Genomic DNA, 72,089 nt, shown 5'->3' on the forward strand with positions numbered 1-72,089 from the left:
TAGAGAAGTTTGGAAACACTCTTTTTGTAGAATCTGCAAGTGTATATACGGAGCCGTTTGAGGCCTATGCTGGAAAAGGAAATATCTTCACATAAAAACTGAACAGAAGCATTCTCAGAAACTTCTTTGTGTTGAGTGCATTCAACTCACAGACTTGAACTTACCTATAGAAAGAGCAGTTCTGAAACACTCTTTTGGTAAAATCTGCAAGGGGTTATTTGGAGCACTTCGAGGCCTGTGCTGGGTTTTGGAATATCTTCACCTAAAAACTACAGAGAAGCATTCTCAGAAACTTCTTTGTGATGAGTGCATTCTACTCACAGTGTTGAAGCTTGCTTTTGATAGAGCAGTTTTGAAACACTCTTTTTGTAGAATCTGCAAGTGGATATTTGGAGCGCTTTGAGGCCTATGCTGGAAAAGGAAATGTCTTCACATAAAAACTAGACGGTAGCATTCCAGGAAACTTCTGTATGATAAGTGCATTCAACTCACAGACTTGAACGTTCCTTTTGATAGAACTCTTTTGAAACACTCCTTTTGTAGAATTTGCAAGTGTTTATTTGGAGCGCTTTGAGGCCTAAGCTGGAAAAGGAAATATCTTCACGTAAGAACTAGACAGAAACATTCTCAGAAACTTCTTTGTGATGAGTGCATTCTACTCACAGTGTTGAAGCTTGCTTTTGATAGAGCAGTTTTGAAACACTCTTTTGGTAGAATCTGCAAGTGGATATTTGGAGCGCTTTGAGGCCTATTCTGGAAAAGGAAATGTCTTCACATAAAAACTAGACAGAAACATTCCAGGAAACTTCTGTATGATAAGTGCATTCAACTCACAGACTTGAACGTTCCTTTTGATAGAACTCTTTTGAAACACTCCTTTTGTAGAATTTGCAAGTGTTTATTTGGAGCGCTTTGAGGCCTAAGCTGGAAAAGGAAATATCTTCACCTAAGAACTAGACAGAAGCATTCTCAGAAACTTCTTTCTGATGAGTGCATTCAACACACAGACTTGAACCTTGCTTTTGAAAGAGCAGCTTTTAAACACACTTTTCGTAGAATCTGCAAGTGGATATTTGGAGCGCTTTGAGGCCTATGCTGGGAAATGAAATCTCTTCACCTAAAAACTAGACAGAAGCATTCTGAGAAAGTTCTGTGTGATGAGTGCATTCAACTCACAGACTTGAACGTTCCCTTTGATAGAACAGTTTGGAAACACTCCTTTTGTAGAATCTGCATGTGTTTATTTGGAGTTCTTTGAGGCCTATGCTGGAAAAGGAAATATCTTCATATAAAAACTAGATGGAAGCATTCTCAGAAACTTCTTTGTGATGAGTTCATTCAACTCACAGAGTTGAACCTACCAATTGATAGAGAAGTTTGGAAACACTCTTTTTGTAGAATCTGCAAGTGGATATTTGGAGCCGTTTGAGGCCTATGCTGGAAAAGGAAATATCTTCACATAAAAACTGAACAGAAGCATTCTCAGAAACTTCTTTGTGTTGAGTGCATTCAACTCACAGACTTGAACTTACCTATAGAAAGAGCAGTTCTGAAACACTCTTTTGGTAAAATCTGCAAGGGGTTATTTGGAGCACTTCGAGGCCTGTGCTGGGTTTTGGAATATCTTCACCTAAAAACTACAGAGAAGCATTCTCAGAAAGTTCTTCATGATGCATTCATTCAACTCACAGAGTTGAACCTTCCTTTTGATAGAACAGTTTTGAAACACTCTTTTTGTAGAATCTGCAAGAGGATATTTGGAGCGTTTGGAGGCCTATGCTGGAAAAGGAAATATCTTCACATAAAAACTAGACAGAAGCATTCTCAGAAACTTCTGTGTGATGAGTGTATTCAACTCACAGACTTGAACGTTCCTCTCAAAAGAGCAGTATTGAAACACTCCTTTTGTAGAATCTGCAAGTGTTAATTTGGAGCGCTTTGAGGCCTATGTTGGAAAAGGAAATATCTTCACATAAAAACCAGACAGAAGCATTCTCAGAAACTTCTTTGTGATGAGTGCATTCTACTCACAGTGTTGAAGCTTGCTTTTGATAGAGCAGTTTGGAAACACTCTTTTTGTAGAATCTGCAAGTGGATATTTGGAGCTCTTTGAGGCCTATGCTGGAAAAGGAAATGTCTTCACATAAAAACTAGACAGAAGCATTCCAGGAAACTTCTGTATTATAAGTGCATTCAACTCACAGACTTGAACGCTCCTTTTGAGAGAACTCTTTTGAAACACTCCTTTTGTAGAATTTGCAAGTGTTTATTTGGAGCGCTTTGAGGCCTAAGCTGGAAAAGGAAATATCTTCACGTAAGAACTAGACAGAAGCATTCTCAGAAACTTCTTTGTGATGAGTGCATTCTACTCACAGTGTTGAAGCTTGCTTTTGATAGAGCAGTTTTGAAACACTCTTTTGGTAGAATCTGCAAGTGGATATTTGGAGCGCTTTGAGGCCTATGCTGGAAAAGGAAATGTCTTCACATAAAAACTAGACAGAAACATTCCAGGAAACTTCTGTATGATAAGTGCATTCAATTCACAGACTTGAACGATCCTTTTGATAGAACTCTTTTGAAACACTCCTTTTGTAGAATTTGCAAGTGTTTATTTGGAGCGCTTTGAGGCCTAAGCTGGAAAAGGAAATATCTTCACCTAAGAACTAGACAGAAGCATTCTCAGAAACTTCTTTCTGATGAGTGCTTTCAACACACAGACTTGAACCTTGCTTTTGAAAGAGCAGCTTTGAAACACACTTTTCGTAGAATCTGCAAGTGGATATTTGGAGCGCTTTGAGGCCTATGCTGGGAAATGAAATCTCTTCACCTAAAAACTAGACAGAAGCATTCTGAGAAACTTCTGTGTGATGAGTGCATTCAACTCACAGACTTGAATGTTCCCTTTGATAGAACAGTTTGGAAACACTCCTTTTGTAGAATCTGCATGTGTTTATTTGGAGTTCTTTGAGGCCTATGCTGGAAAAGGAAATATCTTCATATAAAAACTAGATGGAAGCATTCTCAGAAACTTCTTTGTGATGAGTTCATTCAACTCACAGAGTTGAACCTACCAATTGATAGAGAAGTTTGGAAACACTCTTTTTGTAGAATCTGCAAGTGGATATTTGGAGCCGTTTGAGGCCTATGCTGGAAAAGGAAATATCTTCACATAAAAACTGAACAGAAGCATTCTCAGAAACTTCTTTGTGTTGAGTGCATTCAACTCACAGACTTGAACTTACCTATAGAAAGAGCAGTTCTGAAACACTCTTTTGGTAAAATCTGCAAGGGGTTATTTGGAGCACTTCGAGGCCTGTGCTGGGTTTTGGAATATCTTCACCTAAAAACTACAGAGAAGCATTCTCAGAAACTTCTTTGTGATGAGTGCATTCTACTCACAGTGTTGAAGCTTGCTTTTGATAGAGCAGTTTTGAAACACTCTTTTTGTAGAATCTGCAAGTGGATATTTGGAGCGCTTTGAGGCCTATGCTGGAAAAGGAAATGTCTTCACATAAAAACTAGACAGATGCATTCCAGGAAACTTCTGTATGATAAGTGCATTCAACTCACAGACTTGAACGTTCCTTTTGATAGAACTCTTTTGAAACACTCCTTTTGTAGAATTTGCAAATGTTTATTTGGAGCGCTTTGAGGCCTAAGCTGGAAAAGGAAATATCTTCACGTAAGAACTAGACAGAAACATTCTCAGAAACTTCTTTGTGATGAGTGCATTCTACTCACAGTGTTGAAGCTTGCTTTTGATAGAGCAGTTTTGAAACACTCTTTTTGTAGAATCTGCAAGTGGATATTTGGAGCGCTTTGAGGCCTATGCTGGGAAATGAAATCTCTTCACCTAAAAACTAGACAGAAGCATTCTGAGAAACTTCTGTGTGATGAGTGCATTCAACTCACAGACTTGAACGTTCCCTTTGATAGAACAGTTTGGAAACACTCCTTTTGTAGAATCTGCATGTGTTTATTTGGAGTTCTTTGAGGCCTATGCTGGAAAAGGAAATATCTTCATATAAAAACTAGATGGAAGCATTCTCAGAAACTTCTTTGTGATGAGTTCATTCAACTCACAGAGTTGAACCTGCCAATTGATAGAGAAGTTTGGAAACACTCTTTTTGTAGAATCTGCAAGTGTATACATGGAGCCGTTTGAGGCCTATGCTGGAAAAGGAAATATCTTCACATAAAAACTGAACAGAAGCATTCTCAGAAACTTCTTTGTGTTGAGTGCATTCAACTCACAGACTTGAACTTACCTATAGAAAGAGCAGTTCTGAAACACTCTTTTGGTAAAATCTGCAAGGGGTTATTTTGAGCACTTCGAGGCCTGTGCTGGGTTTTGGAATATCTTCACCTAAAAACTACAGAGAAGCATTCTCAGAAAGTTCTTCATGATGCATTCATTCAACTCACAGAGTTGAACCTTCCTTTTGATAGAACAGTTTTGAAACACTCTTTTTGTAGAATCTGCAAGAGGATATTTGGAGCGTTTTGAGGCCTATGCTGGAAAAGGAAATATCTTCACATAAAAACTAGACAGAAGCATTCTCAGAAACTTCTGTGTGATGAGTGCATTCAACTCACAGACTTGAACGTTCCTCTCGAAAGAGCAGTTTTGAAACACTCCTTTTGTAGAATCTGCAAGTGTTTATTTGGAGCGCTTTGAGGCCTATGTTGGAAAAGGAAATATCTTCACATAAAAACTAGACAGAAGCATTCTCAGAAACTTCTTTGTGATGAGTGCATTCTACTCACAGTGTTGAAGCTTGCTTTTGATAGAGCAGTTTTGAAACACTCTTTTTGTAGAATCTGCAAGTGGATATTTGGAGCGCTTTGAGGCCTATGCTGGAAAAGGAAATGTCTTCACATAAAAACTAGACAGAAGCATTCCAGGAAACTTCTGTATGATAAGTGCATTCAACTCACAGACTTGAACGTTCCTTTTGATAGAACTTTTTTGAAACACTCCTTTTGTAGAATTTGCAAGTGTTTATTTGGAGCGCTTTAAGGCCTAAGCTGGAAAAGGAAATATCTTCACATAAAAACTAGACAGAAACATTCTCAGAAACTTCTTTGTGATGAGTGCATTCTACTCACACTGTTGAAGCTTGCTTTTGATAGAGCAGTTTTGAAACACTCTTTTTGTAGAATCTGCAAGTGGATATTTGGAGCGCTTTGAGGCCTATGCTGGAAAAGGAAATGTCTTCACATAAAAACTAGACAGAAACATTCCAGGAAACTTCTGTAGGATAAGTGCATTCAACTCACAGACTTGAACGTTCCTTTTGATAGAACTCTTTTGAAACACTCCTTTTGTAGAATTTGCAAGTGTTTATTTGGAGCGCTTTGAGGCCTAAGCTGGAAAAGGAAATATCTTCACCTAAGAACTAGACAGAAGCATTCTCAGAAACTTCTTTCTGATGAGTGCATTCAACACACAGACTTGAACCTTGCTTTTGAAAGAGCAGCTTTGAAACACACTTTTCGTAGAATCTGCAAGTGGATATTTGGAGCGCTTTGAGGCCTATGCTGGGAAATGAAATCTCTTCACCTAAAAACTAGACAGAAGCATTCTGAGAAAGTTCTGTGTGATGAGTGCATTCAACTCACAGACTTGAACGTTCCCTTTGATAGAACAGTTTGGAAACACTCCTTTTGTAGAATCTGCATGTGTTTATTTGGAGTTCTTTGAGGCCTATGCTGGAAAAGGAAATATCTTCATATAAAAACTAGATGGAAGCATTCTCAGAAACTTCTTTGTGATGAGTTCATTCAACTCACAGAGTTGAACCTACCAATTGATAGAGAAGTTTGGAAACACTCTTTTTGTAGAATCTGCAAGTGGATATTTGGAGCCGTTTGAGGCCTATGCTGGAAAAGGAAATATCTTCACATAAAAACTGAACAGAAGCATTCTCAGAAACTTCTTTGTGTTGAGTGCATTCAACTCACAGACTTGAACTTACCTATAGAAAGAGCAGTTCTGAAACACTCTTTTGGTAAAATCTGCAAGGGGTTATTTGGAGCACTTCGAGGCCTGTGCTGGGTTTTGGAATATCTTCACCTAAAAACTACAGAGAAGCATTCTCAGAAAGTTCTTCATGATGCATTCATTCAACTCACAGAGTTGAACCTTCCTTTTGATAGAACAGTTTTGAAACACTCTTTTTGTAGAATCTGCAAGAGGATATTTGGAGCGTTTGGAGGCCTATGCTGGAAAAGGAAATATCTTCACATAAAAACTAGACAGAAGCATTCTCAGAAACTTCTGTGTGATGAGTGTATTCATCTCACAGACTTGAACGTTCCTCTCAAAAGAGCAGTATTGAAACACTCCTTTTGTAGAATCTGCAAGTGTTAATTTGGAGCGCTTTGAGGCCTATGTTGGAAAAGGAAATATCTTCACATAAAAACCAGACAGAAGCATTCTCAGAAACTTCTTTGTGATGAGTGCATTCTACTCACAGTGTTGAAGCTTGCTTTTGATAGAGCAGTTTGGAAACACTCTTTTTGTAGAATCTGCAAGTGGATATTTGGAGCTCTTTGAGGCCTATGCTGGAAAAGGAAATGTCTTCACATAAAAACTAGACAGAAGCATTCCAGGAAACTTCTGTATTATAAGTGCATTCAACTCACAGACTTGAACGCTCCTTTTGAGAGAACTCTTTTGAAACACTCCTTTTGTAGAATTTGCAAGTGTTTATTTGGAGCGCTTTGAGGCCTAAGCTGGAAAAGGAAATATCTTCACGTAAGAACTAGACAGAAGCATTCTCAGAAACTTCTTTGTGATGAGTGCATTCTACTCACAGTGTTGAAGCTTGCTTTTGATAGAGCAGTTTTGAAACACTCTTTTGGTAGAATCTGCAAGTGGATATTTGGAGCGCTTTGAGGCCTATGCTGGAAAAGGAAATGTCTTCACATAAAAACTAGACAGAAACATTCCAGGAAACTTCTGTATGATAAGTGCATTCAATTCACAGACTTGAACGATCCTTTTGATAGAACTCTTTTGAAACACTCCTTTTGTAGAATTTGCAAGTGTTTATTTGGAGCGCTTTGAGGCCTAAGCTGGAAAAGGAAATATCTTCACCTAAGAACTAGACAGAAGCATTCTCAGAAACTTCTTTCTGATGAGTGCTTTCAACACACAGACTTGAACCTTGCTTTTGAAAGAGCAGCTTTGAAACACACTTTTCGTAGAATCTGCAAGTGGATATTTGGAGCGCTTTGAGGCCTATGCTGGGAAATGAAATCTCTTCACCTAAAAACTAGACAGAAGCATTCTGAGAAACTTCTGTGTGATGAGTGCATTCAACTCACAGACTTGAATGTTCCCTTTGATAGAACAGTTTGGAAACACTCCTTTTGTAGAATCTGCATGTGTTTATTTGGAGTTCTTTGAGGCCTATGCTGGAAAAGGAAATATCTTCATATAAAAACTAGATGGAAGCATTCTCAGAAACTTCTTTGTGATGAGTTCATTCAACTCACAGAGTTGAACCTACCAATTGATAGAGAAGTTTGGAAACACTCTTTTTGTAGAATCTGCAAGTGGATATTTGGAGCCGTTTGAGGCCTATGCTGGAAAAGGAAATATCTTCACATAAAAACTGAACAGAAGCATTCTCAGAAACTTCTTTGTGTTGAGTGCATTCAACTCACAGACTTGAACTTACCTATAGAAAGAGCAGTTCTGAAACACTCTTTTGGTAAAATCTGCAAGGGGTTATTTGGAGCACTTCGAGGCCTGTGCTGGGTTTTGGAATATCTTCACCTAAAAACTACAGAGAAGCATTCTCAGAAACTTCTTTGTGATGAGTGCATTCTACTCACAGTGTTGAAGCTTGCTTTTGATAGAGCAGTTTTGAAACACTCTTTTTGTAGAATCTGCAAGTGGATATTTGGAGCGCTTTGAGGCCTATGCTGGAAAAGGAAATGTCTTCACATAAAAACTAGACAGATGCATTCCAGGAAACTTCTGTATGATAAGTGCATTCAACTCACAGACTTGAACGTTCCTTTTGATAGAACTCTTTTGAAACACTCCTTTTGTAGAATTTGCAAATGTTTATTTGGAGCGCTTTGAGGCCTAAGCTGGAAAAGGAAATATCTTCACGTAAGAACTAGACAGAAACATTCTCAGAAACTTCTTTGTGATGAGTGCATTCTACTCACAGTGTTGAAGCTTGCTTTTGATAGAGCAGTTTTGAAACACTCTTTTTGTAGAATCTGCAAGTGGATATTTGGAGCGCTTTGAGGCCTATGCTGGGAAATGAAATCTCTTCACCTAAAAACTAGACAGAAGCATTCTGAGAAACTTCTGTGTGATGAGTGCATTCAACTCACAGACTTGAACGTTCCCTTTGATAGAACAGTTTGGAAACACTCCTTTTGTAGAATCTGCATGTGTTTATTTGGAGTTCTTTGAGGCCTATGCTGGAAAAGGAAATATCTTCATATAAAAACTAGATGGAAGCATTCTCAGAAACTTCTTTGTGATGAGTTCATTCAACTCACAGAGTTGAACCTGCCAATTGATAGAGAAGTTTGGAAACACTCTTTTTGTAGAATCTGCAAGTGTATACATGGAGCCGTTTGAGGCCTATGCTGGAAAAGGAAATATCTTCACATAAAAACTGAACAGAAGCATTCTCAGAAACTTCTTTGTGTTGAGTGCATTCAACTCACAGACTTGAACTTACCTATAGAAAGAGCAGTTCTGAAACACTCTTTTGGTAAAATCTGCAAGGGGTTATTTTGAGCACTTCGAGGCCTGTGCTGGGTTTTGGAATATCTTCACCTAAAAACTACAGAGAAGCATTCTCAGAAAGTTCTTCATGATGCATTCATTCAACTCACAGAGTTGAACCTTCCTTTTGATAGAACAGTTTTGAAACACTCTTTTTGTAGAATCTGCAAGAGGATATTTGGAGCGTTTTGAGGCCTATGCTGGAAAAGGAAATATCTTCACATAAAAACTAGACAGAAGCATTCTCAGAAACTTCTGTGTGATGAGTGCATTCAACTCACAGACTTGAACGTTCCTCTCGAAAGAGCAGTTTTGAAACACTCCTTTTGTAGAATCTGCAAGTGTTTATTTGGAGCGCTTTGAGGCCTATGTTGGAAAAGGAAATATCTTCACATAAAAACTAGACAGAAGCATTCTCAGAAACTTCTTTGTGATGAGTGCATTCTACTCACAGTGTTGAAGCTTGCTTTTGATAGAGCAGTTTTGAAACACTCTTTTTGTAGAATCTGCAAGTGGATATTTGGAGCGCTTTGAGGCCTATGCTGGAAAAGGAAATGTCTTCACATAAAAACTAGACAGAAGCATTCCAGGAAACTTCTGTATGATAAGTGCATTCAACTCACAGACTTGAACGTTCCTTTTGATAGAACTTTTTTGAAACACTCCTTTTGTAGAATTTGCAAGTGTTTATTTGGAGCGCTTTAAGGCCTAAGCTGGAAAAGGAAATATCTTCACATAAAAACTAGACAGAAACATTCTCAGAAACTTCTTTGTGATGAGTGCATTCTACTCACACTGTTGAAGCTTGCTTTTGATAGAGCAGTTTTGAAACACTCTTTTTGTAGAATCTGCAAGTGGATATTTGGAGCGCTTTGAGGCCTATGCTGGAAAAGGAAATGTCTTCACATAAAAACTAGACAGAAACATTCCAGGAAACTTCTGTAGGATAAGTGCATTCAACTCACAGACTTGAACGTTCCTTTTGATAGAACTCTTTTGAAACACTCCTTTTGTAGAATTTGCAAGTGTTTATTTGGAGCGCTTTGAGGCCTAAGCTGGAAAAGGAAATATCTTCACCTAAGAACTAGACAGAAGCATTCTCAGAAACTTCTTTCTGATGAGTGCATTCAACACACAGACTTGAACCTTGCTTTTGAAAGAGCAGCTTTGAAACACACTTTTCGTAGAATCTGCAAGTGGATATTTGGAGCGCTTTGAGGCCTATGCTGGGAAATGAAATCTCTTCACCTAAAAACTAGACAGAAGCATTCTGAGAAACTTCTGTGTGATGAGTGCATTCAACTCACAGACTTGAACGTTCCCTTTGATAGAACAGTTTGGAAACACTCCTTTTGTAGAATCTGCATGTGTTTATTTGGAGTTCTTTGAGGCCTATGCTGGAAAAGGAAATATCTTCATATAAAAACTAGATGGAAGCATTCTCAGAAACTTCTTTGTGATGAGTTCATTCAACTCACAGAGTTGAACCTACCAATTGATAGAGAAGTTTGGAAACACTCTTTTTGTAGAATCTGCAAGTGTATACATGGAGCCGTTTGAGGCCTATGCTGGAAAAGGAAATATCTTCAGATAAAAACTGAACAGAAGCATTCTCAGAAACTTCTTTGTGTTGAGTGCATTCAACTCACAGACTTGAACTTACCTATAGAAAGAGCAGTTCTGAAACACTCTTTTGGTAAAATCTGCAAGGGGTTATTTGGAGCACTTAGAGGCCTGTGCTGGGTTTTGGAATATCTTCACCTAAAAACTACAGAGAAGCATTCTCAGAAAGTTCTTCATGATGAATTCATTCAACTCACAGAGTTGAACCTTCCTTTTGATAGAACAGTTTTGAAACACTCTTTTTGTAGAATCTGCAAGAGGATATTTGGAGCGTTTTGAGGCCTATGCTGGAAAAGGAAATATCTTCACATAAAAACTAGACAGAAGCATTCTCAGAAACTTCTGTGTGATGAGTGTATTCAACTCACAGACTTGAATGTTCCTCTCGAAAGAGCAGTTTTGAAACACTCCTTTTGTAGAATCTGCAAGTGTTTATTTGGAGCGCTTTGAGGCCTATGTTGGAAAAGGAAATATCTTCACATAAAAACTAGACAGAAGCATTCTCAGAAACTTCTTTGTGATGAGTGCATTCTACTCACAGTGTTGAAGCTTGCTTTTGATAGAGCAGTTTGGAAACACTCTTTTTGTAGAATCTGCAAGTGGATATTTGGAGCGCTTTGAGGCCTATGCTGGAAAAGGAAATGTCTTCACATAAAAACTAGACAGAAGCATTCCAGGAAACTTCTGTATGATAAGTGCATTCAACTCACAGACTTGAACGTTCCTTTTGATAGAACTCTTTTGAAACACTCCTTTTGTAGAATCTGCATGTGTTTATTTGGAGTTCTTTGAGGCCTATGCTGGAAAAGGAAATATCTTCATATAAAAACTAGATGGAAGCATTCTCAGAAACTTCTTTGTGATGAGTTCATTCAACTCACAGAGTTGAACCTACCAATTGATAGAGAAGTTTGGAAACACTCTTTTTGTAGAATCTGCAAGTGTATACATGGAGCCGTTTGAGGCCTATGCTGGAAAAGGAAATATCTTCACATAAAAACTGAACAGAAGCATTCTCAGAAACTTCTTTGTGTTGAGTGCATTCAACTCACAGACTTGAACTTACCTATAGAAAGAGCAGTTCTGAAACACTCTTTTGGTAAAATCTGCAAGGGGTTATTTGGAGCACTTCGAGGCCTGTGCTGGGTTTTGGAATATCTTCACCTAAAAACTACAGAGAAGCATTCTCAGAAAGTTCTTCATGATGCATTCATTCAACTCACAGAGTTGAACCTTCCTTTTGATAGAACAGTTTTGAAACACTCTTTTTGTAGAATCTGCAAGAGGATATTTGGAGCGTTTTGAGGCCTATGCTGGAAAAGGAAATATCTTCACATAAAAACTAGACAGAAGCATTCTCAGAAACTTCTGTGTGATGAGTGTATTCAACTCACAGACTTGAACGTCCCTCTCGAAAGAGCAGTTTTGAAACACTCCTTTTGTAGAATCTGCAAGTGTTTATTTGGAGCGCTTTGAGACCTATGTTGGAAAAGGAAATATCTTCACATAAAAACTAGACAGAAGCATTCTCAGAAACTTCTTTGTGATGAGTGCATTCTACTCAGAGTGTTGAAGCTTGCTTTTGATAGAGCAGTTTGGAAACACTCTTTTTGTAGAATCTGCAAGTGGATATTTGGAGCGCTTTGAGGCCTATGCTGGAAAAGGAAATGTCTTCACATAAAAACTAGACAGAAGCATTCCAGGAAACTTCTGTATGATAAGTGCATTCAACTCACAGACTTGAACGTTCCTTTTGATAGAACTCTTTTGAAACACTCCTTTTGTAGAATTTGCAAGTGTTTATTTGGAGCGCTTTGAGGCCTAAGCTGGAAAAGGAAATATCTTCACCTAAGAACTAGACAGAAGCATTCTCAGAAACTTCTTTCTGATGAGTGCATTCAACACACAGACTTGAACCTTGCTTTTGAAAGAGCAGCTTTGAAACACACTTTTCGTAGAATCTGCAAGTGGATATTTGGAGCGCTTTGAGGCCTATGCTGGGAAATGAAATCTCTTCACCTAAAAACTAGACAGAAGCATTCTGAGAAACTTCTGTGTGATGAGTGCATTCAACTCACAGACTTGAACGTTCCCTTTGATAGAACAGTTTGGAAACACTCCTTTTGTAGAATCTGCATGTGTTTATTTGGAGTTCTTTGAGGCCTATGCTGGAAAAGGAAATATCTTCATATAAAAACTAGATGGAAGCATTCTCAGAAACTTCTTTGTGATGAGTTCATTCAACTCACAGAGTTGAACCTACCAATTGATAGAGAAGTTTGGAAACACTCTTTTTGTAGAATCTGCAAGTGTATACATGGAGCCGTTTGAGGCCTATGCTGGAAAAGGAAATATCTTCAGATAAAAACTGAACAGAAGCATTCTCAGAAACTTCTTTGTGTTGAGTGCATTCAACTCACAGACTTGAACTTACCTATAGAAAGAGCAGTTCTGAAACACTCTTTTGGTAAAATGTGCAAGGGGTTATTTGGAGCACTTCGAGGCCTGTGCTGGGTTTTGGAATATCTTCACCTAAAAACTACAGAGAAGCATTCTCAGAAAGTTCTTCATGATGCATTCATTCAACTCACAGAGTTGAACCTTCCTTTTGATAGAACAGTTTTGAAACACTCTTTTTGTAGAATCTGCAAGAGGATATTTGGAGCGTTTTGAGGCCTATGCTGGAAAAGGAAATATCTTCACATAAAAACTAGACAGAAGCATTCTCAGAAACTTCTGTGTGATGAGTGCATTCAACTCACAGACTTGAACGTTCCTCTCGAAAGAGCAGTTTTGAAACACTCCTTTTGTATAATCTGCAAGTGTTTATTTGGAGCGCTTTGAGGCCTATGTTGGAAAAGGAAATATCTTCACATAAAAACTAGACAGAAGCATTCTCAGAAACTTCTTTGTGATGAGTGCATTCTACTCACAGTGTTGAAGCTTGCTTTTGATAGAGCAGTTTGGAAACACTCTTTTTGTAGAATCTGCAAGTGGATATTTGGAGCGCTTTGAGGCCTATGCTGGAAAAGGAAATGTCTTCACATAAAATCTAGACAGAAGCATTCCAGGAAACTTCTGTATGATAAGTGCATTCAACTCACAGACTTGAACGTTCCTTTTGATAGAACTCTTTTGAAACACTCCTTTTGTAGAATTTGCAAGTGTTTATTTGGAGCGCTTTAAGGCCTAAGCTGGAAAAGGAAATATCTTCACATAAAAACTAGACAGAAACATTCTCAGAAACTTCTTTCTGATGAGTGCATTCAACACACAGACTTGAACCTTGCTTTTGAAAGAGCAGCTTTGAAACACACTTTTCGTAGAATCTGCAAGTGGATATTTGGAGCGCTTTGAGGCCTATGCTGGGAAATGAAATCTCTTCACCTAAAACTAGACTGAAGCATTCTGAGAAACTTCTGTGTGATGAGTGCATTCAACTCACAGACTTGAACGGTCCCTTTGATAGAACAGTTTGGAAACACTCCTTTTGTAGAATCTGCATGTGTTTATTTGGAGTTCTTTGAGTCCTATGCTGGAAAAGGAAATATCTTCATATAAAAACTAGATGGAAGCATTCTCAGAAACTGCTTTGTGATGAGTTCATTCAACTCACAGAGTTGAACCTACCAATTGATAGAGAAGTTTGGAAACACTCTTTTTGTAGAATCTGCAATTGGATATTTGGAGCCGTTTGAGGCCTATGCTGGAAAAGGAAATATCTTCAGATAAAAACTGAACAGAAGCATTCTCAGAAACTTCTTTGTGTTGAGTGCATTCAACTCACAGACTTGAACTTACCTATAGAAAGCGCAGTTCTGAAACACTCTTTTGGTAAAATGTGCAAGGGGTTATTTGGAGCACTTCGAGGCCTGTGCTGGGTTTTGGAATATCTTCACCTAAAAACTACAGAGAAGCATTCTCAGAAAGTTCTTCATGATGCATTCATTCAACTCACAGAGTTGAACCTTCCTTTTGATAGAACAGTTTTGAAACACTCTTTTTGTAGAATCTGCAAGAGGATATTTGGAGCGTTTTGAGGCCTATGCTGGAAAAGGAAATATCTTCACATAAAAACTAGACAGAAGCATTCACAGAAACTTCTGTGCGATGAGTGCATTCAACTCACAGACTTGAACGTTCCTCTCGAAAGAGCAGTTTTGAAACACTCCTTTTGTAGAATCTGCAAGTGTTTATTTGGAGCGCTTTGAGGCCTATGTTGGAAAAGGAAATATCTTCACATAAAAACTAGACAGAAGCATTCTCAGAAACTTCTTTGTGATGAGTGCATTCTACTCACAGTGTTGAAGCTTGCTTTTGATAGAGCAGTTTTGAAACACTCTTTTTGTAGAATCTGCAAGTGGATATTTGGAGCGCTTTGAGGCCTATGCTGGAAAAGGAAATGTCTTCACATAAAAACTAGACAGAAACATTCCAGGAAACTTCTGTATGATAAGTGCATTCAACTCACAGACTTGAACGTTCCTTTTGATAGAACTCTTTTGAAACACTCCTTTTGTAGAATTTGCAAGTGTTTATTTGGAGCGCTTTGAGGCCTAAGCTGGAAAAGGAAATATCTTCACCTGAGAACTAGACAGAAGCGTTCTCAGAAACTTCTTTCTGATGAGTGCATTCAACACACAGACTTGAACCTTGCTTTTGAAAGAGCAGCTTTGAAACACACTTTTCGTAGAATCTGCAAGTGGATATTTGGAGCGCTTTGAGGCCTATGCTGGGAAATGAAATCTCTTCACCTAAAAACTAGACAGAAGCATTCTGAGAAACTTCTGTGTGATGAGTGCATTCAACTCACAGACTTGAACGGTCCCTTTGATAGAACAGTTTGGAAACACTCCTTTTGTAGAATCTGCATGTGTTTATTTGGAGTTCTTTGAGGCCTATGCTGGAAAAGGAAATATCTTCATATAAAAATTAGATGGAAGCATTCTCAGAAACTTCTTTGTGATGAGTTCATTCAACTCACAGAGTTGAACCTACCAATTGATAGAGAAGTTTGGAAACACTCTTTTTGTAGAATCTGCAAGTGGATATTTGGAGCCGTTTGAGGCCTATGCTGGAAAAGGAAATATCTTCACATAAAAACTGAACAGAAGCATTCTCAGAAACTTCTTTGTGTTGAGTGCATTCAACTCACAGACTTGAACTTACCTATAGAAAGAGCAGTTCTGAAACACTCTTTTGGTAAAATCTGCAAGGGGTTATTTGGAGCACTTCGAGGCCTGTGCTGGGTTTTGGAATATCTTCACCTAAAAACTACAGAGAAGCATTCTCAGAAAGTTCTTCATGATGCATTCATTCAACTCACAGAGTTGAACCTTCGTTTTGATAGAACAGTATTGAAACACTCTTTTTGTAGAATCTGCAAGAGGATATTTGGAGCGTTTTGAGGCCTATGCTGGAAAAGGAAATATCTTCACATAAAAACTAGACAGAAGCATTCTCAGAAACTTCTGTGTGATGAGTGCATTCAACTCACAGACTTGAACGTTCCTCTCGAAAGAGCAGTTTTGAAACACTCCTTTTGTAGAATCTGCAAGTGTTTATTTGGAGCGCTTTGAGGCCTATGTTCGAAAAGGAAATATCTTCATATAGAAACTAGACGGAAGCATGCTCAGAAACTTCTTTGTGATGAGTGCATTCAACTCACAGACTTGAAGCTTCCTTTTGAAAGAGCAGCTTTGAAACCCACTTTTTGTAGAATCTGCAAGTGGATATTTGGAGCGCTTTGAGGCCTATGCTGGAAAAGGAAATGTCTTCACATAAAAACTAGACAGAAACATTCCAGGAAACTTCTGTATGATAAGTGCATTCAACTCACAGACTTGAACGTTCCTTTTGATAGAACTCTTTTGAAACACTCCTTTTGTAGAATTTGCAAGTGTTTATTTGGAGCGCTTTGAGGCCTAAGCTGGAAAAGGAAATATCTTCACCTAAGAACTAGACAGAAGCATTCTCAGAAACTTATTTCTGATGAGTGCTTTCAACACACAGACTTGAACCTTGCTTTTGAAAGAGCAGCTTTGAAACACACTTTTCGTAGAATCTGCAAGTGGATATTTGGAGCGCTTTGAGGCCTATGCTGGGAAATGAAATCTCTTCACCTAAAAACTAGACAGAAGCATTCTGAGAAACTTCTGTGTGATGAGTGCATTCAACTCACAGACTTGGACTTACCTATAGAAAGAGCAGTTTTGAGACACTCCTTTTGTAGAATCTGCAAGGGTTTATTTGGAGCACTTTGAGGCCTATGTTGGAAAAGGAAATATCTTCTTATAGAAACTAGACGGAAGCTTTCTCAGAAACTTCTTTGTGATGAGTGCATTCAACTCACAGACTTGAAGCTTCCTTTTGAAAGAGCAGCTTTGAAACACACTTTTTGTAGAATCTGCAAGTGGATATTTGGAGCGCTTTGAGGCCTATGCTGGGAAATGAAATCTCTTCACCTAAAAACTAGACAGAAGCATTCTGAGAAACTTCTGTGTGATGAGTGCATTCAACTCACAGACTTGAACGGTCCCTTTGATAGAACAGTTTGGAAACACTCCTTTTGTAGAATCTGCATGTGTTTATTTGGAGTTCTTTGAGGCCTATGCTGGAAAAGGAAATATCTTCATATAAAAACTAGATGGAAGCATTCTCAGAAACTTCTTTGTGATGAGTTCATTCAACTCACAGAGTTGAACCTACCAATTGATAGAGAAGTTTGGAAACACTCTTTTTGTAGAATCTGCAAGTGGATATTTGGAGCCGTTTGAGGCCTATGCTGGAAAAGGAAATATCTTCAGATAAAAACTGAACAGAAGCATTCTCAGAAACTTCTTTGTGTTGAGTGCATTCAACTCACAGACTTGAACTTACCTATAGAAAGAGCAGTTTTGAAACACTCTTTTGGTAAAATCTGCAGGTGGTTATTTGGAGCACTTCGAGGCCTGTGCTGGGTTTTGGAATATCTTCACCTAAAAACTACAGAGAAGCATTCTCAGAAAGTTCTTCATGATGCACTCATTCAACTCACAGAGTTGAACCTTCCTTTTGATAGAATAGTTTTGAAACACTCTTTTTGTAGAATCTGCAAGAGGATATTTGGAGCGTTTTGAGGCCTCTGCTGGAAAAGGAAATATCTTCACATAAAAACTAGACAGAAGCATTCTCAGAAACTTCTGTGTGATGAGTGCATTCAACTCACAGACTTGAACGTTCCTCTCGAAAGAGCAGTTTTGAAACACTCCTTTTGTAGAATCTGCAAGTGTTTATTTGGAGCGCTTTGAGGCCTATGTTGGAAAAGGAAATATCTTCACATAAAAACTAGACAGAAGCATTCTCAGAAACTTCTTTGTGATGAGTGCATTCTACTCACAGTGTTGAAGCTTGCTTTTGATAGAGCAGTTTGGAAACACTCTTTTTGTAGAATCTGCAAGTGCATATTTGGAGCGCTTTGAGGCCTATGCTGGAAAAGGAAATGTCTTCACATAAAAACTAGACGGAAGCATTCCAGGAAACTTCTGTATGATAAGTGCATTCAACTCACAGACTTGAACGTTCCTTTTGATAGAACTCTTTTGAAACACTCCTTTTGTAGAATTTGCAAGTGTTTATTTGGAGCGCTTTGAGGCCTAAGCTGGAAAAGGAAATATCTTCACGTAAGAACTAGACAGAAGCATTCTCAGAAACTTCTTTGTGATGAGTGCATTCTACTCACAGTGTTGAAGCTTGCTTTTGATAGAGCAGTTTGGAAACACTCTTTTGGTAGGATCTGCAAGTGGATAATTGGAGCGCTTTGAGGCCTATGCTGGAAAAGGAAATGTCTTCACATAAAAACTAGACAGAAACATTCCAGGAAACTTCTGTATGATAAGTTCATTCAACTCACAGACTTGAACGTTCCTTTTGATAGAACTCTTTTGAAACACTCCTTTTGTAGAATTTGCAAGTGTTTATTTGGAGCGCTTTGAGGCCTAAGCTGGAAAAGGAAATATCTTCACCTAAGAACTAGACAGAAGCATTCTCAGAAACTTCTGTGTGATGAGTGCATTCAACTCACAGACTTGGACTTACCTATAGAAAGAGCAGTTTTGAGACACTCCTTTTGTAGAATCTGCAAGGGTTTATTTGGAGCACTTTGAGGCCTATGCTGGAAAAGGAAATATCTTCATATAAAAACTAGATGGAAGCATTCTCAGAAACTTCTTTGTGATGAGTTCATTCAACTCACAGAGTTGAACCTACCAATTGATAGAGAAGTTTGGAAACACTCTTTTTGTAGAATCTGCAAGTGGATATTTGGAGCCGTTTGAGGCCTATGCTGGAAAAGGAAATATCTTCACATAAAAACTGAACAGAAGCATTCTCAGAAACTTCTTTGTGTTGAGTGCATTCAACTCACAGACTTGAACTTACCTATAGAAAGAGCAGTTCTGAAACACTCTTTTGGTAAAATCTGCAAGGGGTTATTGGGAGCACTTCGAGGCCTGTGCTGGGTTTTGGAATATCTTCACCTAAAAACTACAGAGAAGCATTCTCAGAAAGTTCTTCATGATGCATTCATTCAACTCACAGAGTTGAACCTTCCTTTTGATAGAACAGTTTTGAAACACTCTTTTTGTAGAATCTGCAAGAGGATATTTGGAGCGTTTTGAGGCCTCTGCTGGAAAAGGAAATATCTTCACATAATAACTAGACAGAAGCATTCTCAGAAACTTCTGTGTGATGAGTGCATTCAACTCACAGACTTGAACGTTCCTCTCGAAAGAGCAGTTTTGAAACACTCCTTTTGTAGAATCTGCAAGTGTTTATTTGGAGCGCTTTGAGGCCTATGTTGGAAAAGGAAATATCTTCACATAAAAACTAGACAGAAGCATTCTCAGAAACTTCTTTGTGATGAGTGCATTCTACTCACAGTGTTGAAGCTTGCTTTTGATAGAGCAGTTTGGAAACACTCTTTTTGTAGAATCTGCAAGTGGATATTTGGAGCGCTTTGAGGCCTATGCTGGAAAAGGAAATGTCTTCACATAAAAACTAGACAGAAGCATTCCAGGAAACTTCTGTATGATAAGTGCATTCAACTCACAGACTTGAACTTTCCTTTTGATAGAACTCTTTTGAAACACTCCTTTTGTAGAATTTGCAAGTGTTTATTTGGAGCGCTATGAGGCCTAAGCTGGAAAAGGAAATATCTTCACCTAAGAACTAGACAGAAGCATTCTCAGAAACTTCTTTCTGATGAGTGCATTCAACACACAGACTTGAACCTTGCTTTTGAAAGAGCAGCTTTGAAACACACTTTTCGTAGCATCTGCAAGTGGATATTTGGAGCGCTTTGAGGCCTATGCTGTGAAATGAAATCTCTTCACCTAAAAACTAGACAGAAGCATTCTGAGAAACTTCTGTGTGATGAGTGCATTCAACTCACAGACTTGGACTTACCTATAGAAAGAGCAGTTTTGAGACACACCTTTTGTAGAATCTGCAAGGGTTTATTTGGAGCACTTTGAGGCCTATGCTGGAAAAGGAAATATCTTCATATAAAAACTAGATGGAAGCATTCTCGGAAACTTCTTTGTGATGAGTTCATTCAACTCACAGAGTTGAACCTACCAATTGATAGAGAAGTTTGGAAACACTCTTTTTGTAGAATCTGCAATTGGATATTTGGAGCCGTTTGAGGCCTATGCTGGAAAAGGAAATATCTTCACATAAAAACTGAACAGAAGCATTCTCAGAAACTTCTTTGTGTTGAGTGCATTCAACTCACAGACTTGAACTTACCTATAGAAAGAGCAGTTCTGAAACACTCTTTTGGTAAAATCTGCAAGGGGTTATTTGGAGCACTTCGAGGCCTGTGCTGGGTTTTGGAATATCTTCACCTAAAAACTACAGAGAAGCATTCTCAGAAAGTTCTTCATGATGCATTCATTCAACTCACAGAGTTGAACCTTCCTTTTGATAGAACAGTTTTGAAACACTCTTTTTGTAGAATCTGCAAGAGGATATTTGGAGCGTTTTGAGGCCTCTGCTGGAAAAGGAAATATCTTCACATAATAACTAGACAGAAGCATTCTCAGAAACTTCTGTGTGATGAGTGCATTCAACTCACAGACTTGAACGTTCCTCTCGAAAGAGCAGTTTGGAAACACTCCTTTTGTAGAATCTGCAAGTGTTTATTTGGAGCGCTTTGAGGCCTATGTTGGAAAAGGAAATATCTTCACATAAAAACTAGACAGAAGCATTCTCAGAAACTTCTTTGTGATGAGTGCATTCTACTCACAGTGTTGAAGCTTGCTTTTGATAGAGCAGTTTTGAAACACTCTTTTTGTAGAATCTGCAAGTGGATATTTGGAGCGCTTTGAGGCCTATGCTGGAAAAGGAAATGTCTTCACATAAAAACTAGACAGAAGCATTCCAGGAAACTTCTGTATGATAAGTGCATTCAACTCACAGACTTGAACTTTCCTTTTGATAGAACTCTTTTGAAACACTCCTTTTGTAGAATTTGCAAGTGTTTATTTGGAGCGCTTTGAGGCCTAAGATGGAAAAGGAAATATCTTCACGTAAGAACTAGACAGAAGCATTCTCAGAAACTTCTTTGTGATGAGTGCATTCTACTGACAGTGTTGAAGCTTGCTTTTGATAGAGCAGTTTTGAAACACTCTTTTTGTAGAATCTGCAAGTGGATATTTGGAGCGCTTTGAGGCCTATGCTGGAAAAGGAAATGTCTTCACATAAAAACTAGACAGAAAAATTCCAGGAAACTTCTGTATGATAAGTGCATTCAACTCACAGACTTGAACGTTCCTTTTGATAGAACTCTTTTGAAACACTCCTTTTGTAGAATTTGCAAGTGTTTATTTGGAGCGCTTTGAGGCCTAAGCTGGAAAAGGAAATATCTTCACCTAAGAACTAGACAGAAGCATTCTCAGAAACTTCTTTCTGATGAGTGCATTCAACACACAGACTTGAACCTTGCTTTTGAAAGAGCAGCTTTGAAACACACTTTTCGTAGCATCTGCAAGTGGATATTTGGAGCGCTTTGAGGCCTATGCTGGGAAATGAAATCTCTTCACCTAAAAACTAGACAGAAGCATTCTGAGAAACTTCTGTGTGATGAGTGCATTCAACTCACAGACTTGGACTTACCTATAGAAAGAGAAGTTTTGAGACACTCCTTTTGTAGAATCTGCAAGGGTTTATTTGGAGCACTTTGAGGCCTATGCTGGAAAAGGAAATATCTTCATATAAAAACTAGATGGAAGCATTCTCAGAAACTTCTTTGTGATGAGTTCATTCAACTCACAGAGTTGAACCTACCAATTGATAGAGAAGTTTGGAAACACTCTTTTTGTAGAATCTGCAAGTGGATATTTGGAGCCGTTTGAGGCCTATGCTGGAAAAGGAAATATCTTCAGATAAAAACTGAACAGAAGCATTCTCAGAAACTTCTTTGTGTTGAGTGCATTCAACTCACAGACTTGAACTTACCTATAGAAAGAGCAGTTCTGAAACACTCTTTTGGTAAAATCTGCAAGGGGTTATTGGGAGCACTTCGAGGCCTGTGCTGGGTTTTGGAATATCTTCACCTAAAAACTACAGAGAAGCATTCTCAGAAAGTTCTTCATGATGCATTCATTCAACTCACAGAGTTGAACCTTCCTTTTGATAGAACAGTTTTGAAACACTCTTTTTGTAGAATCTGCAAGAGGATATTTGGAGCGTTTTGAGGCCTCTGCTGGAAAAGGAAATATCTTCACATAATAACTAGACAGAAGCATTCTCAGAAACTTCTGTGTGATGAGTGCATTCAACTCACAGACTTGAACGTTCCTCTCGAAAGAGCAGTTTTGAAACACTCCTTTTGTATAATCTGCAAGTGTTTATTTGGAGCGCTTTGAGGCCTATGTTGGAAAAGGAAATATCTTCACATAAAAACTAGACAGAAGCATTCTCAGAAACTTCTTTGTGATGAGTGCATTCTACTCACAGTGTTGAAGCTTGCTTTTGATAGAGCAGTTTGGAAACACTCTTTTTGTAGAATCTGCAAGTGGATATTTGGAGCGCTTTGAGGCCTATGCTGGAAAAGGAAATGTCTTCACATAAAAACTAGACAGAAGCATTCCAGGAAACTTCTGTATGATAAGTGCATTCAACTCACAGACTTGAACTTTCCTTTTGATAGAACTCTTTTGAAACACTCCTTTTGTAGAATTTGCAAGTGTTTATTTGGAGCGCTATGAGGCCTAAGCTGGAAAAGGAAATATCTTCACCTAAGAACTAGACAGAAGCATTCTCAGAAACTTCTTTCTAATGAGTGCATTCAACACACAGACTTGAACCTTGCTTTTGAAAGAGCAGCTTTGAAACACACTTTTCGTAGCATCTGCAAGTGGATATTTGGAGCGCTTTGAGGCCTATGCTGTGAAATGAAATCTCTTCACCTAAAAACTAGACAGAAGCATTCTGAGAAACTTCTGTGTGATGAGTGCATTCAACTCACAGACTTGGACTTACCTATAGAAAGAGCAGTTTTGAGACACACCTTTTGTAGAATCTGCAAGGGTTTATTTGGAGCACTTTGAGGCCTATGCTGGAAAAGGAAATATCTTCATATAAAAACTAGATGGAAGCATTCTCGGAAACTTCTTTGTGATGAGTTCATTCAACTCACAGAGTTGAACCTACCAATTGATAGAGAAGTTTGGAAACACTCTTTTTGTAGAATCTGCAATTGGATATTTGGAGCCGTTTGAGGCCTATGCTGGAAAAGGAAATATCTTCACATAAAAACTGAACAGAAGCATTCTCAGAAACTTCTTTGTGTTGAGTGCATTCAACTCACAGACTTGAACTTACCTATAGAAAGAGCAGTTCTGAAACACTCTTTTGGTAAAATCTGCAAGGGGTTATTTGGAGCACTTCGAGGCCTGTGCTGGGTTTTGGAATATCTTCACCTAAAAACTACAGAGAAGCATTCTCAGAAAGTTCTTCATGATGCATTCATTCAACTCACAGAGTTGAACCTTCCTTTTGATAGAACAGTTTTGAAACACTCTTTTTGTAGAATCTGCAAGAGGATATTTGGAGCGTTTTGAGGCCTCTGCTGGAAAAGGAAATATCTTCACATAATAACTAGACAGAAGCATTCTCAGAAACTACTGTGTGATGAGTGCATTCAACTCACAGACTTGAACGTTCCTCTCGAAAGAGCAGTTTGGAAACACTCCTTTTGTAGAATCTGCAAGTGTTTATTTGGAGCGCTTTGAGGCCTATGTTGGAAAAGGAAATATCTTCACATAAAAACTAGACAGAAGCATTCTCAGAAACTTCTTTGTGTTGAGTGCATTCTACTCACAGTGTTGAAGCTTGCTTTTGATAGAGCAGTTTTGAAACACTCTTTTTGTAGAATCTGCAAGTGGATATTTGGAGCGCTTTGAGGCCTATGCTGGAAAAGGAAATGTCTTCACATAAAAACTAGACAGAAGCATTCCAGGAAGCTTCTGTATGATAAGTGCATTCAACTCACAGACTTGAACTTTCCTTTTGATAGAACTCTTTTGAAACACTCCTTTTGTAGAATTTGCAAGTGTTTATTTGGAGCGCTTTGAGGCCTAAGCTGGAAAAGGAAATATCTTCACCTAAGAACTAGACAGAAGCATTCTCAGAAACTTTTTTCTGATGAGTGCATTCAACACACAGACTTGAACCTTGCTTTTGAAAGAGCAGCTTTGAAACCCACTTTTCGTAGCATCTGCAAGTGGATATTTGGAGCGCTTTGAGGCCTATGCTGGGAAATGAAATCTCTTCACCTAAAAACTAGACAGAAGCATTCTGAGAAACTTCTGTGTGATGAGTGCATTCAACTCACAGACTTGGACTTACCTATAGAAAGAGCAGTTTTGAGACACTCCTTTTGTAGAATCTGCATGGGTTTATTTGGAGCACTTTGAGGCCTATGTTGGAAAAGGAAATATCTTCATATAGAAACTAAACGGAAGCATTCTCAGAAACTTCTTTGTGATGAGTGCATTCAACTCACAGACTTGAAGCTTCCTTTTGAAAGAGCAGCTTTGAAACACACTTTTCGTAGAATCTGCAAGTGGATATTTGGAGCGCTTTGAGGCCTATGCTGGGAAATGAAATCTCTTCACCTAAAAACTAGACAGAAGCATTCTGAGAAAGTTCTGTGTGATGAGCACATTCAACTCACAGACTTGAACGTTCCTCTCGAAAGAGCAGTTTGGAAACACTCCTTTTGTAGAATCTGCAAGTGTTTACTTGGAGCGCTTTGAGGCCTATGTTGGAAAAGGAAATATCTTCACATAAAAACTAGACAGAAGCATTCTCAGAAACTTCTTTGTGATGAGTGCATTCTACTCACAGTGTTGAAGCCTGCTTTTGATAGAGCAGTTTTGAAACTCTCTTTTTGTAGAATCTGCAAGTGGATATTTGGAGCGCTTTGAGGCCTATGCTGGAAAAGGAAATGTCTTCACATAAAAACTAGACAGAAGCATTCCAGGAAACTTCTGTATGATAAGTGCATTCAACTCACAGACTGGAACATTCCTTTTGATAGAACTCTTTTGAAACACTCCTTTTGTAGAATTTGCAAGTGTTTATTTGGAGCGCTTTGAGGCCTAAGCTGGAAAAGGAAATATCTTCACCTAAGAACTAGACAGAAGCATTCTCAGAAACTTCTTTCTGATGAGTGCATTCAACACACAGACTTGAACCTTGCTTTTGAAAGAGCAGCTTTGAAACACACTTTTCGTAGAATCTGCAAGTGGATATTTGGAGCGCTTTGAGGCCTATGCTGGGAAATGAAATCTCTTCACCTAAAAACTAGACAGAAGCATTCTGAGAAACTTCTGTGTGATGAGTGCATTCAACTCACAGACTTGAATGTTCCCTTTCATAGAACAGTTTGGAAACACTCCTTTTGTAGAATCTGCATGTGTTTATTTGGAGTTCTTTGAGGCCTATGCTGGAAAAGGAAATATCTTCATATAAAAACTAGATGGAAGCATTCTCAGAAACTTCTTTCTGATGAGTTCATTCAACTCACAGAGTTGAACCTACCAATTGATAGAGAAGTTTTGAAACACTCTTTTCGTAGAATCTGCAAGTGGATATTTGGAGCCGTTTGAGGCCAGTGCTGGAAAAGGAAATATCTTCACATAAAAACTGAACAGAAGCATTCTCAGAAACTTCTTTGTGTTGAGTGCATTCAACTCACAGACTTGAACTTACCTATAGAAAGAGCAGTTTTGAAACACTCTTTTGGTAAAATCTGCAGGTGGTTATTTGGAGCACTTCGAGGCCTGTGCTGGGTTTTGGAATATCTTCACCTAAAAACTACACAGAAGCATTCTCAGAAAGTTCTTCATGATGCATTCATTCAACTCACAGAGTTGAACCTTCCTTTTGATAGAATAGTTTTGAAACACTCTTTTTGTAGAATCTGCAAGAGGATATTTGGAGCGTTTTGAGGCCTCTGCTGGAAAAGGAAATATCTTCACATAAAAACTAGACAGAAGCATTCTCAGAAACTTCTGTGTGATGAGTGCATTCAACTCACAGACTTGAACGTTCCCCTCCAAAGAGCAGTTTTGAAGCACTCCTTTTGTAGAATCTGCAAGTGTTTATTTGGAGCACTTTGAGGCCTATGTTGGAAAAGGAAATATCTTCACATAAAAACTAGACAGAAGCATTCTCAGAAACTTCTTTGTGATGAGTGCATTCTACTCACAGTGTTGAAGCTTGCTTTTGATAGAGCAGTTTGGAAACACTCTTTTTGTAGAATCTGCAAGTGGATATTTGGAGCGCTTTGAGGCCTATGCTGGAAAAGGAAATGTCTTCACATAAAAACTAGACAGAAGCATTCCAGGAAACTTCTGTATGATAAGTGCATTCAACTCACAGACTTGAACGTTCCTTTTGCTAGAACTCTTTTGAAACACTCCTTTTGTAGAATTTGCAAGTGTTTATTTGGAGCGCTTTGAGGCCTAAGCTGGAAAAGGAAATATCTTCACGTAAGAACTAGACAGAAGCATTCTCAGAAACTTCTTTGTGATGAGTGCATTCTACTCACAGTGTTGAAGCTTGCTTTTGATAGAGCAGTTTTGAAACACTCTTTTTGTAGTATCTGCAAGTGGATATTTGGAGTGCTTTGAGGCCTATGCTGGAAAAGGAAATGTCTTCACATAAAAACTAGACAGAAACATTCCAGGAAACTTCTGTATGATAAGTGCATTCAACTCACAGACTTGAACGTTCCTTTTGATAGAACTCTTTTGAAACACTCCTTTTGTAGAATTTGCAAGTGTTTATTTGGAGCGCTTTGAGGCCTAAGCTGGAAATGGAAATATCTTCACCTAAGAACTAGACAGAAGGATTCTCAGAAACTTCTTTCTGATGATTGCATTCAACACACAGACTTGAACCTTGCTTTTGAAAGAGCAGCTTTGAAACACACTTTTCGTAGCATCTGCAAGTGGATATTTGGAGCGCTTTGAGGCCTATGCTGGGAAATGAAATCTCTTCACCTAAAAACTAGACAGAAGCATTCTGAGAAACTTCTGTGTGATGAGTGCATTCAACTCACAGACTTGGACTTACCTATAGAAAGAGCAGTTTTGAGACACTCCTTTTGTAGAATCTGCAAGGGTTCATTTGGAGCACTTTGAGGCCTATGTTGGAAAAGGAAATATCTTCATATAGAAAGTAGACGGAAGCATTCTCAGAAACTTCTTTGTGATGAGTGCATTCAACTCACAGACTTGAAGCTTCCTTTTGAAAGAGCAGCTTTGAAACACACTTTTCGTAGAATCTTCAAGTGGATATTTGGAGCGCTTTGAGGCCTATGCTGGGAAATGAAATCTCTTCACCTAAAAACTAGACAGAAGCATTCTGAGAAACTTCTTTGCAATGAGTTCATTCAACTCACAGACTTGAACGTTCCTTTTGAAAGAACAGTTTTGAAACATTACGTTTGTAGAATCTGCAAGTGTTTATTCGGAGCACCTTGAGGCCTATGTTAGAAAAGGAAATATCTTCACATAAAAACTAGAGAGAAGGATTCTCAGAAACTTCTTTGTGATGAGTTCGTTCAACTCACAGAGTTGAACCTACCAATTGATAGAGAAGTTTGGAAACACTCTTTTTGTAGAATCTGCAAGTGGATATTTGGAGCCGTTTGAGGCCTATGCTGGAAAAGGAATTATCTTCACATAAAAACTGAACAGAAGCATTCTCCAAAACTTCTTTGTGTTGAGTGCATTCAACTCAAAGACTTGAACTTACCTATAGAAAGAGCAGTTTTGAAACACTCTTTTGGTAAAATCTGCAAGTGGTTATTTGGAGCACTTCGAGGCCTGTGCTGGGTTTTGGAATATCTTCACCTAAAAACTACAGAGAAGCATTCTCAGAAAGTTCTTCATGATGCATTCATTCAACTCACAGAGTTGAACCTTCCTTTTGATAGAACAGTTTTGAAACACTCTTTTTGTAGAATCTGCAAGAGGATATTTGGAGCCTTTTGAGGCCTATGCTGGAAAAGGAAATATCTTCACATAAAAACTAGACAGAAGCATTCACAGAAACTTCTGTGTGATGAGTGCATTCAACTCACAGACTTGAACGTTCCTCTCGAAAGAGCAATTTTGAAACACTCCTTTTGTAGAATTTGCAAGTGTTTATTTGGAGCGCTTTGAGGCCTAAGCTGGAAAAGGAAATATCTTCACGTAAGAAATAGACAGAAGCATTCTCAGAAACTTCTTTCTGATGAGTGCATTCTACTCACAGTGTTGAAGCTTGCTTTTGATAGAGCAGTTTTGAAACACTCTTTTCGTAGAATCTGCAAGTGGATATTTGGAGCGCTTTGAGGCCTATGCTGGAAAAGGAAATGTCTTCACATAAAAACTAGACAGAAGAATTCCAGGAAACTTCTGTATGATAAGTGCATTCAACTCACAGACTTGAACGTTCCTTTTGATAGAACTCTTTTGAAACACTCCTTTTGTAGAATTGGCAAGTGTATTTTTGGAGCGCTTGGAGGCCTAAGCTGGAAAAGGAAATATCTTCCCGTAAGAACTAGACAGAAGCATTCTCAGAAACTTCTTTGTGATGAGTGCATTATACTCAGTCTTGAAGCTTGCTTTTGATAGAGCAGTTTTGAAACACTCTTTTTGTAGAATCTGCAAGTGGATATTTGGAGCGCTTTGAGGCCTCTGCTGGAAAAGGAAATATCTTCACATAAAAACTGAACGGAAGCATTCTCCGAAACTTCTTTGTGTTGAGTGCATTCAACTCAAAGACTTGAACTGACCTATAGAAAGAGCAGTTATGAAACACTCTTTTGGTAAAATCTGCAAGTGGTTATTTGGAGCACTTCGAGGCCTGTGCTGCGTTTTGGAATATCTTCACCTAAAAACTACAGAGAAGCATTCTCAGAAAGTTCTTCATGATGCATTCATTCAACTCACAGAGTTGAACCTTCCTTTTGATAGAACAGTTTTGAAACACTCTTTTTGTAGAATCTGCAAGAGGATATTTGGAGCCTTTTGAGGCCTATGCTGGAAAAGGAAATGTCTTCACATAAAAACTAGAAGGAAGCATTCTCAGAAACTTCTGTGTGATGAGTGCATTCAACTCACAGACTTGAACGTTCCTCTCGAAAGAGCAGTTTTGAAACACTCCTTTTGTAGAATCTGCAAGTGTTTATTTGGAGCGCTTTGAGGCCTATGTTGGAAAAGGAAATATCTTCACATAAAAACTAGACAGAAGCATTCTCAGAAACATCTTTGTGATGAGTGCATTCTACTCACAGTGTTGAAGCTTGCTTTTGATAGAACAGTTTTGAAACACTCTTTTTGTAGAATCTGGAAGTGCATATTTGGAGCGCTTTGAGGCCGATGCTGGAAAAGGAAATGTCTCCACATAAAAACTAGACAGAAGCATTCCAGGAAACTTCTGTATGATAAGTGCATTCAACTCACCGACTTGAACGTTCCTTTCAATAGAACTCTTTTGAAACACTCCTTTTGTAGAATTTGCAAGTGTTTATTTGGAGCGCTTTGATGCCTAAGCTGGAAAAGGAAATATCTTCACGTAAGAACTAGACAGAAGCATTCTCAGAAAGTTCTTTGTGATGAGTGCATTCTACTCACAGTGTTGAAGCTTGCTTTTGATAGGGCAGTTTTGAAACACTCTTTTTATAGAATCTTCAAGTGGATATTTGGAGCGCTTTGAGGCCTATGCTGGAAAAGGAAATGTCTTCACATAAAAACTAGACAGAAACATTCCAGGAAACTTCTGTATGATAAGTGCATTCAACTCACAGACTTGAACGTTCCTTTTGATAGAACTCTTTTGAAACACTCCTTTTGTAGAATTTGCAAGTGTTTATTTGGAGCGCTTTGAGGCCTAAGCTGGAAAAGGAAATATCTTCACCTAAGAACTAGACAGAAGCATTCTCAGAAACTTCTTTCTGATGAGTGCATTCAACACACAGACTTGAACCTTGCTTTTGAAAGAGCAGCTTTGAAACACACTTTTCGTAGAATCTGCAAGTGGATATTTGGAGCGCTTTGAGGCCTATGCTGGGAAATGAAATCTCTTCACCTAAAAACTAGACAGAAGCATTCTGAGAAACTTCTGTGTGATGAGTGCATTCAACTCACAGACTTGAACGTTCCCTTTGATAGAACAGTTTTGAAACACTCCTTTTGTAGAATCTGCATGTGTTTATTTGGAGTTCTTTGAGGCCTCAGCTGGAAAAGGAAATATCTTCATATAAAAACTAGATGGAAGCATTCTCAGAAACTTCTTTGTGATGAGTTCATTCAACTCACAGAGTTGAACCTACCAATTGATAGAGAAGTTTGGAAACACTCTTTTTGTAGAATCTGCAAGTGGATATTTGGAGCCGTTTGAGGCCTATGCTGGAAAAGGAAATATCTTCAGATAAAAACTGAACAGAAGCATTCTCAGAAACTTCTTTGTGTTGAGTGCATTCAACTCACAGACTTGGACTTACCTATAGAAAGAGCAGTTTTGAGACACTCCTTTTGTAGAATCTGCAAGGGGTTATTTGGAGCACTTCTAGGCCTGTGCTGGGTTTTGGAATATCTTCACCTAAAAACTACAGAGAAGCATTCACAGAAAGTTCTTCATGATGCATTCATTCAACTCACAGAGTTGAACCTTCCTTTTGATAGAACAGTTTTGAAACACTCTTTTTGTAGAATCTGCAAGAGGATATTTGGAGCGTTTTGAGGCCTATGCTGGAAAAGGAAATATCTTCACATAAAAACTAGACAGAAGCATTCTCAGAAACTTCTGTGTGATGAGTGCATTCAACTCACAGACTTGAACGTTCCTTTTGACAGAACAGTTTTGAAACATTACGTTTGTAGAATCTGCAAGTGTTTATTCGGAGCACCTTGAGGCCTATGTTGGAAAAGGAAATATCTTCACATAAAAACTAGAGAGAAGGATTCTCAGAAACTTCTTTGTGATGATTTCATTCAACTCACAGAGTTGAACCTACCAATTGATAGAGAAGTTTGGAAACACTCTTTTTGTAGAATCTGCAAGTGGATATTTGGAGCCGTTTGAGGCCTATGCTGGAAAAGGAAATATCTTCACATAAAAACTGAACAGAAGCATTCTCCGAAACTTCTTTGTGTTGAGTGCATTCAACTCAAAGACTTGAACTTACCTATAGAAAGAGCAGTTTTGAAACACTCTTTTGGTAAAATCTGCAAGTGGTTATTTGGAGCACTTCGAGGCCTGTGCTGGGTTTTGGAATATCTTCCCCTAAAAACTACAGAGAAGCATTCTCAGAAAGTTCTTCATGATGCATTCATTCAACTCACAGAGTTGAACCTTCCTTTTGATAGAACAGTTTTGAAACACTCTTTTTGTAGAATCTGCAAGAGGATATTTGGAGCCTTTTGAGGCCTATGCTGGAAAAGGAAATATCTTCACATAAAAACTAGACAGAAGCATTCTCAGAAACTTCTGTGTGATGAGTGCATTCAACTCACAGACTTGAACGTTCCTTTTGATAGAACTCTTTTGAAACACTCCTTTTGTAGAATTTGCCAGTGTTTTTTTGGAGCGCTTTGAGGCCTAAGCTGGAAAAGGAAATATCTTCACGTAAGAACTAGACAGAAGCATTCTCAGAAACTTCTTTGTGATGAGTGCATTATACTCAGTCTTGAAGCTTGCTTTTGATAGAGCAGTTTTGAAACACTCTTTTTGTAGAATCTGCAAGTGGAAATTTGGAGCGCTTTGAGACCTATGCTGGAAAAGGAAATGTCTTCACATAAAAACTGGACAGAAACATTCCAGGAAACTTCTGTATGATAGGTGCATTCAACTCACAGTCGTGAACGTTCCTTTTGATAGAACTCTTTTGAAACACTCCTTTTGTAGAATTTGCAAGTGTTTATTTGGAGCGCTTTGAGGCCTAAGCTGGAAAAGGAAATATCTTCACCTAAGAACTAGACAGAAGCATTCTCGGAAACTTCTTTCTGATGAGTGCATTCAACACACAGACTTGAACCTTGCTTTTGAAAGAGCAGCTTTGAAACACACTTTTCGTAGAATCTGCAAGTGGATATTTGGAGCGCTTTGAGGCCTATGCTGGGAAATGAAATCTCTTCACCTAAAAACTAGACAGAAGCATTCTGAGAAACTTCTGTGTGATGAGTGCATTCAACTCACAGACTTGAACGTTCCCTTTGATAGAACAGTTTTGAAAAAGTCCTTTTGTAGAATCTGCATGTGTTTATTTGGAGTTCTTTGAGGCCTATGCTGGAAAAGGAAATATCTTCATATAAAAACTAGATGGAAGCATTCTCAGAAACTTCTTTGTGATGAGTTCATTCAACTCACAGAGCTGAACCTACCAATTGATAGAGAAGTTTGGAAACACTCTTTTTGTAGAATCTGCAAGTGGATATTTGGAGCCGTTTGAGGCCTATGCTGGAAAAGGAAATATCTTCACATAAAAACTGAACAGAAGCATTCTCAGAAACTTCTTTGTGTTGAGTGCATTCAACTCACAGACTTGAACTTACCTATAGAAAGAGCAGTTCTGAAACACTCTTTTGGTAAAATCTGCAAGCGGTTATTTGGAGCACTTCGAGGCCTGTGCTGGGTTTTGGAATATCTTCACCTAAAAACTACAGAGAAGCATTCACAGAAAGTTCTTCATGATGCATTCATTCAACTCACAGAGTTGAACCTTCCTTTTGATAGAACAGTTTTGAAACACTCTTTTTGTAGAATCTGCAAGAGGATATTTGGAGCGTTTTGAGGCCTATGCTGGAAAAGGAAATATCTTCACATAAAAACTAGACAGAAGCATTCTCAGAAACTTCTGTGTGATGAGTGCATTCAACTCACAGACTTGAACGTTCCTCTCGAAAGAGCAGTTTTGAAACACTCCTTTTGTAGATTCCGCAAGTGTTTATTTGGAGCGCTTTGAGGCCTACGTTGGAAAAGGAAATATCTTCACATAAAAACTAGACAGAAGCATTCTCAGAAAGTTCTTTGTGATGAGTGCATTCTACTCACAGTGTTGAAGCTTGCTTTTGATAGAGCAGTTTGGAAACACACTTTTTGTAGAATCTGCGAGTGGATATTTGGAGCGCTTTGAGGCCTATGCTGGAAAAGGAAATGTCTTCACATAAAAACTAGACAGAAGCATTCCAGGAAACTTCTGTATGATAAGTGCATTCAACTCACAGACTTGAGCGTTCCTTTTGATAGAACTCTTTTGAAACACTCCTTTTGTAGAATTTGCAAGTGTTTATTTGGAGCACGTTGAGGCCTAAGCTGGAAAAGGAAATATCTTCACGTAAGAACTAGACAGAAGCATTCTCAGAAACTTCTTTGTGATGAGTGCATTCTACTCACAGTGTTGAAGCTTGCTTTTGATAGAGCAGTTTTGAAACACTCTTTTTGTAGAATCTGCAAGTGGATATTTGGAGCGCTTTGAAGCCTATGCTGGAAAAGGAAATGTCTTCACATAAAAACTAGACAGAAACATTCCAGGAAACTTCTGTATGATAAGTGCATTCAACTCACAGACTTGAACGTTCCTTTTGATAGAACTCTTTTGAAACACTCCTTTTGTAGAATTTGCAAGTGTTTATTTGGAGCGCTTTGAGGCCTAAGCTGGAAAAGGAAATATCTTCACCTAAGAACTAGACAGAAGCATTCTCAGAAACTTCTTTCTGATGAGTGCATTCAACACACAGACTTGAACCTTGCTTTTGAAAGAGCAGCTTTGAAACACACTTTTCGTAGAATCTGCAAGTGGATATTTGGAGCGCTTTGAGGCCTATGCTGGGAAATGAAATCTCTTCACCTAAAAACTAGACAGAAGCATTCTGAGAAACTTCTGTGTGATGAGTGCATTCAACTCACAGACTTGGACTTACCTATAGAAAGAGCAGTTTTGAGACACTCCTTTTGTAGAATCTGCAAGGGTTTATTTGTAGCAGTTTGAGGCCTATGTTGGAAAAGGAAATATCTTCATATAGAAACTAGACGGAAGCATTCTCAGAAACTTCTTTGTGATGATTGCATTCAACTCACAGACTTGAAGCTTCCTTGTGAAAGAGCAGTTAGGAAACACTCTTCTTATAGAATCTTCAAGTGGATATTTGGAGGGCTTTGAGGCCTATGCTGGGAAATGAAATCTCTTCACCTAAAAACTAGACAGAAGCATTCTGAGAAACCTCTTTGCAATGAGTGCATTCAACTCACAGACTTGAACGTTCCTTTTGACAGAACAGTTTTGAAACATTACGTTTGTAGAATCTGCGAGTGTTTACTCGGAGCACCTTAAGGCCTATGTTGGAAAAGGAAATATCTTCACATAAAAACTAGAGAGAAGTATTCTCAGAAACTTCTTTGTGATGAGTTCATTCAACTGACAGAGTTGAACCTACCAATTGAGAGAGAAGTTTGGAAACACTCTTTTTGTAGAATCTGCAAGTGGATAATTGGAGACGTTTGAGGCCTCTGCTGGAAAAGGAAATATCTTCACATAAAAACTGAACAGAAGCATTCTCAGAAACTTCTTTGTGTTGAGTGCATTCAACTCACAGACTTGAACTTATCTATAGAAAGAGCAGTTTTGAATCACTCTTTTGGTAAAATCTGCAAGTGGTTATTTGGAGCACTTCGAGGCCTGTGCTGGGTTTTGGAATATCTTCACCTAAAAACTACAGAGAAGCATTCTCAGAAAGTTCTTCATGATGCATTCATTCAACTCACAGAGTTGAACCTTCCTTTTGATAGAACAGTTTTGAAACACTCTTTTTGTAGAATCTGCAAGAGGATATTTGGAGCGTTTTGAGGCCTATGCTGGAAAAGGAAATATCTTCACATAAAAACTAGACAGAAGCATTCTCAGAAACTTCTGTGTGATGAGTGCATTCAACTCACAGACTTGAACGTTCCTTTTGACAGAACAGTTTTGAAACATTACGTTTGTAGAATCTGCAAGTGTTTATTCGGAGCACCTTGAGGCCTATGTTGGAAAAGGAAATATCTTCACATAAAAACTAGAGAGAAGGATTCTCAGAAACTTCTTTGTGATGATTTCATTCAACTCACAGAGTTGAACCTACCAATTGATAGAGAAGTTTGGAAACACTCTTTTTGTAGAATCTGCAAGTGGATATTTGGAGCCGTTTGAGGCCTATGCTGGAAAAGGAAATATCTTCACATAAAAACTGAACAGAAGCATTCTCCGAAACTTCTTTGTGTTGAGTGCATTCAACTCAAAGACTTGAACTTACCTATAGAAAGAGCAGTTTTGAAACACTCTTTTGGTAAAATCTGCAAGTGGTTATTTGGAGCACTTCGAGGCCTGTGCTGGGTTTTGGAATATCTTCCCCTAAAAACTACAGAGAAGCATTCTCAGAAATTTCTTCATGATGCATTCATTCAACTCACAGAGTTGAACCTTCCTTTTGATAGAACAGTTTTGAAACACTCTTTTTGTAGAATCTGCAAGAGGATATTTGGAGCCTTTTGAGGCCTATGCTGGAAAAGGAAATATCTTCACATAAAAACTAGACAGAAGCATTCTCAGAAACTTCTGTGTGATGAGTGCATTCAACTCACAAACTTGAACGTTCCTTTTGATAGAACTCTTTTGAAACACTCCTTTTGTAGAATTTGCCAGTGTTTATTTGGAGCGCTTTGAGGCCTAAGCTGGAAAAGGAAATATCTTCACGTAAGAACTAGACAGAAGCATTCTCAGAAACTTCTTTGTGATGAGTGCATTCTACTCACAGTGTTGAAGCTTGCTTTTGATAGAGCAGTTTTGAAACACTCTTTTTGTAGAATCTGCAAGTGGATATTTGGAGCGCTTTGAAGCCTATGCTGGAAAAGGAAATGTCTTCACATAAAAACTAGACAGAAACATTCCAGGAAACTTCTGTATGATAAGTGCATTCAACTCACAGACTTGAACGTTCCTTTTGATAGAACTCTTTTGAAACACTCCTTTTGTAGAATTTGCAAGTGTTTATTTGGAGCGCTTTGAGGCCTAAGCTGGAAAAGGAAATATCTTCACCTAAGAACTAGACAGAAGCATTCTCAGAAACTTCTTTCCGATGAGTGCATTCAACACACAGACTTGAACCTTGCTTTTGAAAGAGCAGCTTTCAAACACACTTTTCGTAGAATCTGCAAGTGGATATTTGGAGCGCTTTGAGGCCTATGCTGGGAAATGAAATCTCTTCACCTAAAAACTAGACAGAAGCATTCTGAGAAACTTCTGTGTGATGAGTGCATTCAACTCACAGACTTGAACGTTCCCTTTGATAGAACAGTTTGGAAACACTCCTTTTGTAGAATCTGCATGTGTTTATTTGGAGTTCTTTGAGGCCTATGCTGGAAAAGGAAATATCTTCATATAAAAACTAGATGGAAGCATTCTCAGAAACTTCTTTGTGATGAGTTCATTCAACTCACAGAGTTGAACCTACCAATTGATAGAGAAGTTTGGAAACACTCTTTTTGTAGAATCTGCAAGTGGATATTTGGAGCCGTTTGAGGCCTATGCTGGAAAAGGAAATATCTTCACATAAAAACTGAACAGAAGCATTCTCAGAAACTTCTTTGTGTTGAGTGCATTCAACTCACAGACTTGGACTTACCTATAGAAAGAGCAGTTTTGAGACACTACTTTTGTAGAATCTGCAAGGGTTTATTTGGAGCACTTTGAGGCCTATGTTGGAAAAGGAAATATCTTCATATAGAAACTAGACGGAAGCATTCTCAGAAACTTCTTTGTGATGAGTGCATTCAACTCACAGACTTGAAGCTTCCTTTTGAAAGAGCAGTTTGGAAACACTCTTCTTATAGAATCTTCAAGTGGATATTTGGAGCGCTTTGAGGCCTATGCTGGGAAATGAAATCTCTTCACCTAAAAACTAGACAGAAGCATTCTGAGAAACTTCTTTGCAATGAGTGCATTCAACTCACAGACTTGAACGTTCCTTTTGACAGAACAGTTTTGAAACATTACGTTTGTAGAATCTGCAAGTGTTTATTCGGAGCACCTTGAGGCCTATGTTGGAAAAGGAAATAACTTCACATAAAAACTAGAGAGAAGGATTCTCAGAAACTTCTTTGTGATGAGTTCGTTCAACTCACAGAGTTGAACCTACCAATTGATAGAGAAGTTTGGAAACACTCTTTTTGTAGAATCTGCAAGTGGATATTTGGAGCCGTTTGAGGCCTCTGCTGGAAAAGGAAATATCTTCACATAAAAACTGAACAGAAGCATTCTCCGAAACTTCTTTGTGTTGAGTGCATTCAACTCAAAGACTTGAACTTACCTATAGAAAGAGCAGTTTTGAAACACTCTTTTGGTAAAATCTGCAAGTGGTTATTTGGAGCACTTCGAGGCCTGTGCTGGGTTTTGGAATATCTTCACCTAAAAACTACAGAGAAGCATTCTCAGAAAGTTCTTCATGATGCATTCATTCAACTCACAGAGTTGAACCTTCCTTTTGATAGAACAGTTTTGAAACACTCTTTTTGTAGAATCTGCAAGAGGATATTTGGAGCCTTTTGAGGCCTATGCTGGAAAAGGAAATATCTTCACATAAAAACTAGACAGAAGCATTCTCAGAAACTTCTGTGTGATGAGTGCATTCAACTCACAGACTTCAAGGTTCCTTTTGATAGAACTCTTTTGAAACACTCCTTTTGTAGAATTTGCAAGTGTTTATTTGGAGCGCTTTGAGGCCTAAGCTGGAAAAGGAAATATCTTCACGTAAGAAATAGACAGAAGCATTCTCAGAAACTTCTTTGTGATGAGTGCATTCTACTCACAGTGTTGAAGCTTGCTTTTGATAGAGCAGTTCTGAAACACTCTTTTGGTAGAATCTGCAAGTGGATATTTGGAGCGCTTTGAGGCCTATGCTGGAAAAGGAAATGTCTTCACATAAAAACTAGACAGAAATATTCCAGGAAACTTCTGTATGATAAGTGCATTCAACTCACAGACTTGAACGTTCCTTTTGATAGAACTCTTTTGAAACACTCCTTTTGTAGAATTTGCAAGTGTTTATTTGGAGCGCTTTGAGGCCTAAGCTGGAAAATGTAATATCTTCTCCTAAGAACTAGACAGAAGCATTCTCAGAAACTTCTTTCTGATGAGTGCATTCAACACACAGAGTTGAACCTTGCTTTTGAAAGAGCATCTTTGAAACACACTTTTCGTAGCATCTGCAAGTGGATATTTGGAGCGCTTTGAGGCCTATGCTGGGAAATGAAATCTCTTCACCTAAAAACTAGACAGAAGCATTCTGAGAAACTTCTGTGTGATGAGTGCATTCAACTCACAGACTTGGACTTACCTATAGAAAGAGCAGTTTTGAGACACTCCTTTTGTAGAATCTGCAAGGGTTTATTTGGAGCACTTTGAGGCCTATGCTGGAAAAGGAAATATCTTCATATAAAAACTAGATGGAAGCATTCTCAGAAACTTCTTTGTGATGAGTTCATTCAACTCACAGAGTTGAACCTACCAATTGATAGAGAAGTTTGGAAACACTCTTTTTGTAGAATCTGCAAGTGGATATTTGGAGCCGTTTGAGGCCTATGCTGGAAAAGGAAATATCTTCACATAAAAACTGAACAGAAGCATTCTCAGAAACTTCTTTGTGTTGAGTGCATTCAACTCACAGACTTGAACTTACCTATAGAAAGAGCAGTTCTGAAACACTCTTTTGGTAAAATCTGCAAGGGGTTATTTGGAGCACTTCGAGGCCTGTGCTGGGTTTTGGAATATCTTCACCTAAAAACTACAGAGAAGCATTCTCAGAAAGTTCTTCATGATGCATTCATTCAACTCACAGAGTTGAACCTTCCTTTTGATAGAACAGTTTTGAAACACTCTTTTTGTAGAATCTGCAAGAGGATATTTGGAGCGTTTTGAGGCCTCTGCTGGAAAAGGAAATATCTTCACATAATAACTAGACAGAAGCATTCTCAGAAACTTCTGTGTGATGAGTGCATTCAACTCACAGACTTGAACGTTCCTCTCGAAAGAGCAGTTTGGAAACACTCCTTTTGTAGAATCTGCAAGTGTTTATTTGGAGCGCTTTGAGGCCTATGTTGGAAAAGGAAATATCTTCACATAAAAACTAGACAGAAGCATTCTCAGAAACTTCTTTGTGATGAGTGCATTCTACTCACAGTGTTGAAGCTTGCTTTTGATAGAGCAGTTTGGAAACACTCTTTTTGTAGAATCTGCAAGTGGATATTTGGAGCGCTTTGAGGCCTATGCTGGAAAAGGAAATGTCTTCACATAAAAACTAGACAGAAGCATTCCAGGAAACTTCTGTATGATAAGTGCATTCAACTCACAGACTTGAACTTTCCTTTTGATAGAACTCTTTTGAAACACTCCTTTTGTAGAATTTGCAAGTGTTTATTTGGAGCGCTATGAGGCCTAAGCTGGAAAAGGAAATATCTTCACCTAAGAACTAGACAGAAGCATTCTCAGAAACTTCTTTCTGATGAGTGCATTCAACACACAGACTTGAACCTTGCTTTTGAAAGAGCAGCTTTGAAACACACTTTTCGTAGCATCTGCAAGTGGATATTTGGAGCGCTTTGAGGCCTATGCTGTGAAATGAAATCTCTTCACCTAAAAACTAGACAGAAGCATTCTGAGAAACTTCTGTGTGATGAGTGCATTCAACTCACAGACTTGGACTTACCTATAGAAAGAGCAGTTTTGAGACACACCTTTTGTAGAATCTGCAAGGGTTTATTTGGAGCACTTTGAGGCCTATGCTGGAAAAGGAAATATCTTCATATAAAAACTAGATGGAAGCATTCTCGGAAACTTCTTTGTGATGAGTTCATTCAACTCACAGAGTTGAACCTACCAATTGATAGAGAAGTTTGGAAACACTCTTTTTGTAGAATCTGCAATTGGATATTTGGAGCCGTTTGAGGCCTATGCTGGAAAAGGAAATATCTTCACATAAAAACTGAACAGAAGCATTCTCAGAAACTTCTTTGTGTTGAGTGCATTCAACTCACAGACTTGAACTTACCTATAGAAAGAGCAGTTCTGAAACACTCTTTTGGTAAAATCTGCAAGGGGTTATTTGGAGCACTTCGAGGCCTGTGCTGGGTTTTGGAATATCTTCACCTAAAAAATACAGAGAAGCATTCTCAGAAAGTTCTTCATGATGCATTCATTCAACTCACAGAGTTGAACCTTCCTTTTGATAGAACAGTTTTGAAACACTCTTTTTGTAGAATCTGCAAGAGGATATTTGGAGCGTTTTGAGGCCTCTGCTGGAAAAGGAAATATCTTCACATAATAACTAGACAGAAGCATTCTCAGAAACTACTGTGTGATGAGTGCATTCAACTCACAGACTTGAACGTTCCTCTCGAAAGAGCAGTTTGGAAACACTCCTTTTGTAGAATCTGCAAGTGTTTATTTGGAGCGCTTTGAGGCCTATGTTGGAAAAGGAAATATCTTCACATAAAAACTAGACAGAAGCATTCTCAGAAACTTCTTTGTGTTGAGTGCATTCTACTCACAGTGTTGAAGCTTGCTTTTGATAGAGCAGTTTTGAAACACTCTTTTTGTAGAATCTGCAAGTGGATATTTGGAGCGCTTTGAGGCCTATGCTGGAAAAGGAAATGTCTTCACATAAAAACTAGACAGAAGCATTCCAGGAAGCTTCTGTATGATAAGTGCATTCAACTCACAGACTTGAACTTTCCTTTTGATAGAACTCTTTTGAAACACTCCTTTTGTAGAATTTGCAAGTGTTTATTTGGAGCGCTTTGAGGCCTAAGCTGGAAAAGGAAATATCTTCACGTAAGAACTAGACAGAAGCATTCTCAGAAACTTCTTTGTGATGAGTGCATTCTTCTGACAGTGTTGAAGCTTGCTTTTGATAGAGCAGTTTTGAAACACTCTTTTCGTAGAATCTGCAAGTGGATATTTGGAGCGCTTTGAGGCCTATGCTGGAAAAGGAAATGTCTTCACATAAAAACTAGACAGAAACATTCCAGGAAACTTCTGTATGATAAGTGCATTCAACTCACAGACTTGAACGTTCCTTTTGATAGAACTCTTTTGAAACACTCCTTTTGTAGAATTTGCAAGTGTTTATTTGGAGCGCTTTGAGGCCTAAGCTGGAAAAGGAAATATCTTCACCTAAGAACTAGACAGAAGCATTCTCAGAAACTTTTTTCTGATGAGTGCATTCAACACACAGACTTGAACCTTGCTTTTGAAAGAGCAGCTTTGAAACCCACTTTTCGTAGCATCTGCAAGTGGATATTTGGAGCGCTTTGAGGCCTATGCTGGGAAATGAAATCTCTTCACCTAAAAACTAGACAGAAGCATTCTGAGAAACTTCTGTGTGATGAGTGCATTCAACTCACAGACTTGGACTTACCTATAGAAAGAGCAGTTTTGAGACACTCCTTTTGTAGAATCTGCATGGGTTTATTTGGAGCACTTTGAGGCCTATGTTGGAAAAGGAAATATCTTCATATAGAAACTAAACGGAAGCATTCTCAGAAACTTCTTTGTGATGAGTGCATTCAACTCACAGACTTGAAGCTTCCTTTTGAAAGAGCAGCTTTGAAACACACTTTTCGTAGAATCTGCAAGTGGATATTTGGAGCGCTTTGAGGCCTATGCTGGGAAATGAAATCTCTTCACCTAAAAACTAGACAGAAGCATTCTGAGAAAGTTCTGTGTGATGAGCACATTCAACTCACAGACTTGAACGTTCCTCTCGAAAGAGCAGTTTGGAAACACTCCTTTTGTAGAATCTGCAAGTGTTTACTTGGAGCGCTTTGAGGCCTATGTTGGAAAAGGAAATATCTTCACATAAAAACTAGACAGAAGCATTCTCAGAAACTTCTTTGTGATGAGTGCATTCTACTCACAGTGTTGAAGCCTGCTTTTGATAGAGCAGTTTTGAAACTCTCTTTTTGTAGAATCTGCAAGTGGATATTTGGAGCGCTTTGAGGCCTATGCTGGAAAAGGAAATGTCTTCACATAAAAACTAGACAGAAGCATTCCAGGAAACTTCTGTATGATAAGTGCATTCAACTCACAGACTGGAACGTTCCTTTTGATAGAACTCTTTTGAAACACTCCTTTTGTAGAATTGGCAAGTGTATTTTTGGAGCGCTTGGAGGCCTAAGCTGGAAAAGGAAATATCTTCCCGTAAGAACTAGACAGAAGCATTCTCAGAAACTTCTTTGTGATGAGTGCATTATACTCAGTCTTGAAGCTTGCTTTTGATAGAGCAGTTTTGAAACACTCTTTTTGTAGAATCTGCAAGTGGATATTTGGAGCGCTTTGAGGCCTCTGCTGGAAAAGGAAATATCTTCACATAAAAACTGAACGGAAGCATTCTCCGAAACTTCTTTGTGTTGAGTGCATTCAACTCAAAGACTTGAACTGACCTATAGAAAGAGCAGTTATGAAACACTCTTTTGGTAAAATCTGCAAGTGGTTATTTGGAGCACTTCGAGGCCTGTGCTGCGTTTTGGAATATCTTCACCTAAAAACTACAGAGAAGCATTCTCAGAAAGTTCTTCATGATGCATTCATTCAACTCACAGAGTTGAACCTTCCTTTTGATAGAACAGTTTTGAAACACTCTTTTTGTAGAATCTGCAAGAGGATATTTGGAGCCTTTTGAGGCCTATGCTGGAAAAGGAAATGTCTTCACATAAAAACTAGAAGGAAGCATTCTCAGAAACTTCTGTGTGATGAGTGCATTCAACTCACAGACTTGAACGTTCCTCTCGAAAGAGCAGTTTTGAAACACTCCTTTTGTAGAATCTGCAAGTGTTTATTTGGAGCGCTTTGAGGCCTATGTTGGAAAAGGAAATATCTTCACATAAAAACTAGACAGAAGCATTCTCAGAAACATCTTTGTGATGAGTGCATTCTACTCACAGTGTTGAAGCTTGCTTTTGATAGAACAGTTTTGAAACACTCTTTTTGTAGAATCTGGAAGTGCATATTTGGAGCGCTTTGAGGCCGATGCTGGAAAAGGAAATGTCTCCACATAAAAACTAGACAGAAGCATTCCAGGAAACTTCTGTATGATAAGTGCATTCAACTCACCGACTTGAACGTTCCTTTCAATAGAACTCTTTTGAAACACTCCTTTTGTAGAATTTGCAAGTGTTTATTTGGAGCGCTTTGATGCCTAAGCTGGAAAAGGAAATATCTTCACGTAAGAACTAGACAGAAGCATTCTCAGAAAGTTCTTTGTGATGAGTGCATTCTACTCACAGTGTTGAAGCTTGCTTTTGATAGGGCAGTTTTGAAACACTCTTTTTATAGAATCTTCAAGTGGATATTTGGAGCGCTTTGAGGCCTATGCTGGAAAAGGAAATGTCTTCACATAAAAACTAGACAGAAACATTCCAGGAAACTTCTGTATGATAAGTGCATTCAACTCACAGACTTGAACGTTCCTTTTGATAGAACTCTTTTGAAACACTCCTTTTGTAGAATTTGCAAGTGTTTATTTGGAGCGCTTTGAGGCCTAAGCTGGAAAAGGAAATATCTTCACCTAAGAACTAGACAGAAGCATTCTCAGAAACTTCTTTCTGATGAGTGCATTCAACACACAGACTTGAACCTTGCTTTTGAAAGAGCAGCTTTGAAACACACTTTTCGTAGAATCTGCAAGTGGATATTTGGAGCGCTTTGAGGCCTATGCTGGGAAATGAAATCTCTTCACCTAAAAACTAGACAGAAGCATTCTGAGAAACTTCTGTGTGATGAGTGCATTCAACTCACAGACTTGAACGTTCCCTTTGATAGAACAGTTTTGAAACACTCCTTTTGTAGAATCTGCATGTGTTTATTTGGAGTTCTTTGAGGCCTCAGCTGGAAAAGGAAATATCTTCATATAAAAACTAGATGGAAGCATTCTCAGAAACTTCTTTGTGATGAGTTCATTCAACTCACAGAGTTGAACCTACCAATTGATAGAGAAGTTTGGAAACACTCTTTTTGTAGAATCTGCAAGTGGATATTTGGAGCCGTTTGAGGCCTATGCTGGAAAAGGAAATATCTTCAGATAAAAACTGAACAGAAGCATTCTCAGAAACTTCTTTGTGTTGAGTGCATTCAACTCACAGACTTGGACTTACCTATAGAAAGAGCAGTTTTGAGACACTCCTTTTGTAGAATCTGCAAGGGGTTATTTGGAGCACTTCTAGGCCTGTGCTGGGTTTTGGAATATCTTCACCTAAAAACTACAGAGAAGCATTCACAGAAAGTTCTTCATGATGCATTCATTCAACTCACAGAGTTGAACCTTCCTTTTGATAGAACAGTTTTGAAACACTCTTTTTGTAGAATCTGCAAGAGGATATTTGGAGCGTTTTGAGGCCTATGCTGGAAAAGGAAATATCTTCACATAAAAACTAGACAGAAGCATTCTCAGAAACTTCTGTGTGATGAGTGCATTCAACTCACAGACTTGAACGTTCCTTTTGACAGAACAGTTTTGAAACATTACGTTTGTAGAATCTGCAAGTGTTTATTCGGAGCACCTTGAGGCCTATGTTGGAAAAGGAAATATCTTCACATAAAAACTAGAGAGAAGGATTCTCAGAAACTTCTTTGTGATGATTTCATTCAACTCACAGAGTTGAACCTACCAATTGATAGAGAAGTTTGGAAACACTCTTTTTGTAGAATCTGCAAGTGGATATTTGGAGCCGTTTGAGGCCTATGCTGGAAAAGGAAATATCTTCACATAAAAACTGAACAGAAGCATTCTCCGAAACTTCTTTGTGTTGAGTGCATTCAACTCAAAGACTTGAACTTACCTATAGAAAGAGCAGTTTTGAAACACTCTTTTGGTAAAATCTGCAAGTGGTTATTTGGAGCACTTCGAGGCCTGTGCTGGGTTTTGGAATATCTTCCCCTAAAAACTACAGAGAAGCATTCTCAGAAAGTTCTTCATGATGCATTCATTCAACTCACAGAGTTGAACCTTCCTTTTGATAGAACAGTTTTGAAACACTCTTTTTGTAGAATCTGCAAGAGGATATTTGGAGCCTTTTGAGGCCTATGCTGGAAAAGGAAATATCTTCACATAAAAACTAGACAGAAGCATTCTCAGAAACTTCTGTGTGATGAGTGCATTCAACTCACAGACTTGAACGTTCCTTTTGATAGAACTCTTTTGAAACACTCCTTTTGTAGAATTTGCCAGTGTTTTTTTGGAGCGCTTTGAGGCCTAAGCTGGAAAAGGAAATATCTTCACGTAAGAACTAGACAGAAGCATTCTCAGAAACTTCTTTGTGATGAGTGCATTATACTCAGTCTTGAAGCTTGCTTTTGATAGAGCAGTTTTGAAACACTCTTTTTGTAGAATCTGCAAGTGGAAATTTGGAGCGCTTTGAGACCTATGCTGGAAAAGGAAATGTCTTCACATAAAAACTGGACAGAAACATTCCAGGAAACTTCTGTATGATAGGTGCATTCAACTCACAGTCGTGAACGTTCCTTTTGATAGAACTCTTTTGAAACACTCCTTTTGTAGAATTTGCAAGTGTTTATTTGGAGCGCTTTGAGGCCTAAGCTGGAAAAGGAAATATCTTCACCTAAGAACTAGACAGAAGCATTCTCGGAAACTTCTTTCTGATGAGTGCATTCAACACACAGACTTGAACCTTGCTTTTGAAAGAGCAGCTTTGAAACACACTTTTCGTAGAATCTGCAAGTGGATATTTGGAGCGCTTTGAGGCCTATGCTGGGAAATGAAATCTCTTCACCTAAAAACTAGACAGAAGCATTCTGAGAAACTTCTGTGTGATGAGTGCATTCAACTCACAGACTTGAACGTTCCCTTTGATAGAACAGTTTTGAAAAAGTCCTTTTGTAGAATCTGCATGTGTTTATTTGGAGTTCTTTGAGGCCTATGCTGGAAAAGGAAATATCTTCATATAAAAACTAGATGGAAGCATTCTCAGAAACTTCTTTGTGATGAGTTCATTCAACTCACAGAGCTGAACCTACCAATTGATAGAGAAGTTTGGAAACACTCTTTTTGTAGAATCTGCAAGTGGATATTTGGAGCCGTTTGAGGCCTATGCTGGAAAAGGAAATATCTTCACATAAAAACTGAACAGAAGCATTCTCAGAAACTTCTTTGTGTTGAGTGCATTCAACTCACAGACTTGAACTTACCTATAGAAAGAGCAGTTCTGAAACACTCTTTTGGTAAAATCTGCAAGCGGTTATTTGGAGCACTTCGAGGCCTGTGCTGGGTTTTGGAATATCTTCACCTAAAAACTACAGAGAAGCATTCACAGAAAGTTCTTCATGATGCATTCATTCAACTCACAGAGTTGAACCTTCCTTTTGATAGAACAGTTTTGAAACACTCTTTTTGTAGAATCTGCAAGAGGATATTTGGAGCGTTTTGAGGCCTATGCTGGAAAAGGAAATATCTTCACATAAAAACTAGACAGAAGCATTCTCAGAAACTTCTGTGTGATGAGTGCATTCAACTCACAGACTTGAACGTTCCTCTCGAAAGAGCAGTTTTGAAACACTCCTTTTGTAGATTCCGCAAGTGTTTATTTGGAGCGCTTTGAGGCCTACGTTGGAAAAGGAAATATCTTCACATAAAAACTAGACAGAAGCATTCTCAGAAAGTTCTTTGTGATGAGTGCATTCTACTCACAGTGTTGAAGCTTGCTTTTGATAGAGCAGTTTGGAAACACACTTTTTGTAGAATCTGCGAGTGGATATTTGGAGCGCTTTGAGGCCTATGCTGGAAAAGGAAATGTCTTCACATAAAAACTAGACAGAAGCATTCCAGGAAACTTCTGTATGATAAGTGCATTCAACTCACAGACTTGAGCGTTCCTTTTGATAGAACTCTTTTGAAACACTCCTTTTGTAGAATTTGCAAGTGTTTATTTGGAGCACGTTGAGGCCTAAGCTGGAAAAGGAAATATCTTCACGTAAGAACTAGACAGAAGCATTCTCAGAAACTTCTTTGTGATGAGTGCATTCTACTCACAGTGTTGAAGCTTGCTTTTGATAGAGCAGTTTTGAAACACTCTTTTTGTAGAATCTGCAAGTGGATATTTGGAGCGCTTTGAAGCCTATGCTGGAAAAGGAAATGTCTTCACATAAAAACTAGACAGAAACATTCCAGGAAACTTCTGTATGATAAGTGCATTCAACTCACAGACTTGAACGTTCCTTTTGATAGAACTCTTTTGAAACACTCCTTTTGTAGAATTTGCAAGTGTTTATTTGGAGCGCTTTGAGGCCTAAGCTGGAAAAGGAAATATCTTCACCTAAGAACTAGACAGAAGCATTCTCAGAAACTTCTTTCTGATGAGTGCATTCAACACACAGACTTGAACCTTGCTTTTGAAAGAGCAGCTTTGAAACACACTTTTCGTAGAATCTGCAAGTGGATATTTGGAGCGCTTTGAGGCCTATGCTGGGAAATGAAATCTCTTCACCTAAAAACTAGACAGAAGCATTCTGAGAAACTTCTGTGTGATGAGTGCATTCAACTCACAGACTTGGACTTACCTATAGAAAGAGCAGTTTTGAGACACTCCTTTTGTAGAATCTGCAAGGGTTTATTTGTAGCAGTTTGAGGCCTATGTTGGAAAAGGAAATATCTTCATATAGAAACTAGACGGAAGCATTCTCAGAAACTTCTTTGTGATGATTGCATTCAACTCACAGACTTGAAGCTTCCTTGTGAAAGAGCAGTTAGGAAACACTCTTCTTATAGAATCTTCAAGTGGATATTTGGAGGGCTTTGAGGCCTATGCTGGGAAATGAAATCTCTTCACCTAAAAACTAGACAGAAGCATTCTGAGAAACCTCTTTGCAATGAGTGCATTCAACTCACAGACTTGAACGTTCCTTTTGACAGAACAGTTTTGAAACATTACGTTTGTAGAATCTGCGAGTGTTTACTCGGAGCACCTTAAGGCCTATGTTGGAAAAGGAAATATCTTCACATAAAAACTAGAGAGAAGTATTCTCAGAAACTTCTTTGTGATGAGTTCATTCAACTGACAGAGTTGAACCTACCAATTGAGAGAGAAGTTTGGAAACACTCTTTTTGTAGAATCTGCAAGTGGATAATTGGAGACGTTTGAGGCCTCTGCTGGAAAAGGAAATATCTTCACATAAAAACTGAACAGAAGCATTCTCAGAAACTTCTTTGTGTTGAGTGCATTCAACTCACAGACTTGAACTTATCTATAGAAAGAGCAGTTTTGAATCACTCTTTTGGTAAAATCTGCAAGTGGTTATTTGGAGCACTTCGAGGCCTGTGCTGGGTTTTGGAATATCTTCACCTAAAAACTACAGAGAAGCATTCTCAGAAAGTTCTTCATGATGCATTCATTCAACTCACAGAGTTGAACCTTCCTTTTGATAGAACAGTTTTGAAACACTCTTTTTGTAGAATCTGCAAGAGGATATTTGGAGCGTTTTGAGGCCTATGCTGGAAAAGGAAATATCTTCACATAAAAACTAGACAGAAGCATTCTCAGAAACTTCTGTGTGATGAGTGCATTCAACTCACAGACTTGAACGTTCCTTTTGACAGAACAGTTTTGAAACATTACGTTTGTAGAATCTGCAAGTGTTTATTCGGAGCACCTTGAGGCCTATGTTGGAAAAGGAAATATCTTCACATAAAAACTAGAGAGAAGGATTCTCAGAAACTTCTTTGTGATGATTTCATTCAACTCACAGAGTTGAACCTACCAATTGATAGAGAAGTTTGGAAACACTCTTTTTGTAGAATCTGCAAGTGGATATTTGGAGCCGTTTGAGGCCTATGCTGGAAAAGGAAATATCTTCACATAAAAACTGAACAGAAGCATTCTCCGAAACTTCTTTGTGTTGAGTGCATTCAACTCAAAGACTTGAACTTACCTATAGAAAGAGCAGTTTTGAAACACTCTTTTGGTAAAATCTGCAAGTGGTTATTTGGAGCACTTCGAGGCCTGTGCTGGGTTTTGGAATATCTTCCCCTAAAAACTACAGAGAAGCATTCTCAGAAATTTCTTCATGATGCATTCATTCAACTCACAGAGTTGAACCTTCCTTTTGATAGAACAGTTTTGAAACACTCTTTTTGTAGAATCTGCAAGAGGATATTTGGAGCCTTTTGAGGCCTATGCTGGAAAAGGAAATATCTTCACATAAAAACTAGACAGAAGCATTCTCAGAAACTTCTGTGTGATGAGTGCATTCAACTCACAAACTTGAACGTTCCTTTTGATAGAACTCTTTTGAAACACTCCTTTTGTAGAATTTGCCAGTGTTTATTTGGAGCGCTTTGAGGCCTAAGCTGGAAAAGGAAATATCTTCACGTAAGAACTAGACAGAAGCATTCTCAGAAACTTCTTTGTGATGAGTGCATTCTACTCACAGTGTTGAAGCTTGCTTTTGATAGAGCAGTTTTGAAACACTCTTTTTGTAGAATCTGCAAGTGGATATTTGGAGCGCTTTGAAGCCTATGCTGGAAAAGGAAATGTCTTCACATAAAAACTAGACAGAAACATTCCAGGAAACTTCTGTATGATAAGTGCATTCAACTCACAGACTTGAACGTTCCTTTTGATAGAACTCTTTTGAAACACTCCTTTTGTAGAATTTGCAAGTGTTTATTTGGAGCGCTTTGAGGCCTAAGCTGGAAAAGGAAATATCTTCACCTAAGAACTAGACAGAAGCATTCTCAGAAACTTCTTTCCGATGAGTGCATTCAACACACAGACTTGAACCTTGCTTTTGAAAGAGCAGCTTTCAAACACACTTTTCGTAGAATCTGCAAGTGGATATTTGGAGCGCTTTGAGGCCTATGCTGGGAAATGAAATCTCTTCACCTAAAAACTAGACAGAAGCATTCTGAGAAACTTCTGTGTGATGAGTGCATTCAACTCACAGACTTGAACGTTCCCTTTGATAGAACAGTTTGGAAACACTCCTTTTGTAGAATCTGCATGTGTTTATTTGGAGTTCTTTGAGGCCTATGCTGGAAAAGGAAATATCTTCATATAAAAACTAGATGGAAGCATTCTCAGAAACTTCTTTGTGATGAGTTCATTCAACTCACAGAGTTGAACCTACCAATTGATAGAGAAGTTTGGAAACACTCTTTTTGTAGAATCTGCAAGTGGATATTTGGAGCCGTTTGAGGCCTATGCTGGAAAAGGAAATATCTTCACATAAAAACTGAACAGAAGCATTCTCAGAAACTTCTTTGTGTTGAGTGCATTCAACTCACAGACTTGGACTTACCTATAGAAAGAGCAGTTTTGAGACACTACTTTTGTAGAATCTGCAAGGGTTTATTTGGAGCACTTTGAGGCCTATGTTGGAAAAGGAAATATCTTCATATAGAAACTAGACGGAAGCATTCTCAGAAACTTCTTTGTGATGAGTGCATTCAACTCACAGACTTGAAGCTTCCTTTTGAAAGAGCAGTTTGGAAACACTCTTCTTATAGAATCTTCAAGTGGATATTTGGAGCGCTTTGAGGCCTATGCTGGGAAATGAAATCTCTTCACCTAAAAACTAGACAGAAGCATTCTGAGAAACTTCTTTGCAATGAGTGCATTCAACTCACAGACTTGAACGTTCCTTTTGACAGAACAGTTTTGAAACATTACGTTTGTAGAATCTGCAAGTGTTTATTCGGAGCACCTTGAGGCCTATGTTGGAAAAGGAAATAACTTCACATAAAAACTAGAGAGAAGGATTCTCAGAAACTTCTTTGTGATGAGTTCGTTCAACTCACAGAGTTGAACCTACCAATTGATAGAGAAGTTTGGAAACACTCTTTTTGTAGAATCTGCAAGTGGATATTTGGAGCCGTTTGAGGCCTCTGCTGGAAAAGGAAATATCTTCACATAAAAACTGAACAGAAGCATTCTCCGAAACTTCTTTGTGTTGAGTGCATTCAACTCAAAGACTTGAACTTACCTATAGAAAGAGCAGTTTTGAAACACTCTTTTGGTAAAATCTGCAAGTGGTTATTTGGAGCACTTCGAGGCCTGTGCTGGGTTTTGGAATATCTTCACCTAAAAACTACAGAGAAGCATTCTCAGAAAGTTCTTCATGATGCATTCATTCAACTCACAGAGTTGAACCTTCCTTTTGATAGAACAGTTTTGAAACACTCTTTTTGTAGAATCTGCAAGAGGATATTTGGAGCCTTTTGAGGCCTATGCTGGAAAAGGAAATATCTTCACATAAAAACTAGACAGAAGCATTCTCAGAAACTTCTGTGTGATGAGTGCATTCAACTCACAGACTTCAAGGTTCCTTTTGATAGAACTCTTTTGAAACACTCCTTTTGTAGAATTTGCAAGTGTTTATTTGGAGCGCTTTGAGGCCTAAGCTGGAAAAGGAAATATCTTCACGTAAGAAATAGACAGAAGCATTCTCAGAAACTTCTTTGTGATGAGTGCATTCTACTCACAGTGTTGAAGCTTGCTTTTGATAGAGCAGTTCTGAAACACTCTTTTGGTAGAATCTGCAAGTGGATATTTGGAGCGCTTTGAGGCCTATGCTGGAAAAGGAAATGTCTTCACATAAAAACTAGACAGAAATATTCCAGGAAACTTCTGTATGATAAGTGCATTCAACTCACAGACTTGAACGTTCCTTTTGATAGAACTCTTTTGAAACACTCCTTTTGTAGAATTTGCAAGTGTTTATTTGGAGCGCTTTGAGGCCTAAGCTGGAAAATGTAATATCTTCTCCTAAGAACTAGACAGAAGCATTCTCAGAAACTTCTTTCTGATGAGTGCATTCAACACACAGAGTTGAACCTTGCTTTTGAAAGAGCATCTTTGAAACACACTTTTCGTAGCATCTGCAAGTGGATATTTGGAGCGCTTTGAGGCCTATGCTGGGAAATGAAATCTCTTCACCTAAAAACTAGACAGAAGCATTCTGAGAAACTTCTGTGTGATGAGTGCATTCAACTCACAGACTTGGACTTACCTATAGAAAGAGCAGTTTTGAGACACTCCTTTTGTAGAATCTGCAAGGGTTTATTTGGAGCACTTTGAGGCCTATGCTGGAAAAGGAAATATCTTCATATAAAAACTAGATGGAAGCATTCTCAGAAACTTCTTTGTGATGAGTTCATTCAACTCACAGAGTTGAACCTACCAATTGATAGAGAAGTTTGGAAACACTCTTTTTGTAGAATCTGCAAGTGGATATTTGGAGCCGTTTGAGGCCTATGCTGGAAAAGGAAATATCTTCACATAAAAACTGAACAGAAGCATTCTCAGAAACTTCTTTGTGTTGAGTGCATTCAACTCACAGACTTGAACTTACCTATAGAAAGAGCAGTTCTGAAACACTCTTTTGGTAAAATCTGCAAGGGGTTATTTGGAGCACTTCGAGGCCTGTGCTGGGTTTTGGAATATCTTCACCTAAAAACTACAGAGAAGCATTCTCAGAAAGTTCTTCATGATGCATTCATTCAACTCACAGAGTTGAACCTTCCTTTTGATAGAACAGTTTTGAAACACTCTTTTTGTAGAATCTGCAAGAGGATATTTGGAGCGTTTTGAGGCCTCTGCTGGAAAAGGAAATATCTTCACATAATAACTAGACAGAAGCATTCTCAGAAACTTCTGTGTGATGAGTGCATTCAACTCACAGACTTGAACGTTCCTCTCGAAAGAGCAGTTTGGAAACACTCCTTTTGTAGAATCTGCAAGTGTTTATTTGGAGCGCTTTGAGGCCTATGTTGGAAAAGGAAATATCTTCACATAAAAACTAGACAGAAGCATTCTCAGAAACTTCTTTGTGATGAGTGCATTCTACTCACAGTGTTGAAGCTTGCTTTTGATAGAGCAGTTTGGAAACACTCTTTTTGTAGAATCTGCAAGTGGATATTTGGAGCGCTTTGAGGCCTATGCTGGAAAAGGAAATGTCTTCACATAAAAACTAGACAGAAGCATTCCAGGAAACTTCTGTATGATAAGTGCATTCAACTCACAGACTTGAACTTTCCTTTTGATAGAACTCTTTTGAAACACTCCTTTTGTAGAATTTGCAAGTGTTTATTTGGAGCGCTATGAGGCCTAAGCTGGAAAAGGAAATATCTTCACCTAAGAACTAGACAGAAGCATTCTCAGAAACTTCTTTCTGATGAGTGCATTCAACACACAGACTTGAACCTTGCTTTTGAAAGAGCAGCTTTGAAACACACTTTTCGTAGCATCTGCAAGTGGATATTTGGAGCGCTTTGAGGCCTATGCTGTGAAATGAAATCTCTTCACCTAAAAACTAGACAGAAGCATTCTGAGAAACTTCTGTGTGATGAGTGCATTCAACTCACAGACTTGGACTTACCTATAGAAAGAGCAGTTTTGAGACACACCTTTTGTAGAATCTGCAAGGGTTTATTTGGAGCACTTTGAGGCCTATGCTGGAAAAGGAAATATCTTCATATAAAAACTAGATGGAAGCATTCTCGGAAACTTCTTTGTGATGAGTTCATTCAACTCACAGAGTTGAACCTACCAATTGATAGAGAAGTTTGGAAACACTCTTTTTGTAGAATCTGCAATTGGATATTTGGAGCCGTTTGAGGCCTATGCTGGAAAAGGAAATATCTTCACATAAAAACTGAACAGAAGCATTCTCAGAAACTTCTTTGTGTTGAGTGCATTCAACTCACAGACTTGAACTTACCTATAGAAAGAGCAGTTCTGAAACACTCTTTTGGTAAAATCTGCAAGGGGTTATTTGGAGCACTTCGAGGCCTGTGCTGGGTTTTGGAATATCTTCACCTAAAAAATACAGAGAAGCATTCTCAGAAAGTTCTTCATGATGCATTCATTCAACTCACAGAGTTGAACCTTCCTTTTGATAGAACAGTTTTGAAACACTCTTTTTGTAGAATCTGCAAGAGGATATTTGGAGCGTTTTGAGGCCTCTGCTGGAAAAGGAAATATCTTCACATAATAACTAGACAGAAGCATTCTCAGAAACTACTGTGTGATGAGTGCATTCAACTCACAGACTTGAACGTTCCTCTCGAAAGAGCAGTTTGGAAACACTCCTTTTGTAGAATCTGCAAGTGTTTATTTGGAGCGCTTTGAGGCCTATGTTGGAAAAGGAAATATCTTCACATAAAAACTAGACAGAAGCATTCTCAGAAACTTCTTTGTGTTGAGTGCATTCTACTCACAGTGTTGAAGCTTGCTTTTGATAGAGCAGTTTTGAAACACTCTTTTTGTAGAATCTGCAAGTGGATATTTGGAGCGCTTTGAGGCCTATGCTGGAAAAGGAAATGTCTTCACATAAAAACTAGACAGAAGCATTCCAGGAAGCTTCTGTATGATAAGTGCATTCAACTCACAGACTTGAACTTTCCTTTTGATAGAACTCTTTTGAAACACTCCTTTTGTAGAATTTGCAAGTGTTTATTTGGAGCGCTTTGAGGCCTAAGCTGGAAAAGGAAATATCTTCACGTAAGAACTAGACAGAAGCATTCTCAGAAACTTCTTTGTGATGAGTGCATTCTTCTGACAGTGTTGAAGCTTGCTTTTGATAGAGCAGTTTTGAAACACTCTTTTCGTAGAATCTGCAAGTGGATATTTGGAGCGCTTTGAGGCCTATGCTGGAAAAGGAAATGTCTTCACATAAAAACTAGACAGAAACATTCCAGGAAACTTCTGTATGATAAGTGCATTCAACTCACAGACTTGAACGTTCCTTTTGATAGAACTCTTTTGAAACACTCCTTTTGTAGAATTTGCAAGTGTTTATTTGGAGCGCTTTGAGGCCTAAGCTGGAAAAGGAAATATCTTCACCTAAGAACTAGACAGAAGCATTCTCAGAAACTTTTTTCTGATGAGTGCATTCAACACACAGACTTGAACCTTGCTTTTGAAAGAGCAGCTTTGAAACCCACTTTTCGTAGCATCTGCAAGTGGATATTTGGAGCGCTTTGAGGCCTATGCTGGGAAATGAAATCTCTTCACCTAAAAACTAGACAGAAGCATTCTGAGAAACTTCTGTGTGATGAGTGCATTCAACTCACAGACTTGGACTTACCTATAGAAAGAGCAGTTTTGAGACACTCCTTTTGTAGAATCTGCATGGGTTTATTTGGAGCACTTTGAGGCCTATGTTGGAAAAGGAAATATCTTCATATAGAAACTAAACGGAAGCATTCTCAGAAACTTCTTTGTGATGAGTGCATTCAACTCACAGACTTGAAGCTTCCTTTTGAAAGAGCAGCTTTGAAACACACTTTTCGTAGAATCTGCAAGTGGATATTTGGAGCGCTTTGAGGCCTATGCTGGGAAATGAAATCTCTTCACCTAAAAACTAGACAGAAGCATTCTGAGAAAGTTCTGTGTGATGAGCACATTCAACTCACAGACTTGAACGTTCCTCTCGAAAGAGCAGTTTGGAAACACTCCTTTTGTAGAATCTGCAAGTGTTTACTTGGAGCGCTTTGAGGCCTATGTTGGAAAAGGAAATATCTTCACATAAAAACTAGACAGAAGCATTCTCAGAAACTTCTTTGTGATGAGTGCATTCTACTCACAGTGTTGAAGCCTGCTTTTGATAGAGCAGTTTTGAAACTCTCTTTTTGTAGAATCTGCAAGTGGATATTTGGAGCGCTTTGAGGCCTATGCTGGAAAAGGAAATGTCTTCACATAAAAACTAGACAGAAGCATTCCAGGAAACTTCTGTATGATAAGTGCATTCAACTCACAGACTGGAACGTTCCTTTTGATAGAACTCTTTTGAAACACTCCTTTTGTAGAATTGGCAAGTGTATTTTTGGAGCGCTTGGAGGCCTAAGCTGGAAAAGGAAATATCTTCCCGTAAGAACTAGACAGAAGCATTCTCAGAAACTTCTTTGTGATGAGTGCATTATACTCAGTCTTGAAGCTTGCTTTTGATAGAGCAGTTTTGAAACACTCTTTTTGTAGAATCTGCAAGTGGATATTTGGAGCGCTTTGAGGCCTCTGCTGGAAAAGGAAATATCTTCACATAAAAACTGAACGGAAGCATTCTCCGAAACTTCTTTGTGTTGAGTGCATTCAACTCAAAGACTTGAACTGACCTATAGAAAGAGCAGTTATGAAACACTCTTTTGGTAAAATCTGCAAGTGGTTATTTGGAGCACTTCGAGGCCTGTGCTGCGTTTTGGAATATCTTCACCTAAAAACTACAGAGAAGCATTCTCAGAAAGTTCTTCATGATGCATTCATTCAACTCACAGAGTTGAACCTTCCTTTTGATAGAACAGTTTTGAAACACTCTTTTTGTAGAATCTGCAAGAGGATATTTGGAGCCTTTTGAGGCCTATGCTGGAAAAGGAAATGTCTTCACATAAAAACTAGAAGGAAGCATTCTCAGAAACTTCTGTGTGATGAGTGCATTCAACTCACAGACTTGAACGTTCCTCTCGAAAGAGCAGTTTTGAAACACTCCTTTTGTAGAATCTGCAAGTGTTTATTTGGAGCGCTTTGAGGCCTATGTTGGAAAAGGAAATATCTTCACATAAAAACTAGACAGAAGCATTCTCAGAAACATCTTTGTGATGAGTGCATTCTACTCACAGTGTTGAAGCTTGCTTTTGATAGAACAGTTTTGAAACACTCTTTTTGTAGAATCTGGAAGTGCATATTTGGAGCGCTTTGAGGCCGATGCTGGAAAAGGAAATGTCTCCACATAAAAACTAGACAGAAGCATTCCAGGAAACTTCTGTATGATAAGTGCATTCAACTCACCGACTTGAACGTTCCTTTCAATAGAACTCTTTTGAAACACTCCTTTTGTAGAATTTGCAAGTGTTTATTTGGAGCGCTTTGATGCCTAAGCTGGAAAAGGAAATATCTTCACGTAAGAACTAGACAGAAGCATTCTCAGAAAGTTCTTTGTGATGAGTGCATTCTACTCACAGTGTTGAAGCTTGCTTTTGATAGGGCAGTTTTGAAACACTCTTTTTATAGAATCTTCAAGTGGATATTTGGAGCGCTTTGAGGCCTATGCTGGAAAAGGAAATGTCTTCACATAAAAACTAGACAGAAACATTCCAGGAAACTTCTGTATGATAAGTGCATTCAACTCACAGACTTGAACGTTCCTTTTGATAGAACTCTTTTGAAACACTCCTTTTGTAGAATTTGCAAGTGTTTATTTGGAGCGCTTTGAGGCCTAAGCTGGAAAAGGAAATATCTTCACCTAAGAACTAGACAGAAGCATTCTCAGAAACTTCTTTCTGATGAGTGCATTCAACACACAGACTTGAACCTTGCTTTTGAAAGAGCAGCTTTGAAACACACTTTTCGTAGAATCTGCAAGTGGATATTTGGAGCGCTTTGAGGCCTATGCTGGGAAATGAAATCTCTTCACCTAAAAACTAGACAGAAGCATTCTGAGAAACTTCTGTGTGATGAGTGCATTCAACTCACAGACTTGAACGTTCCCTTTGATAGAACAGTTTTGAAACACTCCTTTTGTAGAATCTGCATGTGTTTATTTGGAGTTCTTTGAGGCCTCAGCTGGAAAAGGAAATATCTTCATATAAAAACTAGATGGAAGCATTCTCAGAAACTTCTTTGTGATGAGTTCATTCAACTCACAGAGTTGAACCTACCAATTGATAGAGAAGTTTGGAAACACTCTTTTTGTAGAATCTGCAAGTGGATATTTGGAGCCGTTTGAGGCCTATGCTGGAAAAGGAAATATCTTCAGATAAAAACTGAACAGAAGCATTCTCAGAAACTTCTTTGTGTTGAGTGCATTCAACTCACAGACTTGGACTTACCTATAGAAAGAGCAGTTTTGAGACACTCCTTTTGTAGAATCTGCAAGGGGTTATTTGGAGCACTTCTAGGCCTGTGCTGGGTTTTGGAATATCTTCACCTAAAAACTACAGAGAAGCATTCACAGAAAGTTCTTCATGATGCATTCATTCAACTCACAGAGTTGAACCTTCCTTTTGATAGAACAGTTTTGAAACACTCTTTTTGTAGAATCTGCAAGAGGATATTTGGAGCGTTTTGAGGCCTATGCTGGAAAAGGAAATATCTTCACATAAAAACTAGACAGAAGCATTCTCAGAAACTTCTGTGTGATGAGTGCATTCAACTCACAGACTTGAACGTTCCTTTTGACAGAACAGTTTTGAAACATTACGTTTGTAGAATCTGCAAGTGTTTATTCGGAGCACCTTGAGGCCTATGTTGGAAAAGGAAATATCTTCACATAAAAACTAGAGAGAAGGATTCTCAGAAACTTCTTTGTGATGATTTCATTCAACTCACAGAGTTGAACCTACCAATTGATAGAGAAGTTTGGAAACACTCTTTTTGTAGAATCTGCAAGTGGATATTTGGAGCCGTTTGAGGCCTATGCTGGAAAAGGAAATATCTTCACATAAAAACTGAACAGAAGCATTCTCCGAAACTTCTTTGTGTTGAGTGCATTCAACTCAAAGACTTGAACTTACCTATAGAAAGAGCAGTTTTGAAACACTCTTTTGGTAAAATCTGCAAGTGGTTATTTGGAGCACTTCGAGGCCTGTGCTGGGTTTTGGAATATCTTCCCCTAAAAACTACAGAGAAGCATTCTCAGAAAGTTCTTCATGATGCATTCATTCAACTCACAGAGTTGAACCTTCCTTTTGATAGAACAGTTTTGAAACACTCTTTTTGTAGAATCTGCAAGAGGATATTTGGAGCCTTTTGAGGCCTATGCTGGAAAAGGAAATATCTTCACATAAAAACTAGACAGAAGCATTCTCAGAAACTTCTGTGTGATGAGTGCATTCAACTCACAGACTTGAACGTTCCTTTTGATAGAACTCTTTTGAAACACTCCTTTTGTAGAATTTGCCAGTGTTTTTTTGGAGCGCTTTGAGGCCTAAGCTGGAAAAGGAAATATCTTCACGTAAGAACTAGACAGAAGCATTCTCAGAAACTTCTTTGTGATGAGTGCATTATACTCAGTCTTGAAGCTTGCTTTTGATAGAGCAGTTTTGAAACACTCTTTTTGTAGAATCTGCAAGTGGAAATTTGGAGCGCTTTGAGACCTATGCTGGAAAAGGAAATGTCTTCACATAAAAACTGGACAGAAACATTCCAGGAAACTTCTGTATGATAGGTGCATTCAACTCACAGTCGTGAACGTTCCTTTTGATAGAACTCTTTTGAAACACTCCTTTTGTAGAATTTGCAAGTGTTTATTTGGAGCGCTTTGAGGCCTAAGCTGGAAAAGGAAATATCTTCACCTAAGAACTAGACAGAAGCATTCTCGGAAACTTCTTTCTGATGAGTGCATTCAACACACAGACTTGAACCTTGCTTTTGAAAGAGCAGCTTTGAAACACACTTTTCGTAGAATCTGCAAGTGGATATTTGGAGCGCTTTGAGGCCTATGCTGGGAAATGAAATCTCTTCACCTAAAAACTAGACAGAAGCATTCTGAGAAACTTCTGTGTGATGAGTGCATTCAACTCACAGACTTGAACGTTCCCTTTGATAGAACAGTTTTGAAAAAGTCCTTTTGTAGAATCTGCATGTGTTTATTTGGAGTTCTTTGAGGCCTATGCTGGAAAAGGAAATATCTTCATATAAAAACTAGATGGAAGCATTCTCAGAAACTTCTTTGTGATGAGTTCATTCAACTCACAGAGCTGAACCTACCAATTGATAGAGAAGTTTGGAAACACTCTTTTTGTAGAATCTGCAAGTGGATATTTGGAGCCGTTTGAGGCCTATGCTGGAAAAGGAAATATCTTCACATAAAAACTGAACAGAAGCATTCTCAGAAACTTCTTTGTGTTGAGTGCATTCAACTCACAGACTTGAACTTACCTATAGAAAGAGCAGTTCTGAAACACTCTTTTGGTAAAATCTGCAAGCGGTTATTTGGAGCACTTCGAGGCCTGTGCTGGGTTTTGGAATATCTTCACCTAAAAACTACAGAGAAGCATTCACAGAAAGTTCTTCATGATGCATTCATTCAACTCACAGAGTTGAACCTTCCTTTTGATAGAACAGTTTTGAAACACTCTTTTTGTAGAATCTGCAAGAGGATATTTGGAGCGTTTTGAGGCCTATGCTGGAAAAGGAAATATCTTCACATAAAAACTAGACAGAAGCATTCTCAGAAACTTCTGTGTGATGAGTGCATTCAACTCACAGACTTGAACGTTCCTCTCGAAAGAGCAGTTTTGAAACACTCCTTTTGTAGATTCCGCAAGTGTTTATTTGGAGCGCTTTGAGGCCTACGTTGGAAAAGGAAATATCTTCACATAAAAACTAGACAGAAGCATTCTCAGAAAGTTCTTTGTGATGAGTGCATTCTACTCACAGTGTTGAAGCTTGCTTTTGATAGAGCAGTTTGGAAACACACTTTTTGTAGAATCTGCGAGTGGATATTTGGAGCGCTTTGAGGCCTATGCTGGAAAAGGAAATGTCTTCACATAAAAACTAGACAGAAGCATTCCAGGAAACTTCTGTATGATAAGTGCATTCAACTCACAGACTTGAGCGTTCCTTTTGATAGAACTCTTTTGAAACACTCCTTTTGTAGAATTTGCAAGTGTTTATTTGGAGCACGTTGAGGCCTAAGCTGGAAAAGGAAATATCTTCACGTAAGAACTAGACAGAAGCATTCTCAGAAACTTCTTTGTGATGAGTGCATTCTACTCACAGTGTTGAAGCTTGCTTTTGATAGAGCAGTTTTGAAACACTCTTTTTGTAGAATCTGCAAGTGGATATTTGGAGCGCTTTGAAGCCTATGCTGGAAAAGGAAATGTCTTCACATAAAAACTAGACAGAAACATTCCAGGAAACTTCTGTATGATAAGTGCATTCAACTCACAGACTTGAACGTTCCTTTTGATAGAACTCTTTTGAAACACTCCTTTTGTAGAATTTGCAAGTGTTTATTTGGAGCGCTTTGAGGCCTAAGCTGGAAAAGGAAATATCTTCACCTAAGAACTAGACAGAAGCATTCTCAGAAACTTCTTTCTGATGAGTGCATTCAACACACAGACTTGAACCTTGCTTTTGAAAGAGCAGCTTTGAAACACACTTTTCGTAGAATCTGCAAGTGGATATTTGGAGCGCTTTGAGGCCTATGCTGGGAAATGAAATCTCTTCACCTAAAAACTAGACAGAAGCATTCTGAGAAACTTCTGTGTGATGAGTGCATTCAACTCACAGACTTGGACTTACCTATAGAAAGAGCAGTTTTGAGACACTCCTTTTGTAGAATCTGCAAGGGTTTATTTGTAGCAGTTTGAGGCCTATGTTGGAAAAGGAAATATCTTCATATAGAAACTAGACGGAAGCATTCTCAGAAACTTCTTTGTGATGATTGCATTCAACTCACAGACTTGAAGCTTCCTTGTGAAAGAGCAGTTAGGAAACACTCTTCTTATAGAATCTTCAAGTGGATATTTGGAGCGCTTTGAGGCCTATGCTGGGAAATGAAATCTCTTCACCTAAAAACTAGACAGAAGCATTCTGAGAAACCTCTTTGCAATGAGTGCATTCAACTCACAGACTTGAACGTTCCTTTTGACAGAACAGTTTTGAAACATTACGTTTGTAGAATCTGCGAGTGTTTACTCGGAGCACCTTAAGGCCTATGTTGGAAAAGGAAATATCTTCACATAAAAACTAGAGAGAAGTATTCTCAGAAACTTCTTTGTGATGAGTTCATTCAACTGACAGAGTTGAACCTACCAATTGAGAGAGAAGTTTGGAAACACTCTTTTTGTAGAATCTGCAAGTGGATAATTGGAGACGTTTGAGGCCTCTGCTGGAAAAGGAAATATCTTCACATAAAAACTGAACAGAAGCATTCTCAGAAACTTCTTTGTGTTGAGTGCATTCAACTCACAGACTTGAACTTATCTATAGAAAGAGCAGTTTTGAATCACTCTTTTGGTAAAATCTGCAAGTGGTTATTTGGAGCACTTCGAGGCCTGTGCTGGGTTTTGGAATATCTTCACCTAAAAACTACAGAGAAGCATTCTCAGAAAGTTCTTCATGATGCATTCATTCAACTCACAGAGTTGAACCTTCCTTTTGATAGAACAGTTTTGAAACACTCTTTTTGTAGAATCTGCAAGAGGATATTTGGAGCGTTTTGAGGCCTATGCTGGAAAAGGAAATATCTTCACATAAAAACTAGACAGAAGCATTCTCAGAAACTTCTGTGTGATGAGTGCATTCAACTCACAGACTTGAACGTTCCTTTTGACAGAACAGTTTTGAAACATTACGTTTGTAGAATCTGCAAGTGTTTATTCGGAGCACCTTGAGGCCTATGTTGGAAAAGGAAATATCTTCACATAAAAACTAGAGAGAAGGATTCTCAGAAACTTCTTTGTGATGATTTCATTCAACTCACAGAGTTGAACCTACCAATTGATAGAGAAGTTTGGAAACACTCTTTTTGTAGAATCTGCAAGTGGATATTTGGAGCCGTTTGAGGCCTATGCTGGAAAAGGAAATATCTTCACATAAAAACTGAACAGAAGCATTCTCCGAAACTTCTTTGTGTTGAGTGCATTCAACTCAAAGACTTGAACTTACCTATAGAAAGAGCAGTTTTGAAACACTCTTTTGGTAAAATCTGCAAGTGGTTATTTGGAGCACTTCGAGGCCTGTGCTGGGTTTTGGAATATCTTCCCCTAAAAACTACAGAGAAGCATTCTCAGAAATTTCTTCATGATGCATTCATTCAACTCACAGAGTTGAACCTTCCTTTTGATAGAACAGTTTTGAAACACTCTTTTTGTAGAATCTGCAAGAGGATATTTGGAGCCTTTTGAGGCCTATGCTGGAAAAGGAAATATCTTCACATAAAAACTAGACAGAAGCATTCTCAGAAACTTCTGTGTGATGAGTGCATTCAACTCACAAACTTGAACGTTCCTTTTGATAGAACTCTTTTGAAACACTCCTTTTGTAGAATTTGCCAGTGTTTATTTGGAGCGCTTTGAGGCCTAAGCTGGAAAAGGAAATATCTTCACGTAAGAACTAGACAGAAGCATTCTCAGAAACTTCTTTGTGATGAGTGCATTCTACTCACAGTGTTGAAGCTTGCTTTTGATAGAGCAGTTTTGAAACACTCTTTTTGTAGAATCTGCAAGTGGATATTTGGAGCGCTTTGAAGCCTATGCTGGAAAAGGAAATGTCTTCACATAAAAACTAGACAGAAACATTCCAGGAAACTTCTGTATGATAAGTGCATTCAACTCACAGACTTGAACGTTCCTTTTGATAGAACTCTTTTGAAACACTCCTTTTGTAGAATTTGCAAGTGTTTATTTGGAGCGCTTTGAGGCCTAAGCTGGAAAAGGAAATATCTTCACCTAAGAACTAGACAGAAGCATTCTCAGAAACTTCTTTCCGATGAGTGCATTCAACACACAGACTTGAACCTTGCTTTTGAAAGAGCAGCTTTCAAACACACTTTTCGTAGAATCTGCAAGTGGATATTTGGAGCGCTTTGAGGCCTATGCTGGGAAATGAAATCTCTTCACCTAAAAACTAGACAGAAGCATTCTGAGAAACTTCTGTGTGATGAGTGCATTCAACTCACAGACTTGAACGTTCCCTTTGATAGAACAGTTTGGAAACACTCCTTTTGTAGAATCTGCATGTGTTTATTTGGAGTTCTTTGAGGCCTATGCTGGAAAAGGAAATATCTTCATATAAAAACTAGATGGAAGCATTCTCAGAAACTTCTTTGTGATGAGTTCATTCAACTCACAGAGTTGAACCTACCAATTGATAGAGAAGTTTGGAAACACTCTTTTTGTAGAATCTGCAAGTGGATATTTGGAGCCGTTTGAGGCCTATGCTGGAAAAGGAAATATCTTCACATAAAAACTGAACAGAAGCATTCTCAGAAACTTCTTTGTGTTGAGTGCATTCAACTCACAGACTTGGACTTACCTATAGAAAGAGCAGTTTTGAGACACTACTTTTGTAGAATCTGCAAGGGTTTATTTGGAGCACTTTGAGGCCTATGTTGGAAAAGGAAATATCTTCATATAGAAACTAGACGGAAGCATTCTCAGAAACTTCTTTGTGATGAGTGCATTCAACTCACAGACTTGAAGCTTCCTTTTGAAAGAGCAGTTTGGAAACACTCTTCTTATAGAATCTTCAAGTGGATATTTGGAGCGCTTTGAGGCCTATGCTGGGAAATGAAATCTCTTCACCTAAAAACTAGACAGAAGCATTCTGAGAAACTTCTTTGCAATGAGTGCATTCAACTCACAGACTTGAACGTTCCTTTTGACAGAACAGTTTTGAAACATTACGTTTGTAGAATCTGCAAGTGTTTATTCGGAGCACCTTGAGGCCTATGTTGGAAAAGGAAATAACTTCACATAAAAACTAGAGAGAAGGATTCTCAGAAACTTCTTTGTGATGAGTTCGTTCAACTCACAGAGTTGAACCTACCAATTGATAGAGAAGTTTGGAAACACTCTTTTTGTAGAATCTGCAAGTGGATATTTGGAGCCGTTTGAGGCCTCTGCTGGAAAAGGAAATATCTTCACATAAAAACTGAACAGAAGCATTCTCCGAAACTTCTTTGTGTTGAGTGCATTCAACTCAAAGACTTGAACTTACCTATAGAAAGAGCAGTTTTGAAACACTCTTTTGGTAAAATCTGCAAGTGGTTATTTGGAGCACTTCGAGGCCTGTGCTGGGTTTTGGAATATCTTCACCTAAAAACTACAGAGAAGCATTCTCAGAAAGTTCTTCATGATGCATTCATTCAACTCACAGAGTTGAACCTTCCTTTTGATAGAACAGTTTTGAAACACTCTTTTTGTAGAATCTGCAAGAGGATATTTGGAGCCTTTTGAGGCCTATGCTGGAAAAGGAAATATCTTCACATAAAAACTAGACAGAAGCATTCTCAGAAACTTCTGTGTGATGAGTGCATTCAACTCACAGACTTCAAGGTTCCTTTTGATAGAACTCTTTTGAAACACTCCTTTTGTAGAATTTGCAAGTGTTTATTTGGAGCGCTTTGAGGCCTAAGCTGGAAAAGGAAATATCTTCACGTAAGAAATAGACAGAAGCATTCTCAGAAACTTCTTTGTGATGAGTGCATTCTACTCACAGTGTTGAAGCTTGCTTTTGATAGAGCAGTTTTGAAACACTCTTTTCGTAGAATCTGCAAGTGGATATTTGGAGCGCTTTGAGGCCTATGCTGGAAAAGGAAATGTCTTCACATAAAAACTAGACAGAAGAATTCCAGGAAACTTCTGTATGATAAGTGCATTCAACTCACAGACTTGAACGTTCCTTTTGATAGAACTCTTTTGAAACACTCCTTTTGTAGAATTTGCAAGTGTTTTTTTGGAGCGCTTTGAGGCCTAAGCTGGAAAAGGAAATATCTTCACGTGAGAACTAGACAGAAGCATTCTCAGAAACTTCTTTGTGATGAGTGCATTATACTCAGTCTTGAAGCTTGCTTTTGATAGAGCAGTTTTGAAACACTCTTTTTGTAGAATCTGCAAGTGGATATTTGGAGCGCTTTGAGGCCTATGCTGGAAAAGGAAATGTCTTCACATAAAAATTGGACAGAAACATTCCAGGAAACTTCTGTATGATAGGTGCATTCAACTCACAGACGTGAACGTTCCTTTTGATAGAACTCTTTTGAAACACTCCTTTTGTAGAATTTGCAAGTGTTTATTTGGAGCGCTTTGAGGCCTATGCTGGAAAAGGAAATATCTTCACCCAAGAACTAGACAGAAGCATTCTCAGAAACTTCTTTCTGATGAGTGCATTCAACACACAGACTTGAACCTTGCTTTTGAAAGAGCAGCTTTCAAACACAATTTTCGTAGAATCTGCAAGTGGATATTTGGAGCGCTTTGAGGCCTATGCTGGGAAATGAAATCTCTTCACCTAAAAACTAGACAGAAGCATTCTGAGAAACTTCTGTGTGATGAGTGCATTCAACTCACAGACTTGAACGTTCCCTTTGATAGAACAGTTTTGAAACACTCCTTTTGTAGAATCTGCATGTGTTTATTTGGAGTTCTTTGAGGCCTATGCTGGAAAAGGAAATATCTTCATATAAAAACTAGATGGAAGCATTCTCAGAAACTTCTTTGTGATGAGTTCATTCAACTCACAGAGTTGAACCTACCAATTGATAGAGAAGTTTGGAAACACTCTTTTTGTAGAATCTGCAAGTGGATATTTTTAGCCGTTTGAGGCCTATGCTGGAAAAGGAAATATCTTCACATAAAAACTGAACAGAAGCATTCTCAGAAACTTCTTTGTGTTGAGTGCATTCAACTCACAGACTTGAACTTACCTATAGAAAGAGCAGTTGTGAAAGACTCTTTTGGTAAAATCTGCAAGTGGTTATTTGGAGCACTTCGAGGCCTGTGCTGGGTTTTGGAATATCTTCACCTAAAAACTACAGAGAAGCATTCACAGAAAGTTCTTCATGATACATTCATTCAACTCACAGAGTTGAACCTTCCTTTTGATAGAACAGTTTTGAAACACTCTTTTTGTAGAATCTGCAAGAGGATATTTGGAGCGTTTTGAGGCCTATGCTGGAAAAGGAAGTGTCTTCACATAAAAACTAGACAGAAGCATTCCAGGAAACTTCTGTATGATAAGTGCATTCAACTCACAGACTTGAACGTTCTTTTTGATAGAACTCTTTTGAAACACTCCTTTTGTAGAATTTGCAAGTGATTATTTGGAGCGCGTTGACGCCTAAGCTGGAAAAGCAAATATCTTCACGTAAGAACTAGACAGAAGCATTCTCAGAAACTTCTTTCTGATGAGTGCATTCTATTCACAGTGTTGAAGCTTGCTTTTGGTAGCGCAGTTTTGAAACACTCTTTTTGTAGAATCTGCAAGTGGATATTTGGAGCGCTTTGAGGCCTATGCTGGAAAAGGAAATGTCTTCACATAAAAACTAGACAGAAACATTCCAGGCAACTTCTGTATGACAAGTGCATTCAACTCACAGACTTGAACGTTCCTTTTGATAGAAATCTTTTGAAACACTCCTTTTGTAGAATTTGCAAGTGTTTATATGGAGCGCTTTGAGGCCTAAGCTGGAAAAGGAAATATCTTCACGTAAGAACTAGACAGAAGCATTCTCAGAAACTTCTTTGTGATGAGTGCATTCTATTCACAGTCTTGAAGCTTGCTTTTGATAGAGCAGTTTTGAAACACTCTTTTTGTAGAATCTGCAAGTGGATATTTGGAGCGCTTTGAGGCCTATGCTGGAAAAGGAAATGTCTTCACATAAAAACTAGACAGAAACATTCCAGGAAACTTCTCTATGATAAGTGCATTCAACTAACAGACTTGAACGTTTCTTTTGATAGAACTCTTTTGAAACACTCCTTTTGTAGAATTTGCAAGTGTTTATTTGGAGCGCTTTGAGGACTAAGCTGGATAAGGAAATATCTTCACCTAAGAACTAGACAGAAGCATTCTCAGAAACTTCTTTCTGATGAGTGCATTCAACACACAGACTTGAACCTTGCTTTTGAAAGAGCAGCTTTGAAACACACTTTTCGGAGAATCTGCAAGTGGATATTTGGAGCGCTTTGAGGCCTATGCTGGGAAATGAAATCTCTTCACCTAAAAACTAAACAGAGGCATTCTGAGAAATTTCTGTGTGATGAGTGCATTCAACTCACAGACTTGAACGTTCCCTTTGATAGAACAGTTTTGAAACTCTCCTTTTGTAGAATCTGCATGTGTTTATTTGGAGTTCTTTGAGGCCTCAGCTGGAAAAGGAAATATCTTCATATAAAAACTAGATGGAAGCATTCTCAGAAACTTCTTTGTGATGAGTTCATTCAACTCACAGAGTTGAACCTACCAATTGATAGAGAAGTTTGGAAACACTCTTTTTGTAGAATCTGCAAGTGGATATTTGGAGCCGTTTGAGGCCTATGCTGGAAAAGGAAATATCTTCACATAAAAACTGAACAGAAGCATTCTCAGAAACTTCTTTGTGTTGAGTGCATTCAACTCACAGACTTGAACTTACCTATAGAAAGAGCAGTTTTGAAACACTCTTTTGGTAAAATCTGCAAGTGGTTATTTGGAGCACTTCGAGGCCTGTGCTGGGTTTTGGAATACCTTCACCTAAAAACTACAGAGAAGCATTCTCAGAAAGTTCTTCATGATGCATTCATTCAACTCACAGAGTTGAACCTTCCTTTTGATAGAACAGTTTTGAAACACTCTTTTTGTAGAATCTGCAAGAGGATATTTGGAGCGTTTTGAGGCCTATGCTGGAAAAGGAAATATCTTCACATAAAAACTGAACAGAAGCATTCTCAGAAACTTCTTTCTGATGAGTGCATTCTACTCAAAGTGTTGAAGATTGCTTTTGATAGAGCAGTTTTGAAACCCTCTTTTTGTAGAATCTGCAAGTGGATGTTTGGAGCGCTTTGGGGCCTATGCTGGAAAAGGAAATATCTTCACATAAAAACTAGACAGAAGCATTCTCAGAAACTTCTGTGTGATGAGTGCATTCAACTCACAGACTTGAACGTTCCTCTCGAAAGAGCAGTTTTGAAACAATCCTTTTGTAGAATCTGCAAGTGTTTATTTGGAGCGCTTTGAGGCCTATGTTGGAAAAGGAAATATCTTCACATAAAAACTAGACAGAAGCATTCTCAGAAACTTCTTTGTGATGAGTGCATTCTACTCACAGTGTTGAAGCTTGCTTTTGATAGAGCAGTTTTGAAACACTCTTTTGGTAGAATCTGGAAGTGCATATTTGGAGCGCTTTGAGGCCTATGCTGGAAAAGGAAATGTCTTCACATAAAAACTAGACAGAAGCATTCCAGGAAACTTCTGTATGATAAGTGCATTCAACTCACAGACTTGAACATTCCTTTCAATAGAACTCTTTTGAAACACTCCTTTTGTAGAATTTGCAAGTGTTTATTTGGAGCGCTTTGATGCCTAAGCTGGAAAAGGAAATATCTTCACGTAAGAACTAGACAGAAGCATTCTCAGAAACTTCTTTGTGATGAGTGCATTCTACTCACAGTGTTGAAGCTTGCTTTTGATAAGGGAGTTTTGAAACACTCTTTTTGTAAAATCTGCAAGTGGATATTTGGAGCGCTTTGAGGCCTATGCTGGAAAAGGAAATGTCTTCACATAAAAACTAGACAGAAAAATTCCAGGAAACTTCTGTATGATAAGTGCATTCAACTCACAGACTTGAACGTTCCTTTTGATAGAACTCTTTTGAAACACTCCTTTTGTAGAATTTGCAAGTGTTTATTTGGAGCGCTTTGAGGCCTAAGCTGGAAAAGGAAATATCTTCACCTAAGAACTAGACAGAAGCATTCTCAGAAACTTCTTTCTGATGAGTGCATTCAACACACAGACTTGAACCTTGCTTTTGAAAGAGCAGCTTTGAAACACACTTTTCGTAGAATCTGCAAGTGGATATTTGGAGCGCTTTGAGGCCTATGCTGGGAAATGAAATCTCTTCACCTAAAAACTAGACAGAAGCATTCTGAGAAACTTCTGTGTGATGAGTGCATTCAACTCACAGACTTGAACGTTCCCTTTGATAGAACAGTTTGGAAACACTCCTTTTGTAGAATCTGCATGTGTTTATTTGGAGTTCTTTGAGGCCTATGCTGGAAAAGGAAATATCTTCATATAAAAACTAGATAGATGGAAGCATTCTCAGAAACTTCTTTGTGATGAGTTCATTCAACTCACAGAGTTGAACCTACCAATTGACAGAGAAGTTTGGAAACACTCTTTTTGTAGAATCTGCAAGTGGATATTTGGAGCCGTTTGAGGCCTATGCTGGAAAAGGAAATATCTTCACATAAAAACTGAACAGAAGCATTCTCAGAAACTTCTTTGTGTTGAGTGCATTCAACTCACAGACTTGAACTTACCTATGGAAAGAGCAGTTTTGAAACACTCTTTTGGTAAAATCTGCAAGTGGTTATTTGGAGCACTTCGAGGCCTGTGCTGGGTTTTGGAATATCTTCACCTAAAAACTACAGAGAAGCATTCTCAGAAAGTTCTTCATGATGCATTCATTCAACTCACAGAGTTGAACCTTCGTTTTGATAGAACAGTTTTGAAACACTCTTTTTGTAGAATCTGCAAGAGGATATTTGGAGCGTTTTGAGGCCTATGCTGGAAAAGGAAATATCTTCACATACAAAGTAGACAGAAGCATTCTCAGAAACTTCTGTGTGATGAGTGCATTCAACTCAGAGACTTGAACGTTCCTCTCCAAAGAGCAGTTTTGAAACACTCCTTTTGTAGAATCTGCAAGTGTTTATTTGGAGCGCATTGAGGCCTATGTTGGAAAAGGAAATGTCTTCACATAAAAACTAGACAGAAGCATTCCAGGAAACTTCTGTACGATAAGTGCATTCAAACTCACAGACTTGAACGTTCCTTTTGATAGAACTCTTTTGAAACACTCCTTTTGTAGAATTTGCAAGTGTTTATTTGGAGCGCTTTGAGGCCTAAGCTGGAAAAGGAAATATCTTCACGTAAGAACTAGACAGAAGCATTCTCAGAAACTTCTTTGTGATGAGTGCATTCTACTCACAGTGTTGAAGCTTGCTTTTGATAGAGCAGTTTTGAAACACTCTTTTCGTAGAATCTGCAAGTGGATATTTGGAGCGCTTTGAGGCCTATGCTGGAAAAGGAAATGTCTTCACATAAAAACTAGACAGAACCATTCCAGGAAACTTCTGTAGGATAAGTGCATTCAACTCACAGACTTGAACGTTCCTTTTGATAGAACTCTTTTGAAACACTCCTTTTGTAGAATTTGCAAGTGTTTATTTGGAGCGCTTTGAGGCCTAAGCTGGCAAAGGAAATATCTTCACGTACGAACGAGACAGAAGCATTCTCAGAAACTTCTTTCTGATGAGTGCATTCAACACACAGACTCGAACCTTGCTTTTGAAAGAGCAGCTTTGAAACACTCTTTTTGAAGAATCTGCAAGTGGATATTTGGAGCGCTTTGAGGCCTATGCTGGAAAAGGAAATGTCTTCACATAAAAACTAGACAGAAGCATTCCAGGAAACTTCTGTATGATAAGTGCATTCAACTCACAGACTTGAACGTTCCTTTTGATAGAACTCTTTTGAAACACTCCTTTTGTAGAATTTGCAAGTGTTTATTTGGAGCGCTTTGAGGCCTAAGCTGGAAAAGGAAATATCTTCACGTATGAAGTAGACAGAAGCATTCTCAGAAACTTCTTTGTGATGAGTGCATTCTACTCACTGTGTTGAAGCTTGCTTTTGATAGAGCAGTTTTGAAACACTCTTTTCGTAGAATCTGCAAGTGGATATTTGGAGCGCTTTGAGGCCTATGCTGGAAAAGGAAATGTCTTCACATAAAAACTAGACAGAAGCATTCCAGGAAACTTCTGTAGGATAAGTGCATTCAACTCACAGACTTGAACGTTCCTTTTGATAGAACTCTTTTGAAACACTCCTTTTGTAGAATTTGCAAGTGTTTATTTGGAGCGCTTTGAGGCCTAAGCTGGAAAAGGAAATATCTTCACCTAAGAACTAGACAGAAGCATTCTCAGAAACTTCTTTCTGATGAGTGCATTCAACACACGGACTTGAACCTTGCTTTTGAAAGAGCAGCTTTGAAACACACTTTTCGTAGAATCTGCAAGTGGATATTTGGAGCGCTTTGAGGCCTATGCTGGGAAATGAAATCTCTTCACCTAAAAACTAGACAGAAGCATTCTGAGAAACTTCTGTGTGATGAGTGCATTCAACTCACAGACTTGAACGTTCCCTTTGATAGAACAGTTTGCAAACCCTCCTTTTGTAGAATCTGCATGTGTTTATTTGGAGTTCTTTGAGGCCTATGCTGGAAAAGGAAATATCTTCATATAAAAACTAGATGGAAGCATTCTCAGAAACTTCTTTGTGATGAGTTCATTCAACTCACAGAGTTGAACCTACCAATTGATAGAGAAGTTTGGAAACACTCTTTTTGTAGAATCTGCAAGTGGATACTTGGAGCCGTTTGAGGCCTATGCTGGAAAAGGAAATATCTTCACATAAAAACTGAACAGAA

This window comes from Pongo abelii, chromosome 15, assembly GCF_028885655.2.
Source record: "Pongo abelii isolate AG06213 chromosome 15, NHGRI_mPonAbe1-v2.0_pri, whole genome shotgun sequence".
Classification (NCBI taxonomy): domain Eukaryota; kingdom Metazoa; phylum Chordata; class Mammalia; order Primates; family Hominidae; genus Pongo; species Pongo abelii.